Source organism: Mixophyes fleayi, unplaced genomic scaffold, assembly GCF_038048845.1.
Source record: "Mixophyes fleayi isolate aMixFle1 unplaced genomic scaffold, aMixFle1.hap1 Scaffold_320, whole genome shotgun sequence".
Lineage (NCBI taxonomy): Eukaryota > Metazoa > Chordata > Amphibia > Anura > Limnodynastidae > Mixophyes > Mixophyes fleayi.
In genome coordinates, this window is record NW_027447222.1 from 23,021 (window position 1) to 95,109 (window position 72,089).

Below are 72,089 nucleotides of genomic sequence, written 5' to 3' on the forward strand. Positions count from 1 at the left end.
TGAAAGTACATCTGCTCCCAACAGATTATAGGGACAAGATGAGGAAGTGAGAAATTGTATTGGTACTTCAATTGTCTCTTCACCTACTAAAAGTGTAACTGGTTTACTTTCTGTTAGTTTTACTTCTTTTCCTGCTAGGCCTGTAGCAGGTAAATCAATTTCTGTTAATAGTTGTTGAGGTACCTCCTGTTTTCTTAATACAGTGTGGCTTGCTCCAGTATCAATTAGACACTCACGTTCTTGACCATTGGGTAATATGATATTCATTAGGCCTTTAGTTAAGTCATCTTTCAGAGTTTGGTTATATGTGAGCCGGAGGTACGTTGGAGTGCCAGTTGTTGGTCTGTAGCTTGTTGATTTCTTCTTTCCAGCCATTTCTTATGCTTATTGCAATCTCTTTTCATGTTTCCTCTCTGTTTGCAAAAGAAACAAACTCCTTGCTTTTTCATTTCTTCCAGAGTCATGTTTTCTTTTTCCTTTATTTATTGCTCAGGTGCACCTCTTGTGTCTGTACGAACCTTCAGTCTTGATTTTCTTGAACCACATGAACGGTTTGGGACTTGTCTTTGACTTTCCTCTGCTTCTCCTTTTCCCGGTCTTCTATACCTTCTAGGACTTGGAGCATGGATTGCATTTCCATTGTTGCTGCTTCTGGTCTTATAAGGAACAATTGTTGATGATATGTTTCAGAAAGGTCATTAAGGAATATGGTCTTAAACAGTCTGCGATGTTGGGCTTTATCTCGAGTAAAACCTTCAACTTCGTGTGCTTGAGTAGCGCTGTCACAATCTGGCAAAGCCAGTGCTGGTGCTGAAGTTGCTTTAGCTTAAAACTGGTTAAACATTTGGTTTTGCTCAGTGGAGAGTGTAAATGTCTTACTATCACCCAGAAATGCTAATGCAAAAACACAGATAATAGCTCATAAAGTCTTAAATCTTTTTCATTTCCGTACAAATATTGAATTCCCATCAATGCATTACCATACCCACGATACAAAGAAGGACTTGCAGTATACTACTATTATAGCACAGTAAATAATGGCAGTGAATGCGTTTACAACACTGATTGACTAAAAATTGTTATGAGGATAAAAATAAAAACCTTTTGCTTTCTGCACATACAGAAAAACCATCTGGTTCATGCATTTGCTATGCGAATAGCACATAAACTCTAATATCTCTTTCCAAAACAAGGTAATCATTACTCAGCAGAGTCTACGGTTTTTAAATTCTTGATTAGTTTTTACTTATGTCTGTTGTAGCTGTGGATCAAAACATTGCAAACTTCTATTCATTGGAAGTTGGATAAATTCAATCTGGATTGAAAGGGTGCTTTGTAGCTGGAGAGCTTCTGTGAAGAAAAAAACTTTTGCATAGAGATTAACATTTATTCACTAGGAATTACAGTAACTGTTATTAATTCACATTGAACAGCTGCTAATACGACACTTGTTTAAAAGTTTCTCTTTGTAGCTTAACTGTGACGCTATGCGTTCCATACAATGAAAAACTGATTTCCTCAAAGGGCAGTCCCTAATCTCACAAACAGGGAATGTCAAAGTGACGAGACCTGGGCGAGTGTTCAAAGCCACTCCTTTCTCATCATCTCTTTGTAAACCAAATATTCACACATATTTCCAGATTCTGTGATTTCCATGTTTAAAGTACAAATATATATTCACAATTCTCGCTCACAGACGACATTTTATCTCGTAACATTTCTTTATGGGCATAACAAACCCTCCTGATTTCTGAGAACATTTATCAGCGCCATTTTCACACAGATAAAAACAGCTTGTAATATATATCTTCATGTAAAGCTCACTCCCACAATTCTCAACTTCATTAAAGAGAAAGCTATTTTTCTTAAATTTCAGAAACAAAATTATTTTGTTCAAATACAGAAACGGCTTGTTGGACCCCAGCCAACTTGTCCGTCCACTGAATCGTGTAATGACGGACCAAAACATTTCAACACTTGTTATGCATCTCTTTAAAAGCTTAGAATTAAGCAGGCAGGCATTATATTATTTACAAATGTACAACTTCTTTAACCTTGAAACATGTCTTTTGTAAAAAAAAGCAAAAAACAGACAAGACAGACAAACACAGATCTCCCTCACACGAAGTAAGACGGAGACAAAACTCACATACAGAGAAAGAAAAATCAGCTGATACCTTCCAGCCTACTGCTGTGGAACTACAAGTCCCAGCATTAGACTAAATACAAGTTAGCCTCAACATGTCATTATCACTCAGCACTCCGGACATATTTTATCAGCATTACATACATTGTCAGATAACAAAAAACAGAGTGCTTCTTATCTCAACACACTGAAATCTTTTACACAGAATAAGGGAGGGGCACATCTCACTCATTCAGCTGCGCAGGATCAAACATACATTTAGCATATCCACACATTGACCTGATCTTCCTAGCCAAGCCTTTTTATCCATTCTTTATTATTCAAATAAAACCCATACCATTTCTCTAAGTCTAATGTCCCTTCTGGGGGAAATCCTGCTCTCTTGAGTACTTTATGAATTCTTTTAAGAGCTTTACTACCTTCTCTCTTTTTCATTATATCCATAGGCTTGCCTATAGTAGGCATCTTACTGTTCTGTGCCCCCATTTACTGGGTTACTGGTCACAGTACTGTCAGTATCTGGGATACAATGTCTTATAAGTGGAATAAGGTAATACAATTTTCCCCTTTGTACAGACTGTAAGTATCTTTAATCCTTTACCTCCTAGTCTGCCATAGGAACACCAGATGTGAGTTTTATTGGCTGTAGATTAAAAGGCTGGCACTTATGGCTGATCCGATTCTTCCCCTCAAGTCAGTGTATGGACATATAGGTTTATAATCTGGTAACATATGATTTTGTGGCCAATATGTAGTATTTCTTCATTCAAATGCACCCTAACGTAAAATATAGTTCTTTTTCATTACTTACAAAACCGTAATATGCATTTGTAGTTGTAACACACTCTAGTCTAGGTCCCTTGCAACCTGAATATTTTCTCAGAACAATGCAGCAGGTACAATTCTTACATTCAACTCTCTTTTTATCTTCTAACTAAAATTGTCTACATCCATCATAATCTACAGTATCCATACATTTATCATTTCATTATCCTTTCCTCTGACTGTACATTGGGTTCATAGAATACCCTCTAATCACCTCAACTGACTTTCCTTAGACATACAAAGAAATTCTGAACTGAGTAAGAAGGTAGAAATCTACACTTTTCTTACTCACCGGATTTAGTTCAGCAGTTCTCTGGACATCAGTGGAGTTTGGCGTCAGGTGTGGAGATATTGGAGCATCCCGGACGAGCCCCCAGAAATGTTGGGGTATCGGGGTTCACCGATACTTCTATCAAGCACCTTCAATGTCAGTCAGATCTTTCTTTGTTTTCAGTCGACTGGTGAACAGAAAATACTCAACACCTGTATGATATAATGCTGAGCAGCTTTATTCTGTTCCAATTTGAGACCACTTCAGCGCTTATTTTTATACATGTAAGTCTAGGGGTATAGATTCTGAACAACCAATTATAAGACAGTAAAATAATGAGAGAAAATCAATTAACAATATATATATTTCAGTTTTACATCAAAGATCAAACAACTCTTTCTTCTTTGTGTGTTATCTCTTTCCAGGCTTTTTGCCAATATCCTTGTGCTGCCCCCATCTTTGAGTCCTTGGGTTTTATCTTATCAAGAACTTTACTACATGTTCTTGGAATGTTTTCGTTGATGGAAACATGGCGCTGCGTGGCCAACCTTGAATAATTTGTCTTTTTAAACTGAAAATAATATCTGCTTAATTTCTCTTAAAGTCATAGCATAACATATTAGCATCTAAAGCTTAGCACATGATAGATATTAAATCAATAATCATACATTTCCACTCTAACACTCACATAACGACAGCAGCAGCTGTCAGGTGCACGTTGGGGTCCAGATGAGAGATAGAGCAGTTCCAGAGGTCCAACCTGCAGGACAATATAACATTGATAAGGAGGTTCAGTCCTACAGAGTTCATGCACATAGATGGCCAGGACGTACCCTATAATCACATCACTCTCCGCATGCTGAGTAACACAACAGCGGCCCACAATTCTTGCTCCAGGGATTAACGTACATCGGTGGGAAACCTCAGAGGAGTTTCTCAGCTCTCCAGGACAGGACAAGCAAATCTGGAGACAGAGACAAAACCCATTACTACACTTCCCGATAAATCCTGTTCTTCAAAGATAAGATAAAGGATCTATAAGTAAATATCCTATTCTCTCCATAAACCATCTGTTGGTTGCAGTCTAACCAGTCTAAGGATGGCTGCCCGCAGCTAATCCCCAATCGCGCTTATAAAAGACAACTTTGTAGAAATTGGATTTCACCTGAGAAAATATATGCAGGAGCAAGTCATAGACAGACAGTGGTCAGTTCCAGAGCACAGGACTGACTAATACAGAGACTGCGGGATGGACACAGAGCCCATCTAGAGGTATAATACAGAGACTGCGGGATGGACACAGAGCCCATCTAGGAGGTATAATACAGAGACTGCGGGATGGACACAGAGCCCATCTAGAGGTATAATACAGAGACTGCGGGATAGACACAGAGCCCATCTAGAGGTATAATACAGAGACTGCGGGATAGACACAGAGCCCATCTAGAGGTATAATACAGAGACTGCGGGATAGACACAGAGCCCATCTAGAGGTATAATACAGAGACTGCGGGATAGACACAGAGCCCATCTAGGAGGTATAATACAGAGACTGCGGGATAGACACAGAGCCCATCTAGAGGTATAATACAGAGACTGCGGGATAGACACAGAGCCCATCTAGAGGTATAATACAGAGACTGCGGGATAGACACAGAGCCCATCTAGAGGTATAATACAGAGACTGCGGGATAGACACAGAGCCCATCTAGGAGGTATAATACAGAGACTGCGGGATAGACACAGAGCCCATCTAGAGGTATAATACAGAGACTGCGGGATGGACACAGAGCCCATCTAGAGGTATAATACAGAGACTGCGGGATGGACACAGAGCCCATCTAGAGGTATAATACAGAGACTGCGGGATGGACACAGAGCCCATCTAGAGGTATAATACAGAGACTGCGGGATAGACACAGAGCCCATCTAGAGGTATAATACAGAGACTGCGGGATAGACACACAGCCCATCTAGAGGTATAATACAGAGACTGCTGGATAGACACACAGCCCATCTAGAGGTATAATACAGAGACTGCGGGATAGACACAGAGCCCATCTAGAGGTATAATACAGAGACTGCGGGATAGACACAGAGCCCATCTAGAGGTATAATACAGAGACTGCGGGATAGACACACAGCCCATCTAGAGGTATAATACAGAGATTGCTGGATGGACACAGAGCCCATCTAGAGGTATAATACAGAGACTGCGGGATAGACACAGAGCCCATCTAGAGGTATAATACAGAGACTGCGGGATAGACACAGAGCCCATCTAGAGGTATGATACAGAGACTGCGGGATAGACACAGAGCCCATCTAGAGGTATAATACAGAGACTGCGGGATAGACACAGAGCCCATCTAGAGGTATAATACAGAGATTGCTGGATGGACACAGAGCCCATCTAGAGGTATAATACAGAGACTGCGGGATAGACACAGAGCCCATCTAGAGGTATGATACAGAGACTGCGGGATAGACACAGAGCCCATCTAGAGGTATAATACAGAGACTGCGGGATAGACACAGAGCCCATCTAGAGGTATAATACAGAGACTGCGGGATAGACACAGAGCCCATCTAGGAGGTATAATACAGAGACTGCGGGATAGACACAGAGCCCATCTAGGAGGTATAATACAGAGACTGCGGGATAGACACAGAGCCCATCTAGAGGTATAATACAGAGACTGCGGGATAGACACAGAGCCCATCTAGAGGTATAATACAGAGACTGCGGGATAGACACAGAGCCCATCTAGAGGTATAATACAGAGACTGCTGGATAGACACAGAGCCCATCTAGAGGTATAATACAGAGACTGCGGGATAGACACAGAGCCCATCTAGAGGTATAATACAGAGACTGCGGGATAGACACAGAGCCCATCTAGAGGTATAATACAGAGACTGCGGGATAGACACAGAGCCCATCTAGAGGTATAATACAGAGACTGCGGGATAGACACACAGCCCATCTAGAGGTATAATACAGAGACTGCTGGATAGACACAGAGCCCATCTAGAGGTATAATACAGAGACTGCGGGATAGACACAGAGCCCATCTAGAGGTATAATACAGAGACTGCGGGATGGACACAGAGCCCATCTAGAGGTATAATACAGAGACTGCGGGATGGACACAGAGCCCATCTAGAGGTATAATACAGAGACTGCGGGATGGACACAGAGCCCATCTAGAGGTATAATACAGAGACTGCGGGATAGACACAGAGCCCATCTAGAGGTATAATACAGAGACTGCGGGATAGACACAGAGCCCATCTAGAGGTATAATACAGAGACTGCGGGATGGACACAGAGCCCATCTAGAGGTATAATACAGAGACTGCGGGATAGACACAGAGCCCATCTAGAGGTATAATACAGAGACTGCGGGATGGACACAGAGCCCATCTAGAGGTATAATACAGAGACTGCTGGATAGACACAGAGCCCATCTAGAGGTATAATACAGAGACTGCGGGATAGACACAGAGCCCATCTAGAGGTATAATACAGAGACTGCGGGATAGACACACAGCCCATCTAGAGGTATAATACAGAGACTGCTGGATAGACACAGAGCCCATCTAGAGGTATAATACAGAGACTGCGGGATAGACACAGAGCCCATCTAGAGGTATAATACAGAGACTGCGGGATGGACACAGAGCCCATCTAGAGGTATAATACAGAGACTGCGGGATGGACACAGAGCCCATCTAGAGGTATAATACAGAGACTGCGGGATGGACACAGAGCCCATCTAGAGGTATAATACAGAGACTGCGGGATAGACACACAGCCCATCTAGAGGTATAATACAGAGACTGCTGGATAGACACAGAGCCCATCTAGAGGTATAATACAGAGACTGCGGGATAGACACAGAGCCCATCTAGAGGTATAATACAGAGACTGCGGGATGGACACACAGCCCATCTAGAGGTATAATACAGAGACTGCGGGATAGACACAGAGCCCATCTAGAGGTATAATACAGAGACTGCGGGATAGACACAGAGCCCATCTAGGAGGTATAATACAGAGACTGCGGGATAGACACAGAGCCCATCTAGAGGTATAATACAGAGACTGCGGGATAGACACAGAGCCCATCTAGAGGTATAATACAGAGACTGCGGGATAGACACAGAGCCCATCTAGAGGTATAATACAGAGACTGCGGGATAGACACACAGCCCATCTAGAGGTATAATACAGAGATTGCTGGATGGACACAGAGCCCATCTAGAGGTATAATACAGAGACTGCGGGATAGACACAGAGCCCATCTAGAGGTATGATACAGAGACTGCGGGATAGACACACAGCCCATCTAGAGGTATAATACAGAGATTGCTGGATGGACACAGAGCCCATCTAGAGGTATAATACAGAGACTGCGGGATAGACACAGAGCCCATCTAGAGGTATAATACAGAGACTGCGGGATAGACACAGAGCCCATCTAGAGGTATAATACAGAGATTGCTGGATGGACACAGAGCCCATCTAGAGGTATAATACAGAGACTGCGGGATAGACACAGAGCCCATCTAGAGGTATGATACAGAGACTGCGGGATGGACACAGAGCCCATCTAGAGGTATAATACAGAGACTGCGGGATGGACACAGAGCCCATCTAGAGGTATAATACAGAGACTGCGGGATAGACACAGAGCCCATCTAGAGGTATAATACAGAGACTGCGGGATGGACACAGAGCCCATCTAGAGGTATGATACAGAGACTGCGGGATAGACACACAGCCCATCTAGAGGTATAATACAGAGACTGCGGGATAGACACAGAGCCCATCTAGAGGTATAATACAGAGACTGCGGGATAGACACAGAGCCCATCTAGAGGTATAATACAGAGACTGCGGGAGAGACACAGAGCCCATCTAGAGGTATAATACAGAGACTGCGGGATAGACACAGAGCCCATCTAGAGGTATAATACAGAGACTGCGGGATAGACACAGAGCCCATCTAGAGGTATAATACAGAGACTGCGGGATAGACACAGAGCCCATCTAGAGGTATAATACAGAGACTGCGGGATAGACACAGAGCCCATCTAGAGGTATAATACAGAGACTGCGGGATAGACACAGAGCCCATCTAGAGGTATAATACAGAGACTGCGGGATAGACACACAGCCCATCTAGAGGTATAATACAGAGACTGCTGGATAGACACAGAGCCCATCTAGAGGTATAATACAGAGACTGCGGGATAGACACAGAGCCCATCTAGAGGTATAATACAGAGACTGCGGGATAGACACAGAGCCCATCTAGAGGTATAATACAGAGACTGCGGGATAGACACAGAGCCCATCTAGAGGTATAATACAGAGACTGCGGGATGGACACAGAGCCCATCTAGAGGTATAATACAGAGACTGCGGGATAGACACAGAGCCCATCTAGAGGTATAATACAGAGACTGCTGGATAGACACAGAGCCCATCTAGAGGTATAATACAGAGACTGCGGGATAGACACAGAGCCCATCTAGAGGTATAATACAGAGACTGCGGGATAGACACAGAGCCCATCTAGAGGTATAATACAGAGACTGCGGGATGGACACAGAGCCCATCTAGAGGTATAATACAGAGACTGCGGGATAGACACAGAGCCCATCTAGAGGTATAATACAGAGATTGCGGGATGGACACAGAGCCCATCTAGAGGTATAATACAGAGACTGCTGGATAGACACAGAGCCCATCTAGAGGTATAATACAGAGACTGCGGGATAGACACAGAGCCCATCTAGAGGTATAATACAGAGACTGCGGGATAGACACAGAGCCCATCTAGGAGGTATAATACAGAGACTGCGGGATAGACACAGAGCCCATCTAGAGGTATAATACAGAGACTGCGGGATAGACACAGAGCCCATCTAGAGGTATAATACAGAGACTGCGGGATAGACACAGAGCCCATCTAGAGGTATAATACAGAGACTGCGGGATAGACACACAGCCCATCTAGAGGTATAATACAGAGATTGCTGGATGGACACAGAGCCCATCTAGAGGTATAATACAGAGACTGCGGGATAGACACAGAGCCCATCTAGAGGTATGATACAGAGACTGCGGGATAGACACACAGCCCATCTAGAGGTATAATACAGAGATTGCTGGATGGACACAGAGCCCATCTAGAGGTATAATACAGAGACTGCGGGATAGACACAGAGCCCATCTAGAGGTATAATACAGAGACTGCGGGATAGACACAGAGCCCATCTAGAGGTATAATACAGAGATTGCTGGATGGACACAGAGCCCATCTAGAGGTATAATACAGAGACTGCGGGATAGACACAGAGCCCATCTAGAGGTATGATACAGAGACTGCGGGATGGACACAGAGCCCATCTAGAGGTATAATACAGAGATTGCTGGATGGACACAGAGCCCATCTAGAGGTATAATACAGAGACTGCGGGATAGACACAGAGCCCATCTAGAGGTATGATACAGAGACTGCGGGATGGACACAGAGCCCATCTAGAGGTATAATACAGAGACTGCGGGATGGACACAGAGCCCATCTAGAGGTATAATACAGAGACTGCGGGATAGACACAGAGCCCATCTAGAGGTATAATACAGAGACTGCGGGATGGACACAGAGCCCATCTAGAGGTATGATACAGAGACTGCGGGATAGACACACAGCCCATCTAGAGGTATAATACAGAGACTGCGGGATAGACACAGAGCCCATCTAGAGGTATAATACAGAGACTGCGGGATAGACACAGAGCCCATCTAGAGGTATAATACAGAGACTGCGGGAGAGACACAGAGCCCATCTAGAGGTATAATACAGAGACTGCGGGATAGACACAGAGCCCATCTAGAGGTATAATACAGAGACTGCGGGATAGACACAGAGCCCATCTAGAGGTATAATACAGAGACTGCGGGATAGACACAGAGCCCATCTAGAGGTATAATACAGAGACTGCGGGATAGACACAGAGCCCATCTAGAGGTATAATACAGAGACTGCGGGATAGACACAGAGCCCATCTAGAGGTATAATACAGAGACTGCGGGATAGACACACAGCCCATCTAGAGGTATAATACAGAGACTGCTGGATAGACACAGAGCCCATCTAGAGGTATAATACATAGACTGCGGGATAGACACAGAGCCCATCTAGAGGTATAATACAGAGACTGCGGGATAGACACAGAGCCCATCTAGAGGTATAATACAGAGACTGCGGGATAGACACAGAGCCCATCTAGAGGTATAATACAGAGACTGCGGGATGGACACAGAGCCCATCTAGAGGTATAATACAGAGACTGCGGGATAGACACACAGCCCATCTAGAGGTATAATACAGAGACTGCTGGATAGACACAGAGCCCATCTAGAGGTATAATACAGAGACTGCGGGATAGACACAGAGCCCATCTAGAGGTATAATACAGAGACTGCGGGATAGACACAGAGCCCATCTAGAGGTATAATACAGAGACTGCGGGATGGACACAGAGCCCATCTAGAGGTATAATACAGAGACTGCGGGATAGACACAGAGCCCATCTAGAGGTATAATACAGAGATTGCGGGATGGACACAGAGCCCATCTAGAGGTATAATACAGAGACTGCGGGATAGACACAGAGCCCATCTAGAGGTATAATACAGAGACTGCGGGATAGACACAGAGCCCATCTAGAGGTATAATACAGAGATTGCGGGATGGACACAGAGCCCATCTAGAGGTATAATACAGAGACTGCGGGATGGACACAGAGCCCATCTAGAGGTATAATACAGAGACTGCGGGATAGACACAGAGCCCATCTAGAGGTATAATACAGAGACTGCGGGATGGACACAGAGCCCATCTAGAGGTATAATACAGAGACTGCGGGATGGACACAGAGCCCATCTAGAGGTATAATACAAAGACTGCGGGATAGACACAGAGCCCATCTAGAGGTATAATACAGAGACTGCGGGATAGACACAGAGCACAGTACATACAGTGTATGTATGTATATATGTGTAGGTATATATATATATATATATATATATATATATATATATATATATATATATATATATATATATATATTACCTGCTCCTGGGCACGGGCTCTCTGCAGGACACCAATCAGCAGGAAGTACAGACATATCAGCATCGCAGCCATCTTACAAGCTCCCAGTCATGTGACTATACAGCTGTCTAGAGAACAGAACTTAACTACAGCGGCCATTATACTGGAGCCAGAGACTGGACCCAGCAATCATGGCCGCCCCCTATAATCACAGTCATTATCCTCTTACTGTACACTGTACACACAGTCATTAACCCCTTACTGTACACAGTACACACACAGTCATTAACCCCTTACTGTACACACAGTCATTAACCCCTTACTGTACACAGTACACACACAGTCATTAACCCCTTACTGTACACACAGTCATTAACCCCTTACTGTACACAGTACACACAGTCATTAACCCCTTACTGTACACAGTACACACACAGTCATTAACCCCTTACTGTACACACAGTCATTAACCCCTTACTGTACACAGTACACACAGTCATTAACCCCTTACTGTACACAGTACACACACAGTCATTAACCCCTTACTGTACACACAGTCATTAACCCCTTACTGTACATTGTACACACACAGACATTAACCCCTTACTGTACACTGTACACACAGTAATTAACCCCTTCCTTTACACTGTACACACACAGTCATTAACCCCTTACTATACATTGCACACACACACAGTCATTAACCCCTTACTGTACACTGTACACACACACAGTCATTAACCCCTTACTGTACACACACAGTCATTATCCCCTTACTGTACACTGTACACACACAGTCATTAACCCCTTACTGTACACTGTACACACAGTCATTAACCCCTTACTGTACACACAGTCGTTATCCTCTTACTGTACACTGTACACAGTCATTAACCCCCTACTGTACACTGTACACACAGTCATTAACCCCTCACTGTACACACAGTCATTATCCCCTTACTGTACACTGTACACACACAGTCATTAACCTCTTACTGTACACACACAGTCATTAACCCCTTACTGTACACACACAGTCATTAACCCCTTACTGTACATTGTACACACACAGTCATTAACCCCTTACTGTACATTGTACACACACAGTCATTAACCCCTTACTGTACACAGTCATTAACGCCTTACTGTACACTGTACACACAGTCATTAACCCCTTACTGTACACTGTACACACAGTAATTAACCCCTTCCTTTACACTGTACACACACAGTCATTAACCCTTTACTATACATTGCACACACACACACACACAGTCATTAACCCCTTACTGTACACACACACAGTCATTAACCCCTTACTGTACACTGTACGCACAGTCATTAACCCCTTACTGTACACAGTCATTAACGCCTTACTGTACACTGTACACATACAGTCATTAACCCTTTACTGTACACTGTACACACACAGTCATTATCCTCTTACTGTACACTGTACACACACAGTCATTATCCTCTTACTGTACACTGTACACAGTCATTAACCCCTTACTGTACACTGTACACACAGTAATTAACCCCTTCCTTTACACTGTACACACACAGTCATTAACCCCTTACTATACATTGCACACACACACACACACACACACACACACACACAGTCATTAACCCCTTACTGTACACTGTACACACACACACAGTCATTAACCCCTTACTGTACACACACAGTCATTAACCCCTTACTGTACACACACAGTCATTAACCCCTTACTGTACACTGTACACACAGTCATTAACCCCTTACTGTACATTGTACACTGTACTCACAGTCATTAACCCCTTACTGTACACACAGTCATTAACCTCTTACTGTACACTGTACACACACACAGTCATTATCCTCTTACTGTACACAGTCATTAACCCCTTACTGTACACTGTACACACAGTAATTAACCCCTTCCTTTACATTGTACACACTTAGTCATTAACCCCTTACTATACATTGCACACACACACACAGTCATTAACCCCTTACTGTACACTGTAGACATACAGTCATTAACCCCTTACTGTACATTGTACTCACAGTCATTAACCCCTTACTGTACACAGTCATTAACCCCTTACTGTACACTGTACACACACAGTCATTAACCCCTTACTGTACACTGTACACACACAGTCATTATCCTCTTACTGTACACTGTACACACAGTAATTAACCCCTTCCTTTACACTGTACACACACAGTCATTAACCCCTTACTATACATTGCACACACACAGTCATTGACCCCTTACTGTATACTGTACACACACAGTCATTATCCTCTTACTGTACACACAGTCATTATCCTCTTACTGTACACTGTACACACTGTCATTATCCTCTTACTGTACACTGTACACACATAGTCATTAACCCCTTACTGTACATTGTACACACACAGTCATTAACCCCTTACTGTACACACTGCCATTAACCCCTTACTATACATTGTACACACACAGTCATTAACCCCTTACTATACATTGTACACACAGTCATTAACCCCTGTTGCTGGATCACGTAGAAATAATTTATTGTAGAAATTGTATTTCAGGTAGTGGTGCAGGTGCCTCTGTATATCATTCGAAATGTTCTGGGTTTTTTTTATATTATGTTGCATTGTGTTATTAGAAATTCATTAACTTCTTAGGTATTAATATCTGATTAATAACTAACCATTTGAGAGGAAATGTGTTTCTTTAACTGTCTGAAGGCCAAGTGTAATCTCATGTGCCAGACTCCCAGAATCTCAGAGTCTCCTGTTCTGGGACAGTAGGCAACTATGTGTTATTAGACCTTTCAACTCAGTGACCAACACGTCTGTTCAGCCTGAAAGCACAGGAGGCGGTAATTAGACTTACTATATCTCTAAACCAGGATTCAAGTGTGGCTGGATAACATTGAAATAACTTATTGTAGATATTTATTTTAATGAGGGGTACAGTGCACCTCTGTATACCATTACAAATATACTGAATTTTGATACTGTGTGTCAGGAATAGCCACCTCTAGCCACTACCTGATTTAATATCTTATGATATATCCCACCAGTCATATAATATATCACCTCTATTTTGTCTCCTGCCCTCTGCGCACTGTGACTTGGAAGCTTACTGTAAGGGAACACACAGGATTCCAGCCTAAACCTCACACTCACCTCTCTTTCAGGATATAGATTTAGCTGGTCCCTTCCCGACCCAGAAACATGCTTCCACACTTCTCTGCAACCAGGGCCATCTTAACAACATTATGGGCCCCCGGGCAAAGCAGTGCACCGGAGCCCCTACATATATATATATATAGATATAGATGTATAGAGATACAGATATAGATATAGATATATAGAGATAGAGATAGATAGATGTACTTGCTCAGTGACCCCTGAAGCTTTCTTTTGCAGGTTTTTTCTTTTGCAGGATTATTTATTCTAATTAAGAGCCCTGCCAAAGGGGGGCCCCCTTGCCCGTGGGGCCCCCGGGCAAGGGGGGCCCCCTTGCCCGTGGGGCCCCCGGGCATCTGCCCATCGTGCCCAATGGAAAAGATGGCCCTGTCTGCAACTGCCACCAGCTACGTATAAGGTCCGTAGCAAACATATGACTTAATCACTCAATTGTGCACACACTGTGCTCTGCTAAACAGTTAATACTTCACACACTGGTATCTAAAGAGTTAACCCAGCCAAACAATCTCTCCCTTCTAAACAGGCAGTGAATTTGTTTAGGGAAATAAGGACATCACTTATTAATTGTTAGATTTAATATACAAAAAGTACAATGCTTACAGGTTATAAAAACAATCAATAAACAATTGACATACATAGAAAAGCAAAACAGAATAATTAAAATAAAGGGATTCAATTCGGAGTATAATTTACAGAAGGTGCTGTATTCTGCGCCAAAGGAAATTGGCTTGATCTTAGACAGCTTATCAATGATGATTGATTTCCCAAAAGACTGACAATTTATTGTAACTGGTCTCAGCTTTTTGAAGACACCTTTACACCTTACCCCACCTCCAGGGGTTGTGGTATGGGACACTGCTTACAATCACCATTTGCATGTTGCCTGATTTACTACCCAACTCTACTATGTGACTGTCACGGGCACTAGGAGTTCTGACCAGGATTCACCAGGTGACTATGCTTACCAGAGGGGCGGAGTTTGCACAGCGATCCTCTGGCAGCAGGGTGAATAGTGGAACGTATATAACAGCAGATGAAGAGAGGATGCCAATGTAACTGATGATAGTCAGTGACTTGCAGCAATACTGGTAGATGAGTCAGTGACTTGCAGCTATACTGGTAGACAGGTTTCAACCACGGAGAGCCGGGTGGACGTGAGCAGGTGAAGGAAGGTAATGGAAGAGTCAGTGGTCTGCATTCAGCAAGTTGTACCACTGCTGTGATGAGAAGACTTGTCCAGGTGCAGGTAGGTAGCGGGAAGTCAGTGGTCTGCGTTCAGCAAGTTGTACCACTGCTGTGATGAGAAGACTTGTCCAGGTGCAGGTAGGTAGCGGGGAAGTCAGTGGTCTGCGTACAGCAAGTTGTACCACTGCTGTGATGGGAAGACTTGTCCAGGTGCAGGTAGGTAGCGGGGAAGTCAGTGGTCTGCGTACAGCAAGTTGTACCACTGCTGTGAAGGGAAGACTTGTCCAGGTGCAGGTAGGTAGCTGGGAAGTCAGTGGTTTGCGTACAGCAAGTTGTACCACTGTTAGTAAGTGAGGAGTACATCAGGTGCGGATGAGTGGAGGCATGCAAAGAGTCAATAACAGTATGAAGACACTGAGAGCACAGAGGAACTTGTACCAAACAGATATGCAGCGTTTACAGCTAACAGTCTATAACGGTATGTATACCGCTGCTGAGTAGAGAGGCTTGCACAGAGCGGATATGCGGGATAATAACTGATAGTCAATCACAAGTATGCATATCACTGCTGAGTAGAGAAGCTTGTTCCAAACAGATAGGCAGCGTAACAACAAATAGTCTATAGCGGGTTTGGATACCGCTGCTGAGTAGAGGAGCTTGTCCTAAGCGGATATGCAAGGTAACAGTTGATAGTCAATAACAAGTAAGCATACCGCTGATGAGTAGAGAAGCTTGTCCACGAGAATATGCAGGCACAGCAGGGGCGCTGAACGGCTGTAGCGGGTATGGGAACCACAGGTGAGCAGAGCAGGTAATCAGAAGCCAGCTGAGGACACGAGCAGGATACAGGAATCAGTAGCGGGTATGGAAACCACCGATGAGTAGCACAGGTAATCAGCAGGAAGCTGAAGACACAGCAGGACACAGGAGATACCTTCAGAGACTCACAGGGAATGAGACTCAAGATCAGGCAATGAGGTAATGAGCACAGGTGCCTTAAATAGAGAGAGGTGCCTGATCCACCAATGAGATTAAAAGCAAAGGTCATAAGTTCTTGGATGCTGCGCATGCGCAGTGCATCAAGATGGCGGACGGCCGCAGTTCAGGACAGGCGTCGGTAGAAAGGCTAGAGAACCACGCACCAGCGCAGATGCACTCACGGTCCGGTGAGTGACAGTGACCCAACTTTCCTTTGGAGTGTCACACAGACCCAATTTTATTATTAATAGATCCACTATGAATTTACCAACTTATTGATAACAAACAGGTCTATGTCCAGCGTATTCGCTTCCCTAATACTCATTTCCTCAACTCTTCTGTGTTACAGAATGCTTTATTTGATGTATGGGCTGCCCTTCATCAGGCTATTGACGGATAGGTGGTTGATCACTACTGTTATTGATTTTAAGTTGCATTTTGGAAATTGAATTATATTTGTCTATATAATATTCAGCAAGCCATCATCCTTGTGTAAGGCCACAAGCTGTGAACGGTTTCTGAAAGTCTCTCTCGGTGTAAAGAAACTCTCCTATGTCAGGATGTAGCTCACCCCAGGGGCCTTGACAAAAGCCCTCGTCATCATAAATGCCAGGATATATGTGTAAATCTGTATAAAAAGTGAACTGTTTGACCATGTAATGTATTATTCCATCTGTACCTTTCTGAATGCAAGTAGTACCTTCAACTAGTGGATGTAACTGTCCTTTTTGGGACTTCCTGAGCTAATAAACATCACCTACTAAAGGAACCTGCTTTGACGCCTACTTACCTGCTGTAATTCCTATGACCACAGATTAGACCAATCTAATCTGTTATCGGGCTGTTCTGAGGTCTGGACCCAGTATCCAGCACCACCGCTCTGCCTGCTTCTGGCAGCTCTGACCAGTGTGATAGGCCAGAGGGGAACCATCCACAGCACCCTGATCTGAAGGAAGAGGTCACGAGTACCAGCCCAGGTGCCCAGCAACGGGGTACAATAGCAGCGAGAGTTACCCAGAAGGAACCAGTTCTAGGCACCGGTGTAGGAGCCTAGTGGTGGCAGCAGGCTCCTCCTACTGCAACAGGAAGGGCACAATTTAGGATAAAGGGGGGATGGTGGCAAGGCAAGGCCAGCTGGTTCCCAGTAATACCACAGACAGGGTGGCAGAGGAGGTGCATCCTGTCACAGGAGTCAATCTGATATTGAAGAGTGTCCCATTTTCCTGCTTCTCCCAGAACCAGAAACTTGATATTATGTGAGTTATCAATTCTGTGTTTTATCTTTTTTATTTTATAAAAAACAATTGCATTATATTTGTATGTCATTTTATTAATTGTTTTATCTTAAGCATTGTGGATGTATTGTCCATATAAAATTACACTTAATAAGTTCAAGTATCTGTGTTCTTATGAATTTACGCAACAGTTTGGTTAAAACGCTACATAGTTGAAACCGTGGAGAACATTGTGGTTTATGTTAACTCTGATTAAAGTAAATTGTGATAGATTAGTTTTAAGGCAGGACCTAATGCTTCCTAAATAAGAGTGTCAGCTCTTCACAAAAAACCTTGGTGGTGGCATAATTGTTAAGGCAAAGCTAGTGTGTAGCATAGACAGGAAATGATTTAATCATTTTAGACAGATCAGGTGGTTGTTTTTTATTAACCCTTTGTCACACACACGTCTCGAAAGCTCAGGTGAGTGCTGATCGTTACAGAGGATAACACGGTGGGAGGATTCCAGGGGTAACACAAAGTAGACAGTAATATTCTATGGAGCTAAGTCTCCCATATATCACTGGGGTTCTGCTGATCTTTATAGCTAGAACCCCCAAATGTCAGTGTACCATTTCCCAGGGACCATCTGGCACTGCACGCTCCTCCCTGAGTTATACACTGCAGCACAGCCTGGCACCCGGCACTGCCCACTCCTTGTATTACACTGCAGCACAGCCTGGCACCCGGCACTGCCCACTCCTTGTATTACACTGCAGCACTCTGGCATCCGGCACTGCACACTCCTTGTATTACACTGCAGCACAATGGCATCCGGCACTGCACGCTCCTTGTGAATTATACACTGCAGCACAGCCTGGCACCCGGCACTGCCCACTCCTTGTATTACACTGCAGCACTCTGGCACCCGGCACTGCACGCTCCTTGTATTACACTGCAGCACTCTGGCACCCGGCACTGCACGCTCCTTGTGAATTATACACTGCAGCACAGCCTGGCACCCGGCACTGCCCACTCCTTGTATTACACTGCAGCACAGCCTGGCACCCGGCACTGCCCACTCCTTGTATTACACTGCAGCACACTGGCATCCGGCACTGCACGCTCCTTGTGAATTATACACTGCAGCACAGCCTGGCATCCGGCACTGCCCACTCCTTGTATTACACTGCAGCACAGCCTGGCACCCGGCACTGCACACTCCTTGTATTACACTGCAGCACAATGGCACTGCCCACTCCTTGTATTACACTGCAGCACTCTGGCATCCGGCACTGCACACTCCTTGTATTTCACTGCAGCACACTGGCATCCGGCACTGCACACTCCTTGTATTTCACTGCAGCACAATGGCACTGCTTACATCCTATAATCTGTAAATTGGATTCCATTATTGAAGTGTCTTGTCCTGTGTTCATTGCTTCTGTAATTACAACCAGAGGAAGATATTCACTACACAGCAACATCACCAATAACAAACCTATTTACTGATCCATTATGCTAACCTACTTTATTATAGCTATATTTCCGCCCCTATACTAAGTCTGTATTATCCTGCCCCTCCCCTATACTAAGTCTGTATTATCCCCCATCCTCTATACTAAGTCTGTATTATTCTGCCCCATCCTCTATACTAAGTCTGTATTATCCTGCCCCTCCCCTATACTAAGTCTGTATTATCCCCCATTCCCTATACTAAGTCTGTATTATCCTGCCCCTCCCCTATACTAAGTCTGTATTATCCCCCATCCTCTATACTAAGTTTGTATTATTCTGACCCATCCTCTATACTAAGTCTGTATTATCCCCCATCCTCTATACTAAGTCTGTATTATCCCCCATTCCCTATACTAAGTCTGTATTATCCCCCATCCTCTATACTAAGTCTGTATTATCCCCCATCCTCTATACTAAGTCTCTATTATCCTGCCCCATCCTCTATACTAAGTCTGTATTATCCCCCATTCCCTATACTAAGTCTGTATTATCCTGCCCCTCCCCTATACTAAGTCTGTATTATCCCCCATCCTCTATGCTAAGTCTGTATTATCCCCCATCCTCTATACTAAGTCTGTATTATCCAACATCCCCTACACTAAGTCTGTATTATCCCCCATTCCCTATACTAAGTCAGTATTATCCCCCATCCTCTATACTAAGTCTGTATTATCCTGCCCCTCCCCTATACTAAGTCTGTATTATCCCCCATCATCTATACTAAGTCTGTATTATCCTGCCCCATCCTCTATACTAAGTCTGTATTATCCCCCATCCTCTATACTAAGTCTGTATTATCCTGCCCCATCCTCTATACTAAGTCTCTATTATCCTGCCCCTCCCCTATACTAAGTCTGTATTATCCCCCATTCCCTATACTAAGTCTGTATTATCCTGCCCCTCCCCTATACTAAGTCTGTATTATCCCCCATCCTCTATACTAAGTCTGTATTATCCCCCATCCTCTATACTAAGTCTGTATTATCCCCCATTCCCTATACTAAGTCTGTATTATCCCCCATCCTCTATACTAAGTCTGTATTATCCCCCATTCCCTATACTAAGTCTGTATTATCCCCCATCCTCTATACTAAGTCTGTATTATCCTGCCCCTCCCCTATACTAAGTCTGTATTATCCCCCATCATCTATACTAAGTCTGTATTATCCTGCCCCATCCTCTATACTAAGTCTGTATTATCCCCCATCCTCTATACTAAGTTTGTATTATTCTGACCCATCCTCTATACGAAGTCTCTATTATCCTGCCCCTCCCCTATACTAAGTCTGTATTATCCCCCATTCCCTATACTAAGTCTGTATTATCCTGCCCCTCCCCTATGCTAAGTCTGTATTATCCCCCATCCTCTATACTAAGTCTGTATTATCCCCCATCCTCTATACTAAGTCTGTATTATCCCCCATCCTCTATACTAAGTCTGTATTATCCCCCATCCTCTATACTAAGTCTGTATTATCCCCCATCCTCTATACTAAGTTTGTATTATTCTGACCCATCCTCTATACGAAGTCTCTATTATCCTGCCCCTCCCCTATACTAAGTCTGTATTATCCCCCATTCCCTATACTAAGTCTGTATTATCCTGCCCCTCCCCTATGCTAAGTCTGTATTATCCCCCATCCTCTATACTAAGTCTGTATTATCCCCCATCCTCTATACTAAGTCTGTATTATCCCCCATCCTCTATACTAAGTCTGTATTATCCCCCATTCCCTATACTAAGTCTGTATTATCCTGCCCCTCCCCTATACTAAGTCTGTATTATCCCCCATCCTCTATGCTAAGTCTGTATTATCCCCCATCCTCTATACTAAGTCTGTATTATCCAACATCCCCTACACTAAGTCTGTATTATCCCCCATTCCCTATACTAAGTCAGTATTATCCCCCATTACCTATACTAAGTCTGTATTATCCCCCATTCCCTATACTAAGTCTGTATTATCCTGCCCCTCCCCTATACTAAGTCTGTATTATCCCCCATAATCTATACTAAGTCTGTATTATCCTGCCCCATCCTCTATACTAAGTCTGTATTATCCCCCATCCTCTATACTAAGTCTGTATTATCCTGCCCCATCCTCTATACTAAGTCTCTATTATCCTGCCCCTCCCCTATACTAAGTCTGTATTATCCCCCATTCCCTATACTAAGTCTGTATTATCCTGCCCCTCCCCTATACTAAGTCTGTATTATCCCATATCCTCTATACTAAGTCTGTATTATCCCCCATCCTCTATACTAAGTCTGTATTATCCCCCATTCCCTATACTAAGTCTGTATTATCCCCCATCCTCTATACTAAGTCTGTATTATCCCCCATTCCCTATACTAAGTCTGTATTATCCCCCATCCTCTATACTAAGTCTGTATTATCCTGCCCCATCCTCTATACTAAGTCTGTATTGTCCCCCATCATCTATACTAAGTCTGTATTATCCTGCCCCATCCTCTATACTAAGTCTGTATTATCCCCCATCCTCTATACTAAGTCTGTATTATCCTGCCCCATCCTCTATACTAAGTCTCTATTATCCTGCCCCTCCCCTATACTAAGTCTGTATTATCCCCATTCCCTATACTAAGTCTGTATTATCCTGCCCCTCCCCTATACTAAGTCTGTATTATCCCCCATCCTCTATACTAAGTCTGTATTATCCCCCATCCTCTATACTAAGTCTGTATTATCCCCCATTCCCTATACTAAGTCTGTATTATCCCCCATCCTCTATACTAAGTCTGTATTATCCCCCATCCTCTATACTAAGTCTGTATTATCCCCCATCCTCTATACTAAGTCTGTATTATCCCCCAACCTCTATACTAAGTCTGTATTATCCTGCCCCATCCTCTATACTAAGTCTGTATTATCCCCCATTCCCTATACTAAGTCTGTATTATCCCCCATCCTCTATACTAAGTCTGTATTATCCTGACCCTTTGTCACAGTCACCCTCAGCCATAGTCAGCCTCACAGTGACCCTCAGAGCCCTGGTCAGCCTCACAGTCACCATCAGCCCTGGTCAGCCTCACAGATACCCTTGGCTCAGGTCAGTCTCACAGTCACCCTCTTTGCTGGACAGCGTCACAGTCACCATCAGCCCTGGTGAGCCTCACAGTCACCCTCAGCCCCGGTCAGTCTCACAGTCACCATCAGCCCCGGTCAGCCTCACAGTCACCCTCAGCCCTAGTCAGCCTCACAGTCACCATCAGCCCATGTCAGCCTCACAGTCACCATCAGCCCATGTCAGCCTCACAGTCACCCTCAGCCCCGGTCAGCCTCACAGTCACCCTCAGCCCCGGTCAGACTCACAGTCACCATCAGCCCCGGTCAGACTCACAGTCACCATCAGCCCTGGTCAGACTCACAGTCACCATCAGCCCATGTCAGCCTCACAGTCACCCTCAGCCCCGGTCAGCCTCACAGTCACCCTCAGCCCCGGTCAGCCTCACAGTCACCATCAGCCCTAGTCAGCCTCACAGTCACCATCAGCCCATGTCAGCCTCACAGTCACCCTCAGCCCCGGTCAGCCTCACAGTCACCATCAGCCCTGGTCAGCCTCACAGTCACCCTCAGCCCCGGTCAGCCTCACAGTCACCATCAGCCCTAGTCAGCCTCACAGTCACCATCAGCCCATGTCAGCCTCACAGTCACCCTCAGCCCCGGTCAGCCTCACAGTCACCCTCAGCCCCGGTCAGACTCACAGTCACCATCAGCCCTGGTCAGACTCACAGTCACCATCAGCCCTGGTCAGACTCACAGTCACCATCAGCCCATGTCAGCCTCACAGTCACCCTCAGCCCCGGTCAGACTCACAGTCATCATCAGCCCTGGTCAGCCTCACAGTCACCATCAGCCCTGGTCAGCCTCACAGTCACCATCAGCCCTGGTCAGCCTCACAGTCATCATCAGCCCTGGTCAGCCTCACAGTCACCATCAGCCCTGGTCAGCCTCACAGTCACCATCAGCCCTGGTCAGCCTCACAGTCATCATCAGCCCTGGTCAGCCTCACAGTCACCATCAGCCCCGGTCAGCCTCACAGTCACCATCAGCCCCGGTCAGACTCACAGTCATCATCAGCCCTGGTCAGACTCACAGTCACCATCAGCCCTGGTCAGACTCACAGTCATCATCAGCCCTGGTCAGACTCACAGTCATCATCAGCCCTGGTCAGACTCACAGTCACCATCAGCCCTGGTCAGCCTCACAGTCACCCTCAGCCCCGGTCAGCCTCACAGTCACCCTCAGCCCCGGTCAGCCTCACAGTCATCATCAGCCCTGGTCAGCCTCACAGTCACCCTCAGCCCCGGTCAGACTCACAGTCACCCTCAGCCCTGGTCAGCCTCACAGTCATCATCAGCCCTGGTCAGCCTCACAGTCACCCTCAGCCCTGGTCAGTCTCACAGTCACCCTCAGCCCCGGTCAGACTCACAGTCACCCTCAGCCACGGTCAGACTCACAGTCACCATCAGCCCCGATCAGACTCACAGTCACCATCAGCCCCGGTCAGCCTCACAGTCACCATCAGCCCATGTCAGCCTCACAGTCACCCTCAGCCCTGGTCAGACTCACAGTCATCATCAGCCCCGGTCAGACTCACAGTCACCATCAGCCCCGGTCAGCCTCACAGTCACCCTCAGCCCTGGTCAGACTCACAGTCACCCTCAGCCCCGGTCAGACTCACAGTCACCCTCAGCCCTGGTCAGCCTCACAGTCACCCTCAGCCCCGGTCAGCCTCACAGTCACCCTCAGCCCCGGTCAGACTCACAGTCACCATCAGCCCTGGACAGCCTCACAGTCACCATCAGCCCTGGTCAGACTCACAGTCACCATCAGCCCTGGTCAGACTCACAGTCACCCTCAGCCCTGGTCAGACTCACAGTCACCATCAGCCCTGGTCAGACTCACAGTCACCCTCAGCCCTGGTCAGACTCACAGTCACCATCAGCCCTGGTCAGCCTCACAGTCACCCTCAGCCCTGGTCAGTCTCACAGTCACCCTCAGCCCCGGTCAGCCTCACAGTCACCCTCAGCCCCGGTCAGCCTCACAGTCACCCTCAGCCCCGGTCAGCCTCACAGTCACCCTCAGCCCCGGTCAGCCTCACAGTCACCATCAGCCCCGGTCAGACTCACAGTCATCATCAGCCCTGGTCAGACTCACAGTCACCATCAGCCCTGGTCAGACTCACAGTCACCATCAGTCCTGGTCAGACTCACAGTCACCATCAGCCCTGGTCAGCCTCACAGTCACCCTCAGCCCCGGTCAGCCTCACAGTCACCATCAGCCCCGGTCAGCCTCACAGTCACCCTCAGCCCCGGTCAGACTCACAGTCACCATCAGCCCTGGTCAGCCTCACAGTCACCATCAGCCCTGGACAGCCTCACAGTCACCATCAGCCCATGTCAGCCTCACAGTCACCCTCAGCCCCGGTTAGCCTCACAGTCACCCTCAGCCCTGGTCAGACTCACAGTCATCATCAGCCCTGGTCAGCCTCACAGTCACCATCAGCCCTGGTCAGACTCACAGTCATCATCAGCCCTGGTCAGCCTCACAGTCACCATCAGCCCTGGTCAGACTCACAGTCACCCTCAGCCCCGGTCAGACTCACAGTCACCATCAGCCCTGGTCAGACTCACAGTCACCATCAGCCCTGGTCAGACTCACAGTCACCATCAGCCCTGGTCAGCCTCACAGTCACCCTCAGCCCCGGTCAGCCTCACAGTCACCCTCAGCCCCGGTCAGCCTCACAGTCACCCTCAGCCCCGGTCAGACTCACAGACACCCTCAGCCCCGGTCAGACTCACAGTCACCCTCAGCCCCGGTCAGACTCACAGTCACCATCAGCCCTGGTCAGCCTCACAGTCATCATCAGCCCTGGTCAGACTCACAGTCACCATCAGCCCCGGTCAGCCTCACAGTCACCCTCAGCCCCGGTCAGACTCACAGTCACCCTCAGCCCCGGTCAGACTCACAGTCACCCTCAGCCCCGGTCAGACTCACAGTCACCATCAGCCCTGGTCAGACTCACAGTCACCATCAGCCCTGGTCAGACTCACAGTCACCATCAGCCCTGGTCAGACTCACAGTCACCATCAGCCCTGGTCAGACTCACAGTCACCATCAGCCCTGGTCAGACTCACAGTCACCATCAGCCCTGGTCAGACTCACAGTCACCATCAGCCCTGGTCAGACTCACAGTCATCATCAGCCCTGGTCAGACTCACAGTCACCATCAGCCCTGGTCAGACTCACAGTCACCATCAGTCCTGGTCAGACTCACAGTCACCATCAGCCCTGGTCAGCCTCACAGTCACCCTCAGCCCCGGTCAGCCTCACAGTCACCCTCAGCCCCGGTCAGCCTCACAGTCACCATCAGCCCCGGTCAGCCTCACAGTCACCCTCAGCCCCGGTCAGACTCACAGTCACCATCAGCCCTGGTCAGCCTCACAGTCACCATCAGCCCTGGACAGCCTCACAGTCACCATCAGCCCATGTCAGCCTCACAGTCACCCTCAGCCCCGGTTAGCCTCACAGTCACCCTCAGCCCTGGTCAGACTCACAGTCATCATCAGCCCTGGTCAGCCTCACAGTCACCATCAGCCCTGGTCAGACTCACAGTCATCATCAGCCCTGGTCAGCCTCACAGTCACCATCAGCCCTGGTCAGACTCACAGTCACCCTCAGCCCCGGTCAGACTCACAGTCACCATCAGCCCTGGTCAGACTCACAGTCACCATCAGCCCTGGTCAGACTCACAGTCACCATCAGCCCTGGTCAGCCTCACAGTCACCCTCAGCCCCGGTCAGCCTCACAGTCACCCTCAGCCCCGGTCAGCCTCACAGTCACCCTCAGCCCCGGTCAGACTCACAGTCACCCTCAGCCCCGGTCAGACTCACAGTCACCCTCAGCCCCGGTCAGACTCACAGTCACCATCAGCCCTGGTCAGCCTCACAGTCATCATCAGCCCTGGTCAGACTCACAGTCACCATCAGCCCCGGTCAGCCTCACAGTCACCCTCAGCCCCGGTCAGACTCACAGTCACCCTCAGCCCCGGTCAGACTCACAGTCACCCTCAGCCCCGGTCAGACTCACAGTCACCATCAGCCCTGGTCAGACTCACAGTCACCATCAGCCCTGGTCAGCCTCACAGTCACCATCAGCCCTGGTCAGACTCACAGTCACCCTCAGCCCCGGTCAGACTCACAGTCACCATCAGCCCTGGTCAGCCTCACAGTCACCATCAGCCCCGGTCAGACTCACAGTCACCATCAGCCCTGGTCAGACTCACAGTCACCATCAGCCCTGGTCAGACTCACAGTCACCATCAGCCCTGGTCAGACTCACAGTCACCATCAGCCCTGGTCAGACTCACAGTCACCATCAGCCCTGGTCAGACTCACAGTCACCCTCAGCCCTGGTCAGACTCACAGGCATCATCAGCCCTGGTCAGCCTCACAGTCACCCTCAGCCCTGGTCAGACTCACAGTCACCCTCAGCCCCGGTCAGACTCACAGTCACCATCAGCCCTGGTCAGACTCACAGTCACCATCAGCCCTGGTCAGTCTCACAGTCACCCTCAGCCCCGGTCAGCCTCACAGTCACCCTCAGCCCCGGTCAGCCTCACAGTCACCCTCAGCCCCGGTCAGCCTCACAGTCACCCTCAGCCCCGGTCAGCCTCACAGTCACCCTCAGCCCCGGTCAGCCTCACAGTCACCCTCAGCCCCGGTCAGCCTCACAGTCACCCTCAGCCCCGGTCAGACTCACAGTCACCCTCAGCCCTGGGTAGCCTCACAGTCACCATCAGCCCTGGGCAGCCTCACAGTCACCCTTAGTATCAGATACTCTCACACTTAGGGCCATCTTTTCCATTGGGCACGATGGGCAGCTGCTCGGAGGCCCCACGGGCAAGGGGGCCCCATAGGCAGGGCTCTTAATGAGAATAAATAATCCTGCAAAAGAAAAAAACCTGCAAAAAAAAACTACAAGGGTCACTGAGCAATTACATCTATCTATCTCTATCTCTATATATCTATATCTATATCTATATCTGTATACATCTATCTATCTCTATCTCTATATATCTATATCTGTATCTGTATACATCTATATATCTATATCTATATCTGTATCTGTATACATCTATATATCTATATATATATCTATATCTAGGGGCCCCGATGCACTGCTTTGCCCGGGGGCCCATAATGTTGTTAAGATGGCCCTGCTCACACTCACCCTCAGTCCCGGTCAGCCTCACAGTCACCCTCAGTATCAGATACTCTCACACTCACCCTCAGCCAGCCTCACAGTCACCCTCAGCCCCGGTCAGACTCACAGTCACCATCCACCCTGTTCAGCCTCACAGTCACCATCAGCCCTGGTCAGCCTCACAGTCACCCTCAGTATCAGATACTCTCACACTCACCCTCAGCCCCAGTCAGCCTCACAGTCACCATCAGCCCTGGTCAGCCTCACAGTCACCCTCAGCCCTGGTCAGCCTCACAGTCATCATCAGCCCTGGTCAGCCTCACAGTCACCCTCAGTTTCAGATACTCTCACACTCACCCTCAGCCCCGGTCAGCCTCACAGTCACCCTCAGCCCCAGTCAGACTCACAGTCACCATCAGCCCTGGTCAGCCTCACAGTCACCATCAGCCCTGGTCAGACTCACAGTCACCATCAGCCCCGGTCAGACTCACAGTCACCATCAGCCCTGGTCAGCCTCACAGTCACCATCAGCCTTGGTTAGACTCACATTCACCATCAGCCCTGGACAGCCTCACAGTCACCCTCAGTATCAGATACTCTCACACTCACCCTCAGTCCCGGTCAGCCTTACAGTCACCCTCAGTATCAGATACTCTCACACTCACCCTCAGTGCTGGCCAGCCTCAGTGACCTCAGTGATAAGGAGCAGCTGTTGGATCTCCTGCTGCAGTCTCAGCTCTAGAACCTCCACCAGAATTACTCTCCGCAAACTCTCTTGGTGAATGCCCATCCTCTGCAGCAAATTATCTGTAAGTCTGAGAAGAGCTCGCCCTGGAAATGGAAACATCATTATAAAATATGTTCCTACCACTGGTACTCAGAAGCAGCATAGAGGAATAATATCCTAATCATGGAACATTCAAAGGGACACATTTCATTACATTGGTGAAGACTCCATTCTGTAACCAGAAAACCTACACGGCAGCCTGCAGAGTAACTATTGTGAGATGCACTGTTATCATCATCATCATCATCAACATTTATTTATATAGCACCAGCAAATTCCGTAGCGCTTTACAATTGGGAACAAACATTAATAAGACAATACTGGATAATACATACAGAGAGGTAAGAGAACCCTGCTCGCAAGCTTACAATCTATGGGACAATGGGAGTTTGAAACACAAGGGCATGTGCTACATCATATTGCACAATGGTCCAGCCAGACTGCAAAGGTAAAAGTATTGAGTGGGCTGTGTGATCAGTCACACATCAGTGCTTGCCAAAGGGTTGTTGTCTTGTGTTAGCTGTATAGAGGGTGGTAATAGGGTAACCTAGGGAGATTAAGATGTTGGTAGAGGAATATTATAAGCTTGCCTAAAGAGGTGGGTTTCAGTGAACGCTTGAAGGTTTGAAGACTAGAGGAAAGTCTTACTGTGCGAGGGAGGGAATTTCACAAAGTGGGTGCAGCCCGAAAAAAGTCCTGTAACTGGGAATGGGAGGATGTGATGAGAGTGGAGGAGAGACGTAGATCTTGTGCAGAACGGAGGTGCCGAGTAGGGAAATATTTTGAGACAAGTAGGGAAATGTATGTCGGTGCAATTTTGTTGATGGCCTTGTATGTTAGAAGAATTTTATATTGGATTCGTTGAAATACAGGCAGCCAATGTAGAGACTGACAGAGTGGCTCAGCAGAGGAAGAACGGTTTGCAGGGAAAATCAATCTAGCCGCTGCGTGCAAAATAGATTGTAGGGGTTCAAGTCTGACTTTGGGAAGACCAGTAAAGAGGGAATTGTAATAGTCAATGCGGGAGATAATGAGTGCATGAATTAAGGTTTTTGTGGTGTCTTGTGTGAGATATGTGCGTATTCTGAAAATGCTCTTTAGATGTATGTAACATGATTTAGATATATAGTTGATGTGGGGAATAAACGATAGTTGTGAGTCAAGGATTACACCTAGGCAACGAGCTTGTGGGGTGGGATTTATGGTCATGTTATCAACAGAAATAGAAATGTCAGGCAGGAACTTCTGTTTTTGGGTGGAAATATTATTAATTCAGATTTTGAAAGATTGAGTTTGAGTTGGCGAGAGGACATCCAAGATGAAATGACAGAAAGACAGTCAGTAACGCGAGACAACACAGATGGTGAAAGATCAGGAGAGGATAGACAGATTTGTGTATCATCCGCATAGAGATGATACTGAAATCCAAAGGAGCTTATTAGTTTCCCAAGAGAAGTGGTGTAGATAGAGAATAGCAGAGGACCTAGGACTGAGCCTTGTGGTCTCCAACTGATAAAGGAAGCGGAGCAGAGGTGGATCCAGAGAAATTAACACTAAAAGAGCGATTAGATAGGTAGGATGAGAACCAGGATAGGACAGTGCCTTCAAGACCTAGGGATTGAAGTGTTTGTATGAGGAGAGAGTGGTCAACAGTGTCAAATGCATCCGAGAGATCCAGGAGAATTAGAAGAGATTTACCATTTCAAGTCTGATCTTATCTATTTTGTCCTTGAAATAGGAAGCAAGATCCTGGGCACTGATTGTAGTTGGAGGATTTGGGGCGGGAGGATTCAGAAGAGATTTAAATGTGTTAAAAAGGCGTTTGAGGTACAAGATTTACGCTAATGATGTTCTGCTTTACGAGAAAGTCCAACCAAACCATCCTTAGACAGACTCCAGTAATAGGCTATGCCACCTCCTGATGGAGAGAAGGACGTCTTCTATACTGTACGTTCAATACAGCAGTGCTAGGTCAGAGAGACAGTGTTAGACATTGGGGCACAATTAGAGGTTGACGCAGATGCAACTTTGGCTTACATAGAAAAAGACACAATTAAAGCATTCTTGTGTCCGCATGTAGAAGGAAAGTAGTACGTGTGTGTACGTATCCCTGATGGCAATGGACAGAAAAAAAATCCATTTAATTAGTTGATCTAATATACCTGCAGTGCTAATAAAGGAAGTAGCGTCAGAAGCAGACAGATAGTGCTGGACATTATCGTGCCTCAGGGGTATCTGCGCCTGCAGCCATATCTGAGTCACCATTACACCCCCCATACTGTCTCTACTGATGTAAGGAGACATAGGCCGAAGGTACACAAAATCTTAATAGCAATTTATGCATATAGCTTTGTTTTGTAAACATGCGCAGTATGGAAAATTAATATCTTACACAAAAAAACAATGTACTTCCAACTGTAAATGGGCCCCAGTAGCTCCATCACCCCCTGGCAAAGTGCGGACATGTCCTCTAATGTGTGGGCAAACATTGCTAGAGATGAATCTGAAATTCATACGAATTGCTCAGACCAGATACTGTCATATACGTCTGCATACAGGGACTACAAAGTGCCCTTAGTATAATCAGACCAATCACAGAGGGGGAACTCTACACCTCCTCCCCTTAGAGCCTTGTGGGATTTACACCTATCCGGGTTATATGATAAGCAAAACATTGCTAATATATTACTGCCCCTCTATGAGATACAGGCACACACCAACAATGTTTTATTACCCTAACATCCCACAGAGCCGCAACACATGAACCTCCAATGGGATTTGGCGAGGAACTGAATTCACCCCAGAGAATTCAACAAAATATGAGTCAATCAAAAGCACAGCTACCATCACATAATTATAACCTTATAAAATGAAACTAATAAACTCATAAGCTCTCATACTACAATACTACAAATACCCTGCTGGTCCATACACTACTCAGCCCGTACACTGCTCAGCCCGTACACTGCTGTCTGTACACTGTTAGTCTGTACACTACTCAGCCCGCACACTGCCCAGCCCATATACGCAGCTCAGTCCGTACACTACTCAGCCTGTACACAGCTAGTCCGTACACTGCTCAGCCCATACACTGCTAGTCCGTACACTACTAGTCCGTACACTGCTCAGTCCATACACTGCTCAGTCTGTACACTGCTCAGTCTGTACACTACTCAGCCCGTACACTGCTAGTCCTTACACTGCTCAGCCCGTACACTGCTCAACCCGTACACTGCTAGTCCGTACACTACTCAGCCCATACACTGCTAGTCCTTACACTGCTCAGCCCATACACTGCTAGTCCGTACACTACTCAGCCCGTACACTGCTAGTCCTTACACTGCTCAGCCCGTACACTGCTCAACCCGTACACTGCTAGTCCGTACACTACTCAGCCCATACACTGCTAGTCCTTACACTGCTCAGCCCATACACTGCTAGTCCGTACACTACTCAGCCCATACACTGCTAGTCCGTACACTACTCAGCCCATACACTGCTCAGCCCGTACACTACTCAGCCCATACACTGCTCAGTCCGTACACTACTCAGCCCGTACACTGCCCAGTCCATACGCCGCTCAGTCCGTACACTACTCAGCCCATACACTGCTCAGTCTGTACACTGCTAGTCCGTACACTGCTCAGCCCGTACACTACTCAGCCCATACACTGCTCAGTCTGTACACTGCTAGTCCGTACACTGCTCAGCCCGTACACTACTCAGCCCATACACTGCTCAGTCCGTACACTACTCAGCCCGTACACTGCCCAGCCCATACGCCGCTCAGTCCGTACACTACTCAGCCCATACGCCGCTCAGTCCGTACACTGCCCAGCCCATACGCCGCTCAGTCCGTACACTACTCAGCCCATACGCCGCTCAGTCCGTACACTACTCAGCCCGTACACTGCCCAGCCCATACGCCGCTCAGTCCGTACACTGCCCAGCCCATACGCCGCTCAGTCCGTACACTACTCAGCCCATACGCCGCTCAGTCCGTACACTGCTAGTCCTTACACTGTTTAGCCCGTACACTACTCAGCCCATACACTGCTCAGTCTGTACACTGCTCAGCCCGTACACTGCTAGTCCGTACACTACTCAGCCCGTACACTGCTAGTCCGTACACTGCTGAGCCCGTACACTGCTAGTCCGTACACTACTCAGCCCGTACACTGCTAGTCCGTACACTGCTCAGTCTGTACACTGTTAGTCTGTACACTACTCAGCCCGCACACTGCCCAGCCCATATACGCAGCTCAGTCCGTACACTACTCAGCCCATACACTGCTCAGTCTGTACACTGCTCAGTCTGTACACTACTCAGCCTGTACACTGCTAGTCCTTACACTGCTCAGCCCGTACACTGCTCAACCCGTACACTGCTAGTCCGTACACTACTCAGCCCATACACTGCTAGTCCTTACACTGCTCAGCCCATACACTGCTAGTCCGTACACTGCTCAGCCCGTACACTGTTAGTCTGTACACTACTCAGCCCGTACACTGCTAGTCCGTACACTACTCAGCCCATACACTGCTCAGTCTGTACACTGCTCAGCCCGTACACTGCTAGTCCGTACACTACTCAGCCCGTACACTGCCCAGTCCATACGCCGCTCAGTCCGTACACTACTCAGCCCATACACTGCTCAGTCTGTACACTGTTAGTCCTTACACTGCTCAGTCCGTACACTACTCAGCCCATACACTGCTCAGTCTGTACACTGTTAGTCCTTACACTGCTCAGTCCGTACACTACTCAGCCCATACACTGCTCAGTCCATACGCCGCTCAGTCCGTACACTACTCAGCCCATACACTGCTCAGTCTGTACACTGCTCAGCCCGTACACTGCCCAGTCCATACGCCGCTCAGTCCGTACACTACTCAGCCCATACACTGCTCAGTCTGTACACTGTTAGTCCTTACACTGCTCAGTCCGTACACTACTCAGCCCATACACTGCTCAGTCTGTACACTGTTAGTCCTTACACTGCTCAGTCCGTACACTACTCAGCCCATACACTGCTCAGTCCATACGCCGCTCAGTCTGTACACTACTCAGCCCATACACTGCTCAGTCTGTACACTGCTCAGCCCGTACACTGCTAGTCCGTACACTACTCAGCCCGTACACTGCCCAGTCCATACGCCGCTCAGTCCGTACACTACTCAGCCCATACACTGCTCAGTCTGTACACTGTTAGTCCTTACACTGCTCAGTCCGTACACTACTCAGCCCATACACTGCTCAGTCTGTACACTGTTAGTCCTTACACTGCTCAGTCCGTACACTACTCAGCCCATACACTGCTCAGTCCATACGCCGCTCAGTCCGTACACTACTCAGCCCATACACTGCTCAGTCCGTACACTACTCAGCCCGTACACTGCCCAGTCCATACGCCGCTCAGTCCGTACACTACTCAGCCCATACACTGCTCAGTCTGTACACTGTTAGTCCTTACACTGCTCAGCCCGTACACTACTCAGCCCATACACTGCTCAGTCTGTACACTGTTAGTCCTTACACTGCTCAGCCCGTACACTACTCAGCCCATACACTGCTCAGTCTGTACACTGTTAGTCTTTACACTACTCAGCCCGCACACTGCCCAGCCCATATACGCAGCTCAGTCCGTACACTACTCAGCCTGTACACAGCTAGTCCGTACACTGCTCAGCCCATACACTGCTAGTCCGTACACTACTAGTCCGTACACTGCTCAGTCCATACACTGCTCAGTCTGTACACTGCTCAGTCTGTACACTGCTCAGTCTGTACACTACTCAGCCCGTACACTGCTAGTCCTTACACTGCTCAGCCCGTACACTGCTCAACCCGTACACTGCTCAACCCGTACACTGCTAGTCCGTACACTACTCAGCCCATACACTGCTAGTCCTTACACTGCTCAGCCCATACACTGCTAGTCCGTACACTACTCAGCCCGTACACTGTTAGTCTGTACACTACTCAGCCCATACACTGCTAGTCCGTACACTGCTCAGCCCGTACACTGTTAGTCTGTACACTACTCAGCCCATACACTACTCAGCCCGTACACTGCCCAGTCCATACGCCGCTCAGTCCGTACACTACTCAGCCCATACACTGCTGTCTGTACACTGTTAGTCCTTACACTGCTCAGCCCGTACACTACTCAGCCCATACACTGCTCAGTCTGTACACTGTTAGTCTGTACACTACTCAGCCCGCACACTGCCCAGCCCATATACGCAGCTCAGTCCGTACACTACTCAGCCTGTACACAGCTAGTCCGTACACTGCTCAGCCCATACACTGCTAGTCCGTACACTACTAGTCCGTACACTGCTCAGTCCATACACTGCTCAGTCTGTACACTGCTCAGTCTGTACACTACTCAGCCCGTACACTGCTAGTCCTTACACTGCTCAGCCCGTACACTGCTCAACCCGTACACTGCTAGTCCGTACACTACTCAGCCCATACACTGCTAGTCCGTACACTACTCAGCCCATACACTGCTAGTCCTTACACTGCTCAGCCCATACACTGCTAGTCCGTACACTGCTCAGCCCGTACACTGTTAGTCTGTACACTACTCAGCCCATACACTGCTAGTCCTTACACTGCTCAGCCCGTACACTGCTAGTCTGTACACTGCTCAGTCCATACACTGCTCAGTCTGTACACTGTTAGTCTGTACACTACTCAGCCCGTACACTGCTAGTCCTTACACTGCTCAGCCCGTACACTACTCAGCCCGTACACTGCTAGTCCTTACACTGCTCAGCCCGTACACTGTTAGTCTGTACACTACTCAGCCCGTACACTGCTCAGCCCGTACACTGCTCAGCCCGTACACTGCTCAGCCCGTACACTGCTAGTCCTTACACTGCTCAGCCCGTACACTGTTAGTCTGTACACTACTCAGCCCGTACACTGCTCAGCCCGTACACTGCTCAGCCCGTACACTGCTCAGCCCATACACTGCTAGTCCTTACACTGCTAGTCCTTACACTGCTCAGCCCGTACACTGCTAGTCCGTACACTACTAGTCCGTACACTGCTCAGCCCGTACACTGCTAGTCTGTACACAACTCAGCCCATACACTGCTCAGCCATGTCTGTTTACACAGATTAAGATGCAATTTACTTTATACCATAATGTATGTTATTGTTTTTTAATATATTAACAGATATTTTTCTATTAATTGACACCTTTTATTCAGTCAAGTAATGCAATTTACATCAACTGCAACTGAAAATTATCTGTTAACTAAGTCTTATAAACATATTTTTTCAGTCTAATAAAAGTGTTCTACTTTACATTCTGCTAATTGCAACCAAATTTTTGTTTTGCCAACTTTTAGATACGTTTTTTTTTTTGCAGTATAATAAATACTGAGATAGGTTGCATCAATTGTTACAATTTCTATTTTACCAACTGTGCAAAACACCCAAACAAAACAACAAGAGATGAAAAACAAACGCTTTACATTTTTTGGTTGGACTAAACAGCTAACTAGGTAAGTTACAATATTTTAAGCAGAGAATCATCAAATTTTTTGCAGAATTTAAAACTGTATATTGAGCAATCGACTAAATATGACCTTACATAACAAAACATGGAACAATTACTACACAACATGATGCACATTAGGCAACGCTAAGTTGTAATTTAAAATGTGACTGGCTGGATCACAGTTCACCAATTTATATAATTGCAAATGTACTGATTTTTGATACTATGTTATATTTCTGTATTAGAAATGTACTGATTTCTGTGTGGAGGAAATGTGTTTTCTGTAACTGTAGGCAGGTAATCCAATGTTAATTAGACCTTTTCATCTCAGTGACCAACACATCTCTTTAGCCTGAAAGCACAGGAAGGGGTAATTAGACTTACAGTCAGGCATCCTATCTTTGTAAGACTCAGGATGCAAGTGATTTAGGAAATCACATACTGATGTGAATTTTGTAAGATAAATTGCGTTAAATGCAAGATTAGAAAATACATTATACCCTGATGGTAAACATTCAATGTAAAATATCAGACTTTGTGGTGACAGCAAGGACAAGGGCTGGGTTACCTCCTGCCAAGCTCGGACTGCAAAACTGTATATAAAGAGTTCTGTTTTATCGTGTAATGTGTCATTCCATCTGTGACTTCTGGAGATCACTAGTACCTCAAACTAATTTGTAACTGTCCTTCTAAGGACTACTTGAGCTAATAAAACATCACTACTTCAAGATCCTGCTTTGACGTCTACTTACCTGTGGAAATTCCTGTGACCTACAGATTAGACCAATCTAATCCATTATCCAACTATTCTGAGGTTGGAACCCAGCATCCAATACCAATGTTCTGCCTGCTACCTGAAGCTCTGGCCAGTGTGATAGGTCAGGGTGAACCATCCACAGCAACCCTGATCTAAAGGCAGAAGTCAGGTGTACCAGCCCAGGTGTCCAGCAATGGAGTAACATAGCAGCGAGAGTTACCCAGAAGGAAGCAGTTCTAGGTGCAGTTGAAGGACCTAGTGGTGGCAGCAAGCAGATCCTACTGCAAGGGGCACATTTGGGATAAAGAAAGGGGACAGTGCCAAGGCAAGCCCAGCCAGACCCCAGCAACATGGGCATTGGAGGACCATCCTGTCACTGTGACTTTTCCCAACTGAGACTAGAGGAAAACGTTTCCAGTTTCTCTTAATAAAAAGGACAGACATGTTGGCTCTTATCTGTTATAATGAGTGGGTGAGAGTGTAATGTATATTCTGGTATTACATAAAGTTATAATAAATGGGTGGTAATGTATCCTCTGCTACAATATACAAACTGTAAGATGATGTGGTAAACGATTACATTCCAGGATTATTATCCGTCCACAATTACGTACTGTGACTTCAGCTCACACATCTGGGATCTAGAGACCAGTTATTAGGACTATTGGACATATTTACAAGTAACTGCTACATTCATTCAATAAACATTGTAACCAGACTTTGGAGTTGTTACTGTCAGAGTACTCTGCTTTTATATGAGAAGTGAGTTGGACACATTGTATCAGGAATTAGGATAATTTCTCACTTCATGTGGGAAATGTATCTAATGAACTGCATTACCGCATGCTGTAAACAACTTTCAAATGTACACTATTTGTCTTATCTTTTCCTCTATTCTTTTCTTTTTTATGTAGAAAAGTTACACTGTCTAATTTAAGACTACTGGAATACTGTCAGATTGCCCATTGTTTAATACTGCCATTGTTTATTATTACGTATGTAAACTCCATAACCTCATTGTTTTTTACACCACTATAAAAGCATTACACAATCAGCGCCCAACACCCAGCCAACCAAACTGAATCCCACTTTGAGCTCTGGAAAACCAGTTCCTGAATACAATATTATAATGTTCTGCAAAGTTATGGAGGAAACAATAACAGGGGAGAACAACACAGGAGGAAACAATAACAGGAGAGAACAACACAGGAGGAAACAATAGCAGGGGAGAACAACACAGGAGGAAACAATAACAGAGGAGAACAACACAGGAGGAAACAATAACATGAGAACAACAAAGGAGGAAACAATAGCAGGGGAGAACAACACAGAAGGAAACAATAGCAGGGGAGAACAACACAGGAGGAAACAATAACAGGGGAGAACAACACAGAAGGAAACAATAACAGGAGAACAACACAGGAGGAAACAATAGCAGGGGAGAACAACACAGAAGGAAACAATAGCAGGGGAGAACAACACAGAAGGAAACAATAGTAGGGGAGCACAACACAGGAGGAAACAATAACAGGGGAGAACAACACAGGAGGAACAATAACAGGAGAACAACACAGGAGGAAACAATAACAGGAGAACAACAAAGGAGGAAACAATAACAGGAGAACAACACAGGAGGAAACAATAACAGGGGAAAACAACACAGGAGGAAACAATAACAGGGGAGAAAACACAGGAGGAAACAATAGCAGGGGAGAACAACACAGGAGGAAACAATAACAGGGGAGAACAACACAGGAGGAAACAATAACAGGGGGAAACAACACAGGAGGAAACAATAACAGAGGAGAACAACACAGGAGGAAACAATAACAGGGGAGAACAACACAGGAGGAAACAATAACAGGGGAGAACAACACAGGAGGAAACAATAACAGAGGAGAACAACACAGGAGGAAACAATAACAGGGGAGAACAACACAGGAGGAAACAATAACAGGGGAGAACAACACAGGAGGAAACAATAACAGAGGAGAAAACACAGGAGGAAACAATAGCAGGGGAGAACAACACAGGAGGAAACAATAACAGGGGAGAACAACACAGAAGGAAACAATAACAGGAGAACAACACAGGAGGAAACAATAGCAGGGGAGAACAACACAGAAGGAAACAATAGCGGGGGAGAACAACACAGGAGGAAACAATAACAGGGGAGAACAACACAGAAGGAAACAATAACAGGAGAACAACACAGGAGGAAACAATAGCACCGGAGAACAACACAGAAGGAAACAATAACAGGAGAGAACAACACAGGAGGAAACAATAGCAGGGGAGAACAACACAGGAGGAAACAATAGCAGGGGAGAACAACACAGAAGGAAACAATAGCGGGGGAGAACAACACAGGAGGAAACAATAACAGGGGAGCACAACACAGAAGGAAACAATAACAGGAGAACAACACAGGAGGAAACAATAGCACCGGAGAACAACACAGAAGGAAACAATAACAGGAGAGAACAACACAGGAGGAAACAATAGCAGGGGAGAACAACACAGGAGGAAACAATAGCAGGGGAGAACAACACAGAAGGAAACAATAACAGGAGAGAACAACACAGGAGGAAACAATAGCAGGGGAGAACAACACAGGAGGAAACAATAACAGGAGAGAACAACACAGAAGGAAACAATAACAGGGGAGAACAACACAGAAGGAAACAATAACAGGAGAGAACAACACAGGAGGAATCAATAGCAGGGGAGAACAACACAGGAGGAAACAATAGCAGGGGAGAACAACACAGAAGGAAACAATAGCAGGGGAGCACAACACAGGAGGAAACAATAACAGGGGAGAACAACACAGGAGGAACAATAACAGGAGAACAACACAGGAGGAAACAATAACAGGAGAACAACAAAGGAGGAAACAATAACAGGAGAACAACACAGGAGGAAACAATAACAGGGGAAAACAACACAGGAGGAAACAATAACAGGGGAGAAAACACAGGAGGAAACAATAGCAGGGGAGAACAACACAGGAGGAAACAATAACAGGGGAGAACAACACAGGAGGAAACAATAACAGGCGGAAACAACACAGGAGGAAACAATAACAGAGGAGAACAACACAGGAGGAAACAATAACAGGGGAGAACAACACAGGAGGAAACAATAACAGGGGAAAACAACACAGGAGGAAACAATAACAGAGGAGAACAACACAGGAGGAAACAATAACAGAGGAGAACAACACAGGAGGAAACAATAACAGGGGAAAACAACACAGGAGGAAACAATAACAGAGGAGAACAACACAGGAGGAAACAATAACAGGGGAAAACAACATAGGAGGAAACAATAACAGGAGAACAACAAAGGAGCAAACAATAACAGGAGAACAACAAAGGAGGAAACAATAACAGGAGAACAACAAAGGAGGAAACAACAACAGAGGAGAACAACACAGGAGGAAACAATAACAGAGGAGAACAACACAGGAGGAAACAATAACAGGGGAGAACAACACAGGAGGAAATTGTAGCAGGGAAATGATATTGTCGATGGGAGAATAGTAGGGGGCGGGATGAATGGATAATCCCACCTGAAATATCATGGGTGTAAGCTGCTTGGACTAAGCCAGGTGCGTTCTGTAAAGGTCCATACTGCAGCCAGGAACATACGTCTGGTACTGTCCATTCACTCACCGGCTTCTCCCAGACGTCCTCATCTTCTGACACTCGAGACACCAAACCCTGGAGCAGAAGACAATGCTCATACACAGGAAAGGTGGTCTACAACGATATTACGAGTATTATTCCTGTGCTATGTAAACGCTTCCATATTCTGACAGGAGGTTAATGCTTATAATACAACTAAAGTCAGGAACAAGGTGCATGTTAGGTCATAGTCCGGAACCCTCCATTATATAATGAGAAGTGATCTGATATGTCAGGCTACTCATTGGGGTATGTTGAATAATACAACTTACAGCTAAGAACCAGGAGCAGGAAGTCACATTCAACTACAACTGTAAACTCATTCTAAAGTTGTGTAAGTTGTCTCTCCTGATCTCTCGACATCTGTGTTGTCCCGTGTAACTGACTGTCTTTCTGCCATTTCATCATGGATGTCCTCTCGCCAACTCAAACTTAATCTTTCTAAAACAGAGTTAATAATATTCCCACCCACCAACAAGAGCATACCTGACATTTCTATCTCTGTTGATAAACATGACCATAAATTCCACCCCACAAGCTCCCTGCCTAGGTGTAATCCTTGACTCACACCTATCCTTTGTTCCCCACATTGACTCTATATGTAAATCATGTTACATACATCTAAAGAACATTTCCAGAATCCGCACATATCTCACGCAAGACACTGCAAAAACCTTTATTCATGCACTTATCATCTCCCACATTGACTATTGCAATTCCCTCCTCACTGGTCTTCCCAAAAATAGACTCAAACACCTACAATCTATTTTGAACGCTGCGGGAAGACTGATTTTCCTTGCAAATCGTTATTCCTCTGTTGAATCACTATGTATGTCTCTACACTGGCTGCCTGTCTTCTACCGAATCCAATATAAAATACTTTTACTAACCTACAAGGCCATCAACAAAGCTGCACCAACATACATCTCCTCTCTTGTCTCAAAATATCTCTCAACTCGGCAACTCCGTTCTACACAAGATCTGCGTCTCTCATCCACCCTCATTACATCCTCCCATTCCCGGTTACAGGACTTTTTTCGGGCTGCATCCACTCTATGGAATTCTCTCTCTCGCACAGTAAGACTCTCCTCTGGTCTACAAACTTTCAAATGTTCTCTGAAAACCCACCTCTTCAGACAAGCTTATAATATTCCTCAACCACCCTATTAACCTCACTACATTACCCTGTTATCACCCGTTACACAATTTCACACAAGACAACTAGCCCTGACCAACATTGTTGTGTGACGGGATCATTTAGCTTATGAGTCACTTTTACCTTTGCAGTCTGGCTGGGCCAATATGCAAAATGTAGACTTAACCTCATGTGTCAATCTCCCATTGTCCCATAGATTGTAAGCTTGCGAGCAGCCTTCTCACCTCTTTGTCTGTTTTATCCAGTTTGTTTATTAGTTTATTATGTTTGTCTCCAATTGTAAAGCGCTACGGAATATGTTGGTGCTATATAAATAAATGATGATGATGATGATTGTAATGAGGCCGAAAGGGTGCGCTTTACAGTACCTCCAATAACATAAGCAGCTCCATGATGGAAGTGGATTTACAGCTGACAGTGTTGTTTGGCTTTGGGTGTGAGAGAATACGTAAAAAAAGGACGATAAAATAAATAAATTGTGCCAATAAAATGTTAGAAGTTTTACTTTTGTCCTTCTCAAGGTTATGTATTATGTTACCCAAAAAAATATTTATCTCATGTCTAATATTTATTTTTATTTGTAATATTAATTAAATAACTATCAGTGTTTTTATATATTTTAATATATAATTTATATATATATATATATATGCCTATTTATCTATCTATATGTATCTGTCTATCCATCTACCATATATATATATATATACACTGCGGATATTTTAATATTTCATACATTTAAGAGTTTTCAGGACATTATATAAATGATGTACTAATTACATCTGGCAGTAGTTTATGGTGAGCATTACGGTGTTTCACCTTGTACGGCTATATGAGAGAGCTCTTAATAAAAACAATAGAAGAAAACCCAGATTCTGGATGAACGCAGTGAACCAGCATGACAGAGAATATGATATAAAGATGGGTTTTGTCAGACTGGAAGTGGGGTAAGTGTTTCTTACAATAAGTGTGTATTCTACTAAATTAATTAAAACAAAATAACTTTTTAATGATAAAAACTGAACTGTTAAATAACTTTTTCTATGTGAGTAAATGTAATGTTGATATTGTGGATTTGCCATCTATGACATCTATTATCTGGTGTATTTTCATAGACTAACTCTCAGTATCTTACACGGGAATCTGCCCTGCGTGTATCTGACACAATGAAGTCTGAAGAGTCAGCTCAGTGTTCACCAAGTGATGGGAGGGTGATATGTGAGGACTGGGCAGACAATATTACCTGGAAGCGCTGAGCCATGGATAGCCCCAGACCACACAGAGGAGATCCTGCTTCCTGGCCTGCATCTGCAAGTAAACACACATCAGGAATATCTCCAGTACTGAATCTCCAGCGAGTTTGACTGCAACATGGGAGAGATAGGTGTTGTAAAATCGACACAAATCGCCAGAGATTGGATTTTGGAAAGTAAAAAACACCGGTTAACACATATAGCAATTTTGCACATAAAATTGATGGTTATCTTTCGCGATTTGCTGCAATTTTAAATGGCTGAATAAAACCGCAGCTTGATACATTTACCCGCAGGTGTTATACCTGTAACATTGAGACACTCAGGCAATCCTAAATATGTGATGAAAACATTATTATTTTTGTTAGTATAAAGAAAGAAATAGAATCTCATCTCTAGCTGGCATTTTCCTAGTGTGTTGCTGTAACATTTACATACTTTACTTTTCCCTAAGACTGCTCTGGTTATTGTGGGAAAGATATGACCTTGTTACCAGGAGTGAATCTGACCCACGGGTGGCCCATCACCAGAAGTTTATGCAACAAAGACAACTTCTAGGAGGGTTTTCTTACCCAACGTCTTGTTAAATAAGAGAATGTTTAGTGCGTGAATCAGACCATTCCAGCGTAGCTGGCTTTACAATGTCTCATCCTGTACAGATAGATAAATGAGTGGAAGAAGACACAGGCTGCAACTTGCTCTCTCACACAACCACTCCCAGCAATCATAGAACAGCCGGAAGGGTGGTTGCAGACATAGTGAGAACTGATTGTAATCTCTCTGTATATAGAGGGCCTATAAACCAGCCCTTTCTACAGCTGGAATCATACTAGTCTCAGCCAGGAATTTATATAGAAGGGAAATAGAAAAAACAGTGTCAATCTCTTCTACCTTGATTGACCCAATGATGGCCAAATTAATACCAATGTTGCAAAGAATGTTCTTATGAGCTGCAGTAGCATGTTGTGGACTGTAGAGGTGCTGTGTTCTTGTTGTGTGAATGTCACATATGGGTAATATTGACTCATAGAATGGATCATTTGATTTATGAAAATAATAATAACGTTCCTATGCAATTGTCTGATGTTTGGCCGATTTTATACGTATATATTAGAAGGCTTCATATAGGGATTCCAAAGACACCAAATGACTTCAGCAACTTATATGTGTATGTATGATATTAATGCTTCGTTGTAAATAACGTTACAGGTTCTCCCAGTAGGGGGCAGCATGTTGGGGTTCTTGATAGTCTAGAACAAGCGATGTATGACTGTACTTGTGAGACACACCTGTGTATTGGTGATGGCAAAACAGAGCCTAAAGTCGCTGGGCATGAGCGCTATGATGAGGTACTGCTCCTTGGCAGAGACTGTTAGCATGTTGGCCGACCACTGGCAGACGGGTTCCGTTACAGAGCTCTGGGACCAATATATATCAGACACCACAGTACTGTACATCACAAGTCACATTCTATAAGTCACTATGGGCCTGATTCCTTAAGGAACTGAGCCAAGAATTTGAGTAAGTTTCCTTACTTAAATTTTCTGGACAAAACCATATTACAATGCAAGGGGTGTCAAATAGTTTATTATTTTGCACATAAATTAAACACTGGCTGTTTTTTTCATGTAGCACACAAATATCAACTTTAAATTTCATTGTACAAATAAGCTATCAAGTATTTGTGTGCTACATGAAATAACAGCCAGTATTTAACTTATGTGCAAAATAATAAACTAATTTGCACCCCTCCAGAAAACTTACTCAATTTCTTGCCTAAGTTCCTTAATGAATCAGGCCCTATATCTTAATATTTAAGAGGGAAACACATGAAGTTGGGATTTGTTTTACTTTTAGCCTTTGGGTCCCAATTGAAAGGATAAATCTGAAACACTAGCACTGGATAGTGGGCCCCCTAGTATCTTGAAACACAGCGCCTCACAGCTCTGCAACGGAACCCAACTGCTTGAAAAGCCATGCCGTAGAGGTCATCATACTGCAGGCTGTGCCAAGGAGCAGCGTGTCTTCACTCATGTCCAGTGACTTGGTCCTTTCACTTCAAGCGCCTATAAATACCAATAAGTTGTGTTTTGCCATCACCTCCAGGAAGGCTCAGGGGCAGTGTTTCAAGGTGTCCACGATAGCCTTGAGGAATCTGTACTCCTCACAAGGACAGTTAAACATTGCCTGCTCTATGGCCATCAACAAGAAGAACCTCCGCATCCTAACCACTCAGAAGAACCCGTAACATTGTTTACAAGGAAGAAATGAAACCATAGAGACACATACATTGTAAATGAAATAGTTATTGAAAGACAATTATAATAAAAAGTCTGTGAAAGAACAGGTCACCTACAAGTACATTATAAGTACATATATGTACTGACATATAGAAGAAGTCATCTGATGGATCTGTAAAGCTTTGTAGTGTTCAATAAATGTTTACATAGTGAATATAGAAAGAGACGTGATGTATAGTGTATCAATATAGTTGTGTAATGAGCAGAGTTTTCAATAGGCACTAAGAGTTGCACAGCACAGACATATTATGGCCTTGTCGATGGTCTCTGACTGCCATTTTCGTGGTGGTCGCTCATGTGGAATTCCTTACTATTGAGTGAGGTTCTGCATGGGGACTAATGGGTGCACAATGTGGGCACAGATGACAACTTCTCTGTGCCCGACTGTAAATTGAATGGGGCTTGTGGGATAGAAAAAGAAAGTAATAAAGTAGGAAGGAGAGTACAATGAATGATAAGAGAGAATATGAATGATAAGAGAGAATACCTCAGAGGGAACAGGGGACAGAGTAGAGGTGAGGAAAGGGACAATGAAGAAGGGAGAGACGAGCGACAGTTGTAAAGTGTAAGAAGCTGAAGTGATGGTGGACTAAGCAGAGTCTGCAACAAGATTAATGTCTGCCAGTGAGTAGTTTACAACACCCCCATCTACTGCAGCCATCTTCCCAGCACTCAGCTAAGTGTTATTGTTACTGATAAACACTGCTGCCAAGCCAATCATCAGCTGCTGACACTTTAACCTACACACAAGGGAGCCTGAAACATTATTACTTTTTACCATCACACTTCACAAGTTGTAATATTATTTCCGGTTATCCCAAGACAAGCGTGTGGAAAGTATGTCAGACATGACACATGGTTATATGTATCCTGACATACAGTGACACATACAATCAGACATGTTATGTACAGCCGCATGATCTAAGAGAGATTATTTTTCTTGATTTATAGAATTCTTTTTATTTACAATATAGAACACTTCCTACATAGATGAATCATAAAACATGCATGTATATGATATATAATCTAATGTACAAGATAAAACATTACATAATCATTGTAATGTCCTTTCTCCAATATTTATACCTCCGCCTTTTACATTTGTACATTCACCCTATCCCCCTTTTACAATAGTTATTATATATCTTTCACCTGCAGGTCGCCTTCGTCTGTCTCCAACGTTGTGTTCCAGCTCGATCGATACCAGATTTAATCCACTGTGCAAATATTTCCAGATGTGACACCTAAACGCCACTCCAACCAGAATCTAGATCCTTCCAGGCTAATTTCCCGTGTGCCTCACATCAGCAGCCCCTGCCTCTCTATCCTTTACTAATACTGTAATTACAACCTCATAAGGGCTCTCTCTTTTCTCATTTATGTCTTTGCTATAACTGCAGCTGGGTCCCTACCACGCCTCTTCTTATTATCTCTCCTCACCTGTCCCCACCTGGTGCCCACGCCTCTCTGCTAATCCTCTGTCCCCACCTGATGCCCACGCCTCTCTCCTGCTGAGTCAGGCATAGCTGCAATTTCTTTGCCGAGTTCTGCAGGCATGTTGTGGCTCTACCATGTGAATATACAAAGCCTCAGGGCTGAAGAATTTTCTTTGTTATCACAGAGATCTCCAAATACAAAACGCTGGAGCATGACGGACAAGCAGAAAATGTTTACTATGGATTCAAAGTAATTCCCTTGTCACCACTTTGCTAAGCACAAGGCACAGAGTAAAACTTTTATGTGTTATTATTAACATTTATTTATATGGTGATGACACACTGCAGCATTTTACAATATGGGAATACACAGTAATTAAACAAGACTGGGAATTTACAGACACAGAGGTAAGAGGGTGCTGCTCACAAGCTGACAGTCTATATTTATATCTTAGTAATAAAAAAACAGGTATTACACAAACTCCAAAATAGGAAGTAGTGACAGCTGTATGTAGAGATAGTAACGCTGGAAACTATATCACCCCCGGTGTCGCACTCCCTCCTTCCCAGATATATTACCTTGGTCATGGGTGGATTATTGTTGGATATGAGGAAGCAATGAACTGATTCCAGATGGACAGCTGATCCAAAAGTGTTTAGAAAAAGGGCCACAGACGGCACAGCCAGTGCTGGGAGCCTAGAGAAGGATGAATCCTGGGACCTCTCCCTCCAGTTATCCGTCTTCTGATTCTCTACACGCACCTCACCTAGCAAAGAGCAAACCCAATTTATGGTGAAAGCTTTTACCAGCAATATGGCTTTATTCATCTCACCATATACATGTAAGAGGTTGTCACCAGTGATAGGGCTCTATTCATCTCACTCTATACATGTAAGAGGTTGTCACCAGTGATAGGGCTTTATTCATCTCACCCTATACATGTAAGAGGTTGTCACCAGTGATAGGGCTCTATTCATCTCACCCTATACATGTAAGAGGTTGTCACCAGTGATAGGGCTCTATTCATCTCACCCTATACATGTAAGAGGTTGTCACCAGTGATAGGGCTTTATTCATCTCACCCTATACATGTAAGAGGTTGTCACCTGTGATAGGGCTCTATTCATCTCACCCTATACATGTAAGAGGTTGTCACCAGTGATAGGGCTCTATTCATCTCACCCTATACATGTAAGAGGTTGTCACCAGTGATAGGGCTCTATTCATCTCACCCTATACATGTAAGTGGTTGTCACCAGTGATAGGGCTCTATTCATCTCACCCTATACATGTAAGAGGTTGTCACCAGTGATAGGGCTTTATTCATCTCACTCTATACATGTAAGAGGTTGTCACCAGTGATAGGGCTCTATTCATCTCACCCTATACATGTAAGAGGTTGTCACCAGTGATAGGGCTCTATTCATCTCACTCTATACATGTAAGAGGTTGTCACCAGTGATAGGGCTCTATTCATCTCACCCTATACATGTAAGAGGTTGTCACCAGTGATAGGGCTCTATTCATCTCACCCTATACATGTAAGAGGTTGTCACCAGTGATAGGGCTCTATTCATCTCACCCTATACATGTAAGAGGTTGTCACCAGTGATAGGGCTTTATTCATCTCACCCTATACACGTAAGAGGTTGTCACCAGTGATAGGGCTCTATTCATCTCACTCTATACATGTAAGAGGTTGTCACCAGTGATAGGGCTCTATTCATCTCACCCTATACATGTAAGAGGTTGTCACCAGTGATAGGGCTCTATTCATCTCACCCTATACATGTAAGAGGTTGTCACCAGTGATAGGGCTCTATTCATCTCACCCTATACATGTAAGAGGTTGTCACCAGTGATAGGGCTTTATTCATCTCACCCTATACATGTAAGAGGTTGTCACCAGTGATAGGGCTCTATTTATCTCACTCTATACATGTAAGAGGTTGTCACCAGTGATAGGGCTCTATTTATCTCACTCTATACATGTAAGAGGTTGTCACCAGTGATAGGGCTCTATTTATCTCACTCTATACATGTAAGAGGTTGTCACCAGTGATAGGGCTCTATTCATCTCACTCTATACATGTAAGAGGTTGTCACCAGTGATAGGGCTCTATTCATCTCACCCTATACATGTAAGAGGTTGTCACCAGTGATAGGGCTCTATTCATCTCACCCTATACATGTAAGAGGTTGTCACCAGTGATAGGGCTCTATTTATCTCACCCTATACATATAAGAGGTTGTCACCAGTGATAGGGCTCTATTCATCTCACCCTATACATGTAAGAGGTTGTCACCAGTGATAGGGCTCTATTCATCTCACCCTATACATGTAAGTGGTTGTCACCAGTGATAGGGCTCTATTCATCTCACCCTATACATGTAAGAGGTTGTCACCAGTGATAGGGCTCTATTCATCTCACCCTATACATGTAAGAGGTTGTCACCAGTGATAGGGCTCTATTCATCTCACCCTATACATGTAAGAGGTTGTCACCAGTGATAGGGCTCTATTCATCTCACCCTATACATGTAAGAGGTTGTCACCAGTGATAGGGCTCTATTCATCTCACCCTATACATGTAAGAGGTTGTCACCAGTGATAGGGCTCTATTCATCTCACCCTATACATGTAAGAGGTTGTCACCAGTGATAGGGCTCTATTTATCTCACCCTATACATGTAAGAGGTTGTCACCAGTGATAGGGCTCTATTTATCTCACCCTATACATGTAAGAGGTTGTCACCAGTGATAGGGCTCTATTCATCTCACTCTATACATGTAAGAGGTTGTCACCAGTGATAGGGCTCTATTCATCTCACCATATACATGTAAGAGGTTGTCACCAGTGATAGGGCTCTATTCGTTTCACTCTATACATGTAAGAGGTTGTCACCAGTGATAGGGCTCTATTCGTTTCACCCTATACATGTAAGAGGTTGTTACCAGTGATAGGGCTCTATTTATCTCACCCTATACATATAAGAGGTTGTCACCAGTGATAGGGCTCTATTCATCTCACCCTATACATGTAAGAGGTTGTCACCAGTGATAGGGCTCTATTCGTTTCACTCTATACATGTAAGAGGTTGTCACCAGTGATAGGGCTCTATTCATCTCACTCTATAAATGTAAGAGGTTGTCACCAGTGATAGGGCTCTATTTGTTTCACCAGATACATGTAAGAGGTTGTCACCAGTGATAGGGCTCTATTTGTTTCACTCTATACATGTAAGAGGTTGTCACCAGTGATAGGGCTCTATTCGTTTCACCAGATACATGTAAGAGGTTGTCACCAGCTATAGGTCTTTATCCGTTTTACCATATACAATGAATCCGAGTTTCTTATGTCCGTCACTTTGCATTCTCCTGTTGATCCACAGTAATTACTAGCCTTCGTGGACTTGGGATCCACAGGGGACTTCATATCCGCTACTCTGGTATCTGAGGTACACATTCCTACTCTCGTTATCACAGTCTCTGGCTTTGATGGTGGTGGATGGTAACAGAGTCTCCAATGGCTCTATCACGCTGATGACCGTTTCCATTCAGTTGTCTGTAGGAGCTCTTCATTCCAAACGGATACATTTTTTGGTACTTCCGCAACCGGTCACCACGATTATTTTGGGACTCCCTCGCTTGCGACTCCATTCACTATAATTTGATTGGCTACGTGCACAAGTGGTTTCCTGGGGACCTTCTTGTGGGAAACATTGTCTGCAGTCTGTGGTTCCTCCCAAACCCACCATTCCTTGCCATGATGTAACTTCTTGTATTATGCTTCCTGAGACTTATTCCGATTTTTTGGATGTCTTCAGCAAGTCTGCCTCTGAGGTTTTACCTTCTCATTGTCCCTGGGATTGTCCCATTGATCTCATTCCAGGCAAGAACATCCCTAGAGGTCAGGTGTACCCACTATCTCTTCCAGACACCCAGGCGATGTCTGAATACATTGTGGAAAATCTCACATGAGGATTTATCCGAAAATCCTCTTCCCCTGCCAAATCAGGGTTCTTCTTTATCAAGAAGAAGGATGGTACCCTTAGGCCATGTATTATCGTGAGATAATTGCAATTACTGTAAAAAATTATTATCCCCTTCTAACTTCAGCAACAACAACTCTTTGCCAAGCTAGAAAAGTGTGAATTCGAGGTCCAAAGAGTCTCATTTCTAGGATATATTATCTCCCCGAAGGGTTTCTTCATGGATCCAAGCAAGGTCCAAGCAGTCTTAGATTGGGTACGCCCAACCAATCTGAAAGCCATACAAAGATTCTGGGGCTTTGCGAATTATTACTGGAGATTTATTCATTCCTTCTCTGACATTGTAGCTCCTCTTAGTGCCCTAACCCATAAAGGGGCTGATGCCGCTAATTGGACCTCTGATGCTATTGCTTCTTTTGAAATCCTGTAGTCTGCCTTTGCCTTCGCTCCAGTCTTAAGATATCCCAAAATTCCTGAATTGCCGTTTGTCATCGAGGTGGATGCCTCTGATAGAGGTGCTGGTGCTGTCCTGTCCCAGAAAGATCCTCGGGATCATAAATTGCACCCGTGTGCTTACTTTTCACGAAAATTCTCTGCTGCTGAAAGAAACTATGATGTGGGTAATCGAGAACTTTTGGCTATTAAATGGGAGGAATGGCAACACTGGCTGGAGGGTGCTGTTCATGTCATCTCTGTGCTCACAGACCACAAAAATTTGTTGTTTATTGAATCAGCCAAACGTTTAAATTCCAGACAGGTACGCTGGGCCTTGTTCTTTACCCGCTTCAAGTTTATTATTTCGTACAGACCAAGTTCCAAAAATGTTAAAGCGGATGCACTCTCCCGCAGCTTTGTGTCCTCTCATGTTCCTTCCACTATTCCGCTCCCTATTGTGCCCTCATCCTCTATTCATTTGGGATTGACCCAGGATTTTGGTGCTGCTCTCCAAAAATTCCAAAGAATCGCTCCTCCTGAGACTTCTTCGGGTAAATTGTTTGTACCGGTCCACTTCAGGAAGGCTGTACTGTCTGAGGCTCATGACAACAAGGTTGCCGGACATCCTGGAGTGTTCAAAACCACTGAAGTCCTTCTACACACGGTTTGGTGACCCTCCTTTACCGCTCATGTTAAAGAGTTTGTGCTCTCATGTAGAGATTGTGCTAGAACCAAGACTACCAGAAGTTCTCCGTTGGGTCAACTCATGCCGTTATCTACTCCAAGTAAGCCTTGGTCGCATCTGTCTATGGATTTCATTGTAGATTTACCCTGGTCATCCCGTCACAATACAATCTGGGTGGTGGTAGATCGTTTTAGCAAGATGGTTCACTTCATCGCTTTGGCAGGTCTATCCAATGCCCAAACTCTGGCATCATTATTCATCCGCCATATCTTCCGTCTCCACGGTCTGCCTGAAGATATTGTTTCTGATCGTGGGTCTCAGTTCATCGCTCAGTTTTGGAGGTCATTCTGCAACCACCTTAGCATCAACATCAGTCTGTCTACTGCCCCCACCCGCAGTCAAATGGACAAACAGAAAGAGTCAACCAGTCATTGGAAAAATTTCTCAGATTATACATTTCCAAATTTCATAAGAATTGTTCATCTTTACTCCCGTGGGCCGAATTTGCCTATAATAACTCTTGCCATTCAGGCCTTCATCCCAGGTCTAACTCTCTTGCTTCAATCAACCCTTCTGGTTCTCCTGGGGTACACCAAACAGCCTCCCGTATCAGAATTATCTGGCCGCCCTGCTTCAGGCCTCTGCTCGGTCAACAATTTTTGCAGATCGTCATCGCAGGAACTGTTCTCTGAAGGTGGGAGGCAAAGTCTGGTTGTTTACTCGGAATATTAGGCTCAAACAACCCTGCCAGAAATTGGGATCTAGGTTTATTGGACCATTTTCTATTATAAAAAAAGTTAATCATGTTGCCTTCAGGCTGAAGATTCCACCTTCTTTGAGAATGCCTAATACGTTCCACTGTTCCCTCCTGAAACCTGTTGTCTTGTCCTCCAAGTTTGAGACTCTGGAACAACCCAAACCTCGACCAGTCAACTTGCATGGTTCTCATGAATTTATTGTAGAGAAAATTCTCGACTCCAAGAGGGTCAGGGGAAAACCCAAATTCTGGTACATTGGAAGGGCTACGGCCCAGAAGAACGTTCTTGGGTCCCCGACAAACTCCTCAAGGAATTCTTTAAACGGTTCCCTGGAAAACCTGGATGTCAGGGTTCCTTGACCCATCCTCAAGGGGGGGTAGTGTTACGAGCCGAGGCGGTGCTCAGCCGCCGCGACCCTCTCACCTGCGTCACCGGGACGTCACTTCCGGGTCTCGTACCGGCCGGGACTCTGCAGTAGATAGCGCCGCGTCCAAGCATTAGGTGCAGCCGGGCGTGTGCACAAATCATCAGGTGGCAGCTATTATTACAGCCTTTAGGGCTGATTACACACCTGCCCTCATTGGCCAGTGTCTGTTTATAAAGCAAGGAGGGCTTAGCCTCCGTGCCGGTTATAGTTCCAGTCTTTCTGTGTCTAGCCTGCTCCTGAGCTATTGTCTGGTGTGAACCTTTGGATTAATTACCTGTGTATGACCTATTGCCTGTCCCCGGATTCTGAGCTTTGCCTGTGACCTTGACCTATTGCCTGTTCCCTGATTCTGAACCATTGCCTGTGACCTTGACATATTGCCTGTACCCAGAATCTGAACCATTGCCTGTGATCCTGATCCATTGCATGTCTCCGGATTCTGAACCATTGCCTGTGACCCTGACTGTGCTGATACCTGACATCTCCTCCGGTGCTCCGTCCAGTCTGCAGATCGCTGGCTCTCTGTTCCGTGTGTTACCTTGTGTTCCATGTGTTACCTTCTGTACCTGTGCGCAGCCGTGTGAGTATAAACTTATACTACTCTGAGTTTAAGACCTGGGGGCATCTGAGTAACTGTGAGCATAACCAGTCTCTACGGGAAAGGCGGCTGCTAAAGGTGAAGACATCTTCTACCAGTTCTATAAGTTTATGCCGCACTGGTTGTCGTAACACACCGCAGAGCATCGCTCATCATTGGTCCTGTTCCAGCGTCATAACACCTGTGTGTATCTCAGTGCTATTGCTCACTGCAGCTCATCACTTCACCGCCATATTGGTTCAGCCTCCCTCACAGTCAAGATTCACTGCAGAGCATCACTCCTCACTGGTTCTGTTCCAGAGTTATATGCCTGTGTGGACCTCAGCGCTCCAGCTCTCTGCCGTGCATCTCTTCACCACTACTACCTAACAACTACTTGGTGGTTCTGCGTATTCGCTGCTCTGCGCCCCATAGAGGACCGCGACCTGCGGTGGAGAGTAGCCAAGGTCATATTCCCTTATGGGAATCCCTGGTGAACACCTCTCCACCGTTAGACTCCGCACCTCTCTGGGGTAAGCTGTCACTCTAGCAGCGATCAGGACCATTCCCATTATCTGGCTTTCGTGACATGTCTGAAGAAAGGACCCCATGTTAAACTCATGTTAATTAGACCTTTTGATGTGTGAGTGTCCAACACACCTGAAGGCACAGGAAGGTTTAATTAGATTTGCTGTTAGATTTCCTCTGTCTCTAAAACAGGATGCAGGGAATCACAGCAAGTTTTAGGATATCACAGATAAGTGTAAATTTTGTTAATTATAAATTGCATTTAAATCCATGTTTGGGGAAACACATTGCATCCTGATACTAAAAATAACTCAGACTTCAGGGGGCTGGCTTACTCCCCAGGTGCACCAGCAAGGGGGTACCCTAGCAGTGACAGTTACCCAGAAGGAACGTGATTCTGGATGCTGTGAAGGAGTCCAGTGGTGGCAGTATTTGTAAGCCCCTCCTACTGCGGTTAGAGGGTGCATTTGGGATAACAAAAGGAAACGAAGGCAAAGCAAGCCCAGACGGTTCCCAGCAACAACAAACAGGATGGCATAGGCAGTCCATCCTGTCACAATTTATTAAAGGTTTTTCCACTCTCATTTCCCCATCACAGCACTCACTGGCAAGGGAGCCTAGTCAAGTATTGACCTAATGAAGCTGTTTTTGCAGTTGAAGCCTTGAAGGAAGCTTTTTCTTCTGCACCTGTCCTGAAACAGCTGGATTTACACATTTTTCTTAGAGGTATTAGGGCAGTCCTCTCCCAGAAAGACTCCTCCGGTACTCTCAGGCCTTGTGGTTCCCATTCTAAGAAGCTCTCATCCTAACGAAGCCAATTATAGTATTGGAGATAAAGAGCTTCTGGCTATTTATGTTGCTCTCAAAGAGTAGGGCTATTTACTGGAGGGCGCCAGGTTTCCTGTTACAGTCTGATTCGGGGGTCTCCCCTGCCTACTAAACCCATTATCTCTCTTGTTAAGATTTTGGCTTTGACAGGATCCTCCACACAACAAAGCACTGCAATGGACCTATAGCTCTATACTTGCCGGCATCAAGAAAATGGTTGATTTTCATACTTGTCTTTATTGGTGGCCCTCACTGGTCTCTGACGTTTGAAAGTAAATTCAGACCTGCAAGATCTGTGCTAGTCATAAGTTTCTCAGACAGCCTCCAGCTGGCCTTCTCATGCCTCTTCCTTGGGATCAATCTTAAATATTCATCTGGATACCATCCACAGATGAATGGTCAGACTGAGTGGATCAACCAGGGTTTAGAGTCCTACCTTCGATGCTTCTGTTCTGAACAACAGTCTTCTTGGAGCAACATTCTCCCTTTGGTTGAATTTTTCCACAACATTCACCGACATGAATCTACTGATACTTCGCCTTTCTTCATTGTGCTGCGCACCGGAGGTGACAAAATGGTTGCTGGACCGGAAGCCAGGCACCCTGGAAGCAGCCACCCAGCTGGCGGATCAGTATGTGGCAGTGAGGCCACATTGGCAGAAGCGCCAGCTTAACAGCCAACACCAAAGGACTGTACAATCAGAGGGACATCCCTCTTCTACTCACCCCAAAAAGCAAGCACCTAACCTTTTGGGTACCATTCTCCATCCACTGCCCCGTCCTGTCCCTGGGAGTTATCAGAGACCAGCAGAGCCCAGGCTGGAGAAGAAGTGCTACAACTGCAGGAAAACCGGTCATTTAAGGATGGGACTGTCCCACAGCCCCAGCACTTCAGATACCCCTAATTCGAGTCCTGGGGCCCAGCTGTCTTGCTTAACTGGCGAAGGTGACCCAGCAGAGACTATTTTCACCCCTGCCAGCCCAGTGGAGTGTGGCGTGTCTGAAGCTGATTTAGCGGATAGAGTCACTTGTTTGTCCAAAAGACAGCCCAAAAACATGTGGAGAAACCTCCAAGTGGGACCCCTGCAGGTTAAAGGACTGAGAGACTCAGGGGCCTCAATTACTGTTGAGTCCCCATCATCTTATTGATCCTGCTGCAGTATTGCAGGTTCCACTGCCAAAGTTACTGTGGCAGATGGACTAAAGAAATAAGTGCATGTCGCAAGGGTGTATGTGGACTGGGCAGCTGGCCAGGAGTTGCGAGATGTTGCCGTTATGAATGGCCTCCCAACTGACGTGATCTTAGGCAATGATGCTGGGGGGTGGAATTGTGACCGCATTTCTCAACTCTATTACTCGGAGCCAAGCTGCTTAATTACAGTCTTCAGGATCTACACCTGCACAGCCCAGTCCAGAGGAAAATACCACAGCAGCTATACAACAGCCAGCACAGAGGAAAAGACTACATCTGCTATTTCTTCAGGAAACAGCCAGCTCTTTGCCTCTGGAAAGACTACGCCCCCTAGCAATGCAGAGGATACTGTTTCTTGCCAACCTGATATTGTGGGGGTGCCCAGCGATGCTCCTGTCCCTAGCAGTATGCCAGCTCCAGCAGTGAGTATAGCTGACCACAGTGACCTCCCTTTGACTGACCCCACTTTGACTGAACTGTCACCCAACATAGACCCCTCTGCAGCGTATCCTGACTTAGACGGTAATGAGGGCTGCAGGGAAGAGTTCAGGGCAGGGCAGCACAGCTCTCTGATCCCTCACTGAAAGGCATGAGGCGCCAGGCTGGTGGCTGCCTTCCAGTCATGGAGGAGGGCGTGTGACCTGGCGTAAAGGGTTGTTGTATCGTGTAACTATGAAGGTAGATGGGGTTAGACCATTCCGGGAACTATTTCAATTGGTGATACCACGGGGCTTTCATGCCTAACTAATGTCAGTTGCCCATGAAGAGACCGAACACTGAAGCGCCAGCACAGAACTTTTTCTGGCCTGGAATGTCGGGTGACGTACGGGCCTACTGTAAGTCCTGTGATGTGTGTCAGCGTCTCGGGCGCCCTAGTATCTGGAATCCAGAGACTGTAGCTCTGTCCTCCATAACTGCTGAAAAGGTAGCGGAAGCGCAAGCGAAATAGAAGACTTGGTATGAGCAGGGCGCGCGTGCCAGTGTTTGAGGTAGGGCAGAAGGTCCTTGTTCTGATGCCCACGAGCCAGACCAAGCTCCAGACTGCCTGGGCTGGACCATACACGGTGTCAAAATGCCCGAGTGACATCATTTACGTGGTGTCATTTGATAGCGACGGTAGGCGGCAGCAGACCTACCTTGCAAATTTGTTGAAGGCTTACCACGAGCATGTGGAGTCGGTAGCAGCAGTTTGCTGATTACCAACTGAGGAACCAAGAAGTGACTTACTACCTGACCTCCTCGTGGATGCCAGAGGTGAAGGTGGTGTACAGGAAGTGGGCTGGGATGAGCAGTTGAGTGCCCGGAAGAGGGAGCAACTTGAGGCAGTGCTGTGGCCCGTTGCGACCCAGTTCAGTAGAAAGCCAGGTCGGACTTCCTTGGTGATGCACCAAGTGGACACTGGTGAGCATAGGCCAGTTAGGCAACCCGCATATCGGGTCTCACCAACCGCCAGGGAGATGTGGGGGCTGTATGAGCTAGGTGTGATTCAGCCATTGCGCAGTCCATCAGCTTCCAACGGTAGGGTTAGTCGTTAAAGGAAGAGGAAATGCATTATTTCTGAGGATACAGAAGCCTTTGTTGAGGAAGTCTTTTGTGTATCTTGGTGTAGGGAAATGTATTGTTTGGGGTTTTGTAACTTTCTTTGGGAATGTGTATTCTATAGCTGTCTGAAGAAAGGACCCATGTTAATCTTATGTTAATTAGACCTTTTGATGTGTAAGGGTCCAGCACCTGAAGGCACAGGAAGGTTTAGCTGGATTTGCTACTAGATTTCCTGCATCTAAAATAAGATGCAGGAAATAAGAGCAAGTTTTAGGAAATATCACAGATAAGTGTAAATATTGTTAGCTTTGCATTGCATGTAAATCCATGTTTGGGTAAACAAATTGCATCCTGATTCTAAAAATAGCTCAGACCTCAGAGGGCTGGCTTACCCTGCGAGGCTGTGTCCAAATCTGTACATAAAGCACTGTCTTGTATTGAAAATTGTTCTTCTTGTTTCATCTGACCTGCTCCCTGGTACCTTCAACCAGGTGAGCAAATAAACATCACTTGCTTCAAAGACCTGCTTGGAAACTTCTCTATCCCTGTGACCTACAGATTAGACCCAAAATGTAATCTGTTCCTGGCTGTTTGTGAGGTTTGGACTCAGCATTCAGTACCACCGCTCTGCCGCTACCCAGCAGCTCTGGCCAGTGTGATAGGCCAGGGGGGATCCATACACAGCAACCTTGATCCATAGGAAGAGTAGGAGTACCAGCCCAGGTACACCAGTAACGGGGTACACTCGCAGAGTCAGTTACCTAGAAGGAACCTGGTTCTGGATGCCGGTAAGGAGTCCAGTGGTGGCAGCAGGCTCCTCCTACTGCTGTAGGAGAGGTGTATTCAGAATAACGAAAGGGAACGATGGCAAAATAAGCCCAGCTGCTTCCCAGCAACAACAGACAGGGTGGCATAGGCGGTCCTTCCGGTCACAGATGCCTCTCAGAATAAGCACCCATACTCACACCATTCTGCTCACAGACAGGACAAGCCACCAGCAAGAAGTGTAATAACTGTACTCTCAATCGTAACACTCTGAACTCTGTCTGGGATTTGGATCCTGCCTCTTGTAACTCAGAGACGTTTGATTATTTGCAGCTTATCAGTAACCTGGACTCGAGCTCACATGTGAGTCGTATTATTCCAACAGATGTGAGTTAAAGAGGTATCAAACTTTCAGTCTGAAGCTCAAATTTTTAATTAAAAGCTTGTCCTTACTTGTGCTTCCAGTCACACTTTTTAAACATTCAGGTCCCTTGAACACTCTCTTTATGCACATATCACAAGGAGCTTAAAGGTGCCAACTTTCTCTATCTCAACATCTGTTGATCGTGTTTATTTGTAATACTATTTCTCCCCTCCTCTTTGCCTCCAAACTACTTGTGTGAATAGAGTACAAATGCCTGTCTCACTTTCTCTCCTCTCAATCCATTCTCGACTCTCTGCAATCAGGCTTCCATCCCAACATTCCAGTGAAAATGCATTCACAAAAGTGATTGATCATCTACTTACTGCAAAGTCTAAGGTTCATTTCTCCATACTCACTCTTCTGGACCTCTCTGCTACTTTTGACACTGTTAATCACCCTCTTCTCCTACACACCCTTCACTTCATTGGCCTTCATGACACAGTTCTTTCCTGGTTCACTTCCTACCTATTGAACCGCTCCTTTAGTGTTTCTACCTCTGGTGCATCCTCCCATCTACTCCCACATTGTTGGGCTCTGTTCTTGGCCCTTTACTTTTTTCATTGTACACCTCTCCTCTTTGGGCACTAATTCGCTCATTCGGCCTCCTGTACCACCTTTAAGCTGATGATACCCAAATCTATATCTTTTCCCCTGACCTCTGCTCTTCTGTACTATCTTGTGTAACCAACTGTCTTTCAGCTATCTACACATGGATGTCCCAATGTTATATTAAGCTCAACATATCCAAAACAGAGCTTATTATCTTCCCTCCTGTCAGAATCACCACCTCCCCTCAAATCTCCCTCACTGTTAATAACACCACAATTTCCTCAGTCTCCCAAGCCCGTTTCCTTGGTGTCACACTTCACTCCGCCCTCTGCTTTATTCCTCACATCCAGACTCTCTCCCAGTCCTGTTGATTCCACCTTTAAAGCAATGCCAGAATACGCCCTTTTCTTACTCAACATTCTACCAAAACTCTTATCCACATTAACATTTTCTCCCATCTTGACTACTGCAACCTTCTGCTATCAGGCATTCTGGACACCCATATATATATTATTATTATTGTAGATTTGTAAGGCACCACAGTGTTCCGCAGTGCCGTACAATAGGGAACACAGGACATACATAAAACAAGGACATACAATAAACACATCCATATATGTACACTTCAATCCATCCTAAATGCTGCTGCAAGACTCATCTTCTTCTCTCACCGCTCCACATCTGCTGCACCACTTTGCAAATCCCTACACTTGATCCCTGTGTCCTCCAGAATAAAAATTAAAATTATCACCCTTACCTACAAAGTCCTCAAAAACACCACCCATTCATAAATCTCAAAAAATCAAAATACTCTCCCTGCCGCTCTCTTGGATCTACCTCTCACCTGCGCCTTGTCTCGACTCTGGTAACCACCTCTTACTCACTCCTACAAGACTTCCCCCGTGCTGCTCCCCACTTATGGAATTCCCTACCATCCTCAATCATCCTTTTCCACAGCCTTCAAATCTTTAGACGGTCTCTAAATACCTACCTCTTTTTAAAACTTCCCTTATCCCTGATGATACTATTCACACTAATACACCCTCACAGCTGTCCCAATCTCCACTCTAAACCACACTTGCTCCTCTTCTTTCAACTGTGCCCTCTTTCACTTAGAATGTAAGCTCTCTAATGAGCAGGGTCCTCCACAACCTTTGTCTTTGTGTCTGCATTTATTTTGTCTGGCTTGTATGTCCTTGTTTTATGTATGTCCTGTTTTCTCTACTGTATGGCGCTGCGGAGCACTGTGGCACCTTACAAATCTATGATAATAATAATAATAATAGAACATTTGTTGAACAGGGTTACATTGTGTTTGATGCTCCACAAACGTATTACAAATAAATCAACGTGATCAATAGATGTTGAATGAGATAATAAAGAAAGTGGCCAGTCAAAGACGAGGACAAAAAGATATGCCTAAACTCCCACGGCTACCTCTTTCTCATCCCTTCTTCCCTTCTCCCCCTTCCGTCTCCATTTCTCCCATCTCTCCATCTCATCCATGTGTCTGTCGGTCTTCCCCTCCCTTTAGATTGTACTCTCCTTTGAGCAGGGCTCTCCTACCTCCTGTTTCCATCACTTTTAACTGCGCTCTCCAGCTACTCAGCTCACCTCCTCTCGGTCCCTCTGCCATCTGTCTCCTCTCGCTTCTCTCCGCTCCCCTCAGTGACTCTTTACCTGTCATCCGTGCACACCCTCTTGGGCCATAGTTACCTGCCTGTACTCACTTTTCCCCTCCCTCCCTCTCTCTTTCTTGCTGTGCCTGAGCCCCCAGAGTTATAGTGCTTACTGTTACTTGTACTGTGCTGTTTCACCTTGTACTGTGCCATTGTTTGTCCTTGTACGGCGCTACGGATACTTTGTGGTGCCCTATAAATAAAAATTAATAATAATAATAATAATAATAATAATATGCGTCATTTAGATTTATCCTGCAATCTTCCTTTTGAACATCCTGCATGACTGACCAAAGTGATTCCACCTTGAAATGTTTTCTTTTCAGAAATGACTTCTTCAATCCAGAATTGCATTGAACTCTTCAGAGACTTCCAAATCAAAATAAGTGGAACCGATCTGCTACTTCCTTGCAGGTATAATGGAACATAATAAATGGGCTTATGGTCTAAAAGGTCTTATAGGATTATTCAGTAATGCCAGTTTTCTTTAGTTCTTGGATCTCTTCATTTCAAAAAGAGTCTCATTGAGGGAAGATACAGAATTATGATAGTAGCTTAACTCATCATCTCTTTTCATTTGTTTGGTATAATTTGATCCCACAGAGCAATAAATTCAATGGGCTTGCCTAGATTTACAAAGCCTTTTATTTTGCAACCTAAACACCCCTGGTCGAGTGTAGTACCTAACAGGGTATTTAGGAGTTAGGGGTATTAGGGTTAGGAGTTAAGGTTAGGGTTAGAGTTAGGGTTAACCCTAACCCCTAAAATAATACTTACATTACATCAATGACAGATGGGGCCGTCCATCACCGCTTTAAGACAAGTCGCGGTTTGTAATTACGTCATATTGCACACTTGGCAACACAACAAGTCCAACCATGAAGACATCTGCATCCTGGTAAGTAGGTTATTTTTCAGGTCACTGTACTAGGCACTCAGTGTCCTCCTGTTGTCTTCTTCTTTGTCGGGGTAGTCAGTACCGTTAAACTGACTACCACCACCCTGGTCAGGTATTGCTTTAGCTATACGGCCTATCTGGTCTCTAGTGCTTAACCACCTTGGATGTTGTTTTGTCAGTTACAGAAGCCTACCTTTTCTTACTCACTGGGTCATTCCACATCAAATAAACCCATGGTTTCAAACTGGTTTTCACGTTATATGCATTAAAAGCTGCACTTTTTTAACTAAAATTTTGCTTTTAACGTTTTTTTAAATTGCATTTGTAGCATACCTGATTGAGCTAGAGAGTTGGGCAAGCTTGTAAACTACATTGTACATAGGTGCATACTTACATTACCCCATTAAGAAAAGCCATAATCTCGTCACCATGGTGAATGACGTCAAAAAGCGGAGCCGGCTTATTACTTCTTCGTGACTGGTTCAAGTTGCTTTCAACAGTAGTCGTCATCGGTGATCGTCGGTAGGGAGCCCTTCGGAATCATTGTGTAGTGGTAAGTGTTGTGGGGTAGTCATCATCGATGTGCCGATCCCCACCCATATAGGGTGATAATCTCCTCAGTATACATATAGTCACATATATAGGGTGATAATCTCCTCAGTACACATCCAGTCACATATATAGGGTGATATTCTCCTCAGTATACATATAGTCACATATATAGGGTGATATTCTCCTCAGTATACATATAGTCACATATATAGGTGATATTCTCCTCAGTATACATATAGTCACATATATAGGTGATATTCTCCTCAGTATACATATAGTCACATATATAGGGTGCTATTCTCCTCAGTATACATATAGTCACATACATAGGTGATATTCTCCTCAGTACACATATAGTCACATATATAGGTGATATTCTCCTCAGTATACATATAGTCACATATATAGGTGATATTCTCCTCAGTATACATATAGTCACATATATAGGGTGATATTCTCCTCAGTATACATATAGTCACATATATAGGGTGATATTCTCCTCAGTATACATATAGTCACATATATAGGTGATATTCTCCTCAGTATACATATAGTCACATATATAGGGTGATCTTCTCCTCAGTATACATCCAGTCACATATATAGGGTGATATTCTCCTCAGTATACATATAGTCACATATATAGGGTGATCTTCTCCTCAGTATACATATAGTCACATATATAGGGTGATATTCTCCTCAGTATACATATAGTCACATATATAGGGTGATATTCTCCTCAGTATACATATAGTCACATATATAGGGTGATCTTCTCCTCAGTATACATATAGTCACATATATAGGGTGATCTTCTCCTCAGTATACATCCAGTCACATATATAGGGTGATATTCTCCTCAGTATACATATAGTCACATATATAGGGTGATCTTCTCCTCAGTATACATATAGTCACATATATAGGGTGATATTCTCCTCAGTATACATATAGTCACATATACAGGGTGATATTCTCCTCAGTATACATATAGTCACATATATAGGGTGATATTCTCCTCAGTGTACATATAGTCACATATATAGGGTGATATTCTCCTCAGTGTACATATAGTCACATATATAGGGTGATATTCTCCTCTGTACACATATAGTCACATATATAGGTGATATTCTCCTCAATATACATATAGTCACATATATAGGGTGATATTCTCCTCAGTATACATATAGTCACATATATAGGGTGATATTCTCCTCAGTACACATATAGTCACATATATAGGGTGATATTCTCCTCAGTACACATATAGTCACATATATAGGGTGATATTCTCCTCAGTATACATAAGGTCACATATATAGGGTGATATTCTCCTCAGTACACATATAGTCACATATACAGGGTGATATTCTCCTCAGTATACATATAGTCACATATATAGGGTGATATTCTCCTCAGTATACATAAGGTCACATATATAGGGTGATATTCTCCTCAGTACACATATAGTCACATATATAGGGTGATATTCTCCTCAGTATACATATAGTCACATATATAGGGTGATATTCTCCTCAGTATACATATAGTCACATATATAGGTGATATTCTCCTCAGTATACATATAGTCACATATATAGGGTGATATTCTCCTCAGTATACATCCAGTCACATATATAGGGAGATATTCTCCTCAGTATACATCCAGTCACATATATAGGGTGATATTCTCCTCAGTATACATAAGGTCACATATATAGGGTGATATTCTCCTCAGTACACATATAGTCACATATATAGGGTGATATTCTCCTCAGTATACATATAGTCACATATATAGGGTGATATTCTCCTCAGTATACATATAGTCACATATATAGGGTGATATTCTCCTCAGTATACATATAGTCACATATATAGGTGATATTCTCCTCAGTATACATATAGTCACATATATAGGGTGATATTCTCCTCAGTATACATCCAGTCACATATATAGGGAGATATTCTCCTCAGTATACATCCAGTCACATATATAGGGTGATATTCTCCTCAGTATACATATAGTCACCTATACAGGGTGATATTCTCCTCAGTATACATATAGTCACATATATAGGGTGATATTCTCCTCAGTATACATATAGTCACCTATACAGGGTGATATTCTCCTCAGTATACATATAGTCACATATATAGGCTGATATTCTCCTCAGTATACATATAGTCACATATATAGGGTGATATTCTCCTCAGTATACATATAGTCACATATATAGGGTGATATTCTCCTCAGTACACATATAGTCACCTATATAGGGTGATATTCTCCTCAGTATACATATAGTCACATATATAGGGTGATATTCTCCTCAGTATACATATAGTCACATATATAGGGTGATATTCTCCTCAGTGTACATATAGTCACATATATAGGGTAATATTCTCCTCAGTATACATATAGTCACATATATAGGGTGATATTCTCCTCAGTATACATATAGTCACATATATAGGGTGATATTCTCCTCAGTACACATATAGTCACATATATAGGGTGATATTCTCCTCAGTATACATATAGTCACATATATAGGGTTATATTCTCCTCAGTATACATATAGTCACATATATAGGGTGATATTCTCCTCAGTACACATATAGTCACCTATATAGGGTGATATTCTCCTCAGTATACATATAGTCACATATATAGGGTGATATTCTCCTCAGTATACATATAGTCACATATATAGGGTGATATTCTCCTCAGTATACATATATTCACATATATAGGGTGATATTCTCCTCAGTACACATATAGTCACATATATAGGGTGATATTCTCCTCAGTATACATATAGTCACATATATAGGGTGATATTCTCCTCAGTATACATATAGTCACATATATAGGGTGATATTCTCCTCAGTATACATATAGTCACCTATATAGGGTGATATTCTCCTCAGTACACATATAGTCACCTATATAGGGTGATATTCTCCTCAGTATACATATGGTCACACATATAGGGTAATATTCTCCTCAGTACACATATAGTCACATATATAGGGTGATATTCTCCTCAGTATACATATAGTCACATATATAGGGTGATATTCTCCTCAGTACACATATAGTCACATATATAGGGTGATATTCTCCTCAGTATACATATAGTCACATATATAGGGTGATATTCTCCTCAGTATACATATAGTCACATATATAGGGTGATATTCTCCTCAGTATACATATAGTCACATATATAGGGTGATATTCTCCTCAGTACACATATAGTCACCTATATAGGGTGATATTCTCCTCAGTATACATATAGTCACCTATATAGGGTGATATTCTCCTCAGTATACATATAGTCACATATATAGGGTAATATTCTCCTCAGTACACATATAGTCACATATATAGGGTGATATTCTCCTCAGTATACATATAGTCACATATATAGGGTGATATTCTCCTCAGTATACATATAGTCACATATATAGGGTGATATTCTCCTCAGTATACATATAGTCACATATATAGGGTAATATTCTCCTCAGTATACATCCAGTCACATTTATAGGGTGATATTCTCTTCAGTATACATATAGTCACATATATAGGGTGATATTCTCCTCAGTATACATCCAGTCACATATATAGGGAGATATTCTCCTCAGTATACATATAGTCACATATATAGGGTAATATTCTCCTCAGTATACATCCAGTCACATATATAGGGTGATATTCTCCTCAGTATACATATAGTCACATATATAGGGTGATATTCTCCTCAGTATACATCCAGTCACATATATAGGGAGATATTCTCCTCAGTATACATCCAGTCACATATATAGGGTGATATTCTCCTCAGTATACATATAGTCACCTATACAGGGTGATATTCTCCTCAGTATACATATAGTCACATATATAGGGTGATATTCTCCTCAGTATACATATAGTCACATATATAGGGTGATATTCTCCTCAGTATACATATAGTCACATATATAGGGTGATATTCTCCTCAGTACACATATAGTCACCTATAGAGGGTGATATTCTCCTCAGTATACATATAGTCACATATATAGGGTGATATTCTCCTCAGTGTACATATAGTCACATATATAGTGTAATATTCTCCTCAGTATACATATAGTCACATATATAGGGTGATATTCTCCTCAGTATACATATAGTCACATATATAGGGTGATATTCTCCTCAGTACACATATAGTCACATATATAGGGTGATATTCTCCTCAGTATACATATAGTCACATATATAGGGTGATATTCTCCTCAGTATACATATAGTCACATATATAGGGTGATATTCTCCTCAGTACACATATAGTCACCTATATAGGGTGATATTCTCCTCAGTATACATATAGTCACCTATATAGGGTGATATTCTCCTCAGTATACATATAGTCACATATATAGGGTGATATTCTCCTCAGTATACATATAGTCACATATATAGGGTGATATTCTCCTCAGTACACATATAGTCACATATATAGGGTGATATTCTCCTCAGTATACATATAGTCACATATATAGGGTAGATATTCTCCTCAGTACACATATAGTCACATATATAGGGTGATATTCTCCTCAGTATACATATAGTCACATATATAGGGTGATATTCTCCTCAGTGTACATATAGTCACATATATAGTGTAATATTCTCCTCAGTATACATATAGTCACATATATAGGGTGATATTCTCCTCAGTATACATATAGTCACATATATAGGGTGATATTCTCCTCAGTACACATATAGTCACATATATAGGGTGATATTCTCCTCAGTATACATATAGTCACATATATAGGGTGATATTCTCCTCAGTATACATATAGTCACATATATAGGGTGATATTCTCCTCAGTACACATATAGTCACCTATATAGGGTGATATTCTCCTCAGTATACATATAGTCACATATATAGGGTGATATTCTCCTCAGTGTACATATAGTCACATATATAGGGTATATTCTCCTCAGTATACATATAGTCACATATATAGGGTGATATTCTCCTCAGTATACATATAGTCACATATATAGGGTGATATTCTCCTCAGTACACATATAGTCACATATATAGGGTGATATTCTCCTCAGTATACATATAGTCACATATATAGGGTGATATTCTCCTCAGTATACATATAGTCACATATATAGGGTGATATTCTCCTCAGTAACACATATAGTCACCTATATAGGGTGATATTCTCCTCAGTATACATATAGTCACCTATATAGGGTGATATTCTCCTCAGTATACATATAGTCACATATATAGGGTGATATTCTCCTCAGTATACATATAGTCACATATATAGGGTGATATTCTCCTCAGTACACATATAGTCACATATATAGGGTGATATTCTCCTCAGTATACATATAGTCACATATATAGGGTAATATTCTCCTCAGTACACATATAGTCACATATATAGGGTGATATTCTCCTCAGTATACATATAGTCACATATATAGGGGTGATATTCTCCTCAGTATACATATAGTCACATATATAGGGTGATATTCTCCTCAGTATACATATAGTCACATATATAGGGTGATATTCTCCTCAGTATACATATAGTCACATATATAGGGTGATATTCTCCTCAGTATACATATAGTCACATATATAGGGTGATATTCTCCTCAGTATACATATAGTCACATATATAGGGTGATATTCTCCTCAGTGTACATATAGTCACATATATAGGGTGATATCTCCTCAGTACACATATAGTCACATATATAGGTGATATTCTCCTCAGTATACATATAGTCACATATATAGGTGATATTCTCCTCAGTATACATATAGTCACATATATAGGGTGATATTCTCCTCAGTACACATATAGTCACCTATATAGGGTGATATTCTCCTCAGTATACATATAGTCACATATATAGGGTGATATTCTCCTCAGTATACTATAGTCACTATATAGGGTGATATTCTCCTCAGTATACATATATTCACATATATAGGGTGATATTCTCCTCAGTACACATATAGTCACATATATAGGGTGATATTCTCCTCAGTATACATATAGTCACATATATAGGGTGATATTCTCCTCAGTATACATATAGTCACATATATAGGGTGATATTCTCCTCAGTATACATATAGTCACTATATAGGGTGATATTCTCCTCAGTACACATATAGTCACCTATATAGGGTGATATTCTCCTCAGTATACATATGTCACACATATAGGGTAATATTCTCCTCAGTACACATATAGTCACATATATAGGGTGATATTCTCCTCAGTATACATATAGTCACATATATAGGGTGATATTCTCCTCAGTACACATATGTCACATATATAGGGTGATATTCTCCTCAGTATACATATAGTCACATATATAGGGTGATATTCTCCTCAGTATACATATAGTCACATATATAGGGTGATATTCTCCTCAGTATACATATAGTCACATATATAGGGTGATATTCTCCTCAGTACACATATAGTCACCTATATAGGGTGATATTCTCCTCAGTATACATATAGTCACCTATATAGGGTGATATTCTCCTCAGTATACATATAGTCACATATATAGGGTAATATTCTCCTCAGTACACATATAGTCACATATATAGGGTGATATTCTCCTCAGTATACATATAGTCACATATATAGGTGATATTCTCCTCAGTATACATATAGTCACATTATATAGGGTGATATTCTCCTCAGTATACATATAGTCACATATATAGGGTAATATTCTCCTCAGTATACATCAGTCACATTTATAGGGTGATATTCTCTTCAGTATACATATAGTCACATATATAGGGTGATATTCTCCTCAGTATACATCCAGTCACATATATAGGGAGATATTCTCCTCAGTATACATATAGTCACATATATAGGGTAATATTCTCCTCAGTATACATCCAGTCACATATATAGGGTGATATTCTCCTCAGTATACATATAGTCACATATATAGGGTGATATTCTCCTCAGTATACATCCAGTCACATATATAGGGAGATATTCTCCTCAGTATACATCCAGTCACATATATAGGGTGATATTCTCCTCAGTATACATATAGTCACCTATACAATATACAGGGTGATATTCTCCTCAGTATACATATAGTCACATATATAGGGTGATATTCTCCTCAGTATACATATAGTCACATATATAGGGTGATATTCTCCTCAGTATACATATAGTCACATATATAGGGTGATATTCTCCTCAGTACACATATAGTCACCTATAGAGGGTGATATTCTCCTCAGTATACATATAGTCACATATATAGGGTGATATTCTCCTCAGTGTACATATAGTCACATATATAGTGTAATATTCTCCTCAGTATACATATAGTCACATATATAGGGTGATATTCTCCTCAGTATACATATAGTCACATATATAGGGTGATATTCTCCTCAGTACACATATAGTCACATATATAGGGTGATATTCTCCTCAGTATACATATAGTCACATATATAGGGTGATATTCTCCTCAGTATACATATAGTCACATATATAGGGTGATATTCTCCTCAGTACACATATAGTCACCTATATAGGGTGATATTCTCCTCAGTATACATATAGTCACCTATATAGGGTGATATTCTCCTCAGTATACATATAGTCACATATATAGGGTGATATTCTCCTCAGTATACATATAGTCACATATATAGGGTGATATTCTCCTCAGTACACATATAGTCACATATATAGGGTGATATTCTCCTCAGTATACATATAGTCACATATATAGGGTAATATTCTCCTCAGTACACATATAGTCACATATATAGGGTGATATTCTCCTCAGTATACATATAGTCACATATATAGGGTGATATTCTCCTCAGTACACATATAGTCACATATATAGGGTGATATTCTCCTCAGTATACATATAGTCACATATATAGGGTGATATTCTCCTCAGTATACATATAGTCACATATATAGGGTGATATTCTCCTCAGTATACATATAGTCACATATATAGGGTGATATTCTCCTCAGTACACATATAGTCACCTATATAGGGTGATATTCTCCTCAGTATACATATAGTCACCTATATAGGGTGATATTCTCCTCAGTATACATATAGTCACATATATAGGGTAATATTCTCCTCAGTACACATATAGTCACATATATAGGGTGATATTCTCCTCAGTATACATATAGTCACATATATAGGGTGATATTCTCCTCAGTATACATATAGTCACATATATAGGGTGATATTCTCCTCAGTATACATATAGTCACATATATAGGGTAATATTCTCCTCAGTATACATCCAGTCACATTTATAGGGTGATATTCTCTTCAGTATACATATAGTCACATATATAGGGTGATATTCTCCTCAGTATACATCCAGTCACATATATAGGGAGATATTCTCCTCAGTATACATATAGTCACATATATAGGGTAATATTCTCCTCAGTATACATCCAGTCACATATATAGGGTGATATTCTCCTCAGTATACATATAGTCACATATATAGGGTGATATTCTCCTCAGTATACATCCAGTCACATATATAGGGAGATATTCTCCTCAGTATACATCCAGTCACATATATAGGGTGATATTCTCCTCAGTATACATATAGTCACCTATACAGGGTGATATTCTCCTCAGTATACATATAGTCACATATATAGGGTGATATTCTCCTCAGTATACATATAGTCACATATATAGGGTGATATTCTCCTCAGTATACATATAGTCACATATATAGGGTGATATTCTCCTCAGTACACATATAGTCACCTATAGAGGGTGATATTCTCCTCAGTATACATATAGTCACATATATAGGGTGATATTCTCCTCAGTGTACATATAGTCACATATATAGTGTAATATTCTCCTCAGTATACATATAGTCACATATATAGGGTGATATTCTCCTCAGTATACATATAGTCACATATATAGGGTGATATTCTCCTCAGTACACATATAGTCACATATATAGGGTGATATTCTCCTCAGTATACATATAGTCACATATATAGGGTGATATTCTCCTCAGTATACATATAGTCACATATATAGGGTGATATTCTCCTCAGTACACATATAGTCACCTATATAGGGTGATATTCTCCTCAGTATACATATAGTCACCTATATAGGGTGATATTCTCCTCAGTATACATATAGTCACATATATAGGGTGATATTCTCCTCAGTATACATATAGTCACATATATAGGGTGATATTCTCCTCAGTACACATATAGTCACATATATAGGGTGATATTCTCCTCAGTATACATATAGTCACATATATAGGGTAATATTCTCCTCAGTACACATATAGTCACATATATAGGGTGATATTCTCCTCAGTATACATATAGTCACATATATAGGGTGATATTCTCCTCAGTATACATATAGTCACATATATAGGGTGATATTCTCCTCAGTATACATATAGTCACATATATAGGGTGATATTCTCCTCAGTATACATATAGTCACATATATAGGGTGATATTCTCCTCAGTATACATATAGTCACATATATAGGGTGATATTCTCCTCAGTACACATAT

At 43.9% G+C, this 72,089-nt stretch overlaps 2 protein-coding genes across 3 annotated transcripts in view; both read right to left on the reverse strand.

Annotated features, from left to right (window-relative positions):
- The window catches only part of ATRAID (all-trans retinoic acid induced differentiation factor), an 18,197-nt gene extending 6,699 nt beyond the window's left edge, over positions 1 to 11,498 (reverse strand). The window contains exons 1-3 of the mRNA XM_075194374.1: positions 11,393 to 11,498; positions 4,076 to 4,206; positions 3,931 to 4,002 (exon numbers count right to left, since the gene is read on the reverse strand). Of these exons, the coding sequence (XP_075050475.1) occupies positions 3,931 to 4,002; positions 4,076 to 4,206; positions 11,393 to 11,464 (275 nt within the window). The 5' untranslated portion in view covers positions 11,465 to 11,498. The remainder of the gene's footprint in view (positions 1 to 3,930; positions 4,003 to 4,075; positions 4,207 to 11,392) is intronic.
- A 5,436-nt stretch (positions 11,499 to 16,934) lies between these two features.
- On the reverse strand, positions 16,935 to 46,596 carry LOC142129876 (sterile alpha motif domain-containing protein 12-like). 2 transcript variants are annotated; one of them, XM_075194377.1, is made up of 5 exons: positions 46,305 to 46,596; positions 42,843 to 42,963; positions 40,329 to 40,479; positions 28,359 to 28,524; positions 16,935 to 19,388 (listed from the first exon to the last, which is right to left on the reverse strand). In XM_075194377.1, exons 2-4 carry the CDS (start codon positions 42,858 to 42,860, stop codon positions 28,361 to 28,363), a joined length of 333 nt encoding a protein of 110 aa, XP_075050478.1. In that variant the 5' UTR covers positions 42,861 to 42,963; positions 46,305 to 46,596; the 3' UTR covers positions 16,935 to 19,388; positions 28,359 to 28,360. The 2 variants fall into 2 exon arrangements, with proteins under 2 accessions (XP_075050478.1, XP_075050477.1); XM_075194376.1 differs by having other exon boundaries at positions 42,843 to 42,907; positions 46,305 to 46,595.
- Positions 46,597 to 72,089: the final 25,493 nt, after the last annotated feature.

What these genes read in the sequence shown, in the direction of transcription:
- LOC142129876 (XM_075194377.1), bottom strand. An exon ending in TTACACCCATGATATTTCAG is followed by an intron (nt 28,525 to 40,328) that starts GTGGGATTATCC and finishes TTCCATTTCCAG; the next exon opens with GGCGAGCTCTTCTCAGACTT.